Raw genomic sequence first — 60,948 nt, forward strand, 5'->3', positions numbered from 1 at the left:
ATTTAGTACTTAATTTTTTTAATTCTTTAAAATTATAATTAAATTATTGTAAACATTGTATTGTGCTGCATAAATTCAAGTATATGTTAATCAAATAAATAACAAAATTTTTATCACCTTTATCAATATTTTTTATTTATTTATAATATTTAAAATTAATGCATATTTCAATAATAATATATAGTATGTAGCTAAATGTATTTCTGAAGTGACTTTATTATTTATATTTAATATTATACTACATGTAAATGTGTCCAGTCAGAATTTTATATTGACACTCAATCATCTTAGCATATCAGATTCATTTATACTAATAATTTCATAAATGACTAATTTACTTATAATTTTATAAAATTATATGCATTGTATGTACAACGTATACGTATATTTACATTAATTTCTATAGTTACTGAAGATTTGAATCATACACATTCTAATTTTCTTTGTTTCCTAAAAATTTTTCGAATTAATTTTCGAGTAAAATTAACCATTTAAATTTCATTCAACTTAATCCACACATGGTAGTAAAAATTTTATTCAATTTTTTTTTTGTGAGTCACTTAAATTAAAAACGCTATTGTTTCTTAACATGTGCAAACAAAAAAAATTATAAGTAATTTATTAAAAAACCGCATTAAAATACATTTACAAATTTTGCAACATTATTTTGCATTCATGTAAAATTTGTATTGCAAACACCTATGTACATATATACTTGCAAAAAAAAAACCCAATTAAATTAAGAAAATGTTTTTGTTCTTAATTATTGGGCAATATTTACATATCAAAGTTAATAAAGAAAATAAAAACAAACATTTAAAAAATACTGTACAAATACAACAGTACACATAAACAATAAAACCACTCTTTGTTAAAAAAGAAAATTAAATTTTGCGCTCTATACTCTCCAATATTGCATTCGCTATAAAGTATCGTTTTGATATCGATTGCAAGTAAATAATTTTTTGATATAAAATTAAAGAATTAATAACAGTACCATTACGAGTACCATACAAAAAATATAAAAGTAAATTGAGCATATTCAGCAACATTTCAGCAATATACGTAAACTATTGGAGTATTGTAATGGGTTAGTGTATGTAATTTATAACTTCTCATTAGTAACGTAACAGTTTATTTAATTCTCTCTTTTTATTAAAATAAAAAACATATATTAGCAGAAAAAAGAGCATAAAAGTAGGAAAACAAAACAAGCACAATATAAAAATAATAAAACAAATAAAAATCGTTGATCTACCTCATTAACAGGTTTATGGTGATTTATAGTAGCTTTTTAAGGTTTTAATTATAACACTATTTAGAGTACAAAATGCTGAAATTTGTCTTAAAATTATTTAATTCTTAAATTTTTGTTTACTTTCAAATTAAATTACCTATTAATAATAATTATTAATGATACATGATTGTAGATGAGGTAGTAGCTGTTAATAAGTTCGTTTGTTGAAAAAATAATTTACTATGAGGTACTCGTACAGTGCAACAAAACTACAACTGCTATAATGTTAGAAACAATTCAATTTCGGTATTTCATAAAAGATTTAATCTGTTTTTAATAAATATTTTTTTCATCATTCATCTGCAATTATATGCATCTTTTTTTTACATATATTTATACTTTTCCAGCAAATCTAAAAGCAATAAACTTACTAATACTACAATTGAAATTAAAATAAAATTAAATAAAAATTTCAATAATATATCAATTATAAAACTGAACAAAGAATACAATGAATATCCTATAGTACTTTAAAAATATTTTTTGTTAATAACTTTCAGAGAAATTAAACATCTCTCAAATAAGTTTTCATTAATACACTGATATTAAAACTGTAAAAACTAATGCATGCATTTGAATTGTGTGTGTGTATATTAATTTATATATAAATCGTACTGAAATAATAAATTATAATCATGAGGCATGAATGAATACAAAAATAATGTGTTAGTGAAAAGAGGAATGTGTTAGTTGAGAAGGACAATGTGTTAGTGAGAAAATCTTTAGAAAATAATTAAATTAGTGGAGTATCTTCGCTCACTATTCCGTTCCACATACATTATTATTATTATTATTATTCTGTAGATTATTAACTAATACTATTAATTTAAAATAAAGTAGTACAATTAAGATACTATATATAAACTATATATTTTTTTTTTCAAACTTGGAGAAATTTTAATCCAATAAAAGAAAACTTATGCTCAATACTTAATTTATTTTCTATAAATTAAAGAAAAACAAATACAAAGATATTAAAGGAGAAATGAATGAATGAATAAGAAAACGGAATATTGTATAAGAGTTTTTTAAATAATATTCAAACGATATTTTTTACTCTTATACACAATATTGCTTCTCATTTTTAATTTTTCTCTTGTATTGTATATTATTCATTACCATAAAATTGAGTTGTATTGTAAAACATAAATATTGTTGTTACCTAGACCTAATATACTTTTATACAACAATAAAAATAATATACAGTTTTTTTTTTATTATAAATGAATAATAAAAAATTTTATTGTTCAACTGCTGACTGCTTCTGTTCCCCATATTTTAATATTGTTTATAAGTATGTATTTTAAAATGTGTTATATTCTATTATTCTATTATATATTTTATGCTCCCACTGTAAATGTTATACAATTTTTATATTTATTTCAATTCTATATTACTGTATAATTTTTTTTTTCTTATTTTTAAAATTTAATGCAAAAATATTTTCAGTCGCACAGTTTGTGTCAATAGAATCAGCTGGTCTTCTTCGGAGATCTAGTTGTTAAAGAAAAAAAATTTTTTCTTGTTTTCTTGTCGTTTTTGTTTTTAGAAAAAAAAAATTATAATATACATAGGTATAATATATCTGCTTAGATAAATAATATATATATAATAATTCTTTATTTAGGTGTATATATATATACATATATTAATATAGAAAATGAATAAAAAAAAATCTATAAATAATTGAGAAAAAATTTAAAAGAAAAGTAAAATAGAGTAACTGACCCTAGAAAACTCTGTGTGTAATAAAACCAATATTTTTGTGTTGATTTTTTAATTTTCTATTTTGTTTATTTTGTTTTTTTTTTTTTATAGATTTTTCACCAAAAAATTAAAGAATATAGCAAATATTAGAAAAGAAAAAAGTAAAATCAAATATAAAATATGAAAAATAGTTAATATTAATGGAAAATGTTTAATTTAATAAAAAAATATATGAAAGAAAATTTTATTGAATAAAATAATTTAATCGGAAAATGTGAAATTCTTTATATCGTTTTTTGTTTTTGTCTTATTTTTATTTTTCTTCTACATATTTTATTCGAAACGGAACAACTATTTCAAAAATTATATTGTGCAGACAATATAAAATCTAAAAATAACGGTATTATGTGTAAAATTTTTTAATTTTTGAATAAAATGAATTTTTACGTGATTGTCATTTAAAAGAAAGAAAAATACTATAAGAAAAGAATTTGAGTTTTTTATTATCACAAATTAAAATTTAATTTAAAAATTTTTAATTAAAAACAAAAAGTAATGTTTATAGAACTTTAATAAATTAAATATTTAAAAAATAAAAATTTATTTTAAAAAAAAAATTTACAAGACATGTTAATATTAATATTTTGTGAACAATCCTAATTGGATAAAGAAGAATAAAACAACCAAAAAAAAAAATAATATTATTTAATTTAATTTAAAATAATTTAAAATTTATTCTTTATAATAGAATAAATAATATACATCTATGTATGTATGAATATATGAAATTTATATGTACGTATATAAATGCATAATATTCAAAAATATTAAAACCAATTTATTAAAGTCTTTAAACAAAAGGCGCATATTCCATCCAAAAAAAAAAATAAAATACAATTTATAATATGATATTTATGTATCTGTATAAATACATAAGTATATATGTTTGTAAAAATATTTATATGCAAAAATTATACAAAATAATAAAACAAAAGAAACAATAATAAACATAATAACGTAATAATATTTAATATTAAAAATTATTATATAAAATAAAAAACAATAAAATAACAACAATAATATATAATATATTGTATAATATATAAAATTATAACAAGAGTATAACAAAAACAACAGCAACACTAACAACATCAACATCAAATATGATGAACTTCAAACGCTATAGGTATGCTGTATATTATTATAACATTATTCACTATAATGTTATGAAAAAATATTAAATAAATATTTTTGAGCGTAAGCATAAAATATATTCTTACATATTATATACATACATACATGTCATATATATTTACTTCTACTATATATAATATTTTATAGTGTTATTAATTTTTTTAGAAAATTTATCTTAAAAAAACAAAATACTATTGAAAAAAAAAGTTCATACATAAAATTTTTCATTATTAAGATAAATTTTTGAGATATACTGTTATATATACAATATGCCTACTAATATAATATATAATATATTGTTATAGAACTATGTCAGAATATTTTATGATAATATTGATAACACTAAAAATTATTTGAATATTATGTTTAGAAAAAAAAAAAGAAACAGCTGAAACATTATTATATATGGTTATTAAAGTATGTACCAGACTAATATATTAGTCTGGTTATTTTTAGTCTATTAATTTAAATTAGGAATAATGAAAATGAGCAACTATAATAATATAATATAGAATGTAATATAAATTAAAGTAGACGCACATGAAGCACATTTTATATAAATTAATTCTCTATATGATACATTCACACATACACGTATACCTGCATAAGTAGAAATGGCGAAATAAAATATAAAATAGTAGTGAAATTCATGTGAAAAAGTAAAACGCATTTTAAACGCATTTGAAATAAAAAAATAATTAAGTATATAACATTGATAATAATGAAATATATGTAAAAATAATTTTAATTATATAGTTACATATTATATAAAATTTTTCAATCCAATTTCGAACATCAAACTATATTGAACGTAAATAAAACAAAGTCTTTCTTTCTTCTCTAATATTTATCTTTATTTGAAACCTCTACAGATTTACTAAATCTGAATATCGATAAATATTCGAATTTCAATTAACTACAGTATAACAACAAAATTTTTAGCAAATAGTAATGAAAAATTGTAATGAAATTTTTGAAAAACAATTGTACAGAAAATGTCAATAATAATGTATATATATATATATGTAAATATATGCATATACTTTTATTGAATTTATTAATTTATTAATCAAATTATTAAAATAATAGCTATTTTGTAACAGATTAATAATAATTATGATTATTATATCCTTAATATTATTATACATTTAAAAAATAATAATATATCCTTTATATTGTTATATTCGATTTTTTTTTTTTTTTGCAAATAATTAATTTTTTTTTTGTTCGTGTATATGTGAGTTTTTCATTTGACATAAATATTATTACGAAAAATATAACAGAAATGAAATGTACATATGTGTATGTAAATACATTCTGAAAATATGTGTAGAATCACAGACATCTTTATATTACATGATAGGAGTTTATCGTATAATGCATAATTCACAAATACAATATATGTGCTTAAAAACACACATGCAAGTTCACATTCAAATTTTGTTTTTGTACACATACACATTCATAATTATTTATTTGAGTATATTATATTTTAACCCGGCTATTGTATTTTTTTCCACCTGTCAAAATTCAAAAAAAAAATAAAAACAAAAATAAAAACAATATTTTATATGTCATCTTCATTTTCATATACATACATACATACATACAATGTAATTGTACATGCATTATGTATAAATAATACTTAACATGCAGTACTGTCAGAACATTCATTGGAAAAGTACCAAGGATAAGTAAAAATCTTGTGTCCAATTTTTCTCATTTTCTAAAGTAGTGGAAAAAAAAAATAGAACGGGAAAAATTTTAAAAATGATAAAAAAAATTATTTAAAATTTTTTTTTGTTTCATGTTTTTTTTTTCGATAATTTTAACATGATAACATAAAAGTAATAAAAAAAATTCCGAATTGAAAATTTTGTGCAATCGTTCTAACCTCAAATTTAAAAGAAAAGGACAAAATATACAAGTAATGAAATTTTTTCATTGAAAATTTTTTAATTAAATATTTTTTTTTTTTTTTAAATTATTTTTCTATATTTGTGTTCTCATTTTATTTACTTTTAATTAAATATCTAGATTTTCTATATTTTTTTTTTTAATGAATTACAACAAAAATCTCTATATACATTAATGTAGATATATAATTTTTATATATATATATATGTATATAATATACTTGAAATAAGAACATGTCCTAGTTTTAATATGAAATGAAAAAAAAAAATAAAGTGAATATAAAATTATTTTCTTGCATTAAAACTAATGTATGCGTATATATACGAATATATGTATGTACATGTGCAGTGTTTAATAAAATAATAATAATAATTACTAGTGTTACAGATAGAATATAATATTATAAAATATTTTAATAATTAAAATGTTATACAAGCAAAAAAAAAAAAATGTAGGTACCTACATTTAAGTGTTATACACGAAAAAAATACCAAGTGAAAATTGAAAAAAAAAATTTTACTTTTTAAGCATATTTTTTTTTTGTTTGTTTGTTTGCTTTTTCTCTTACCCAATTTAATAGTTAAAATCTTCTTGAATAATTAATTAAGATAATAATATTCAAGGATAAATAGACTAATAGATTATAAAATTTATGTTATACCATAAAAAAGTGATAAAATCCATTTTTTCTCTCTGAATTCGTATAAGCACTAGATATATTTAAATTATGTGCATACAATATAGAAATCAAAACAAAGATATAAGACTTGGAATAGAGCTTATAATTCTTAAATTTTAGAATTTATAATGAAAATAATTGAAAAACCAAAAAAAAAATTTAATTAGGTACTATGAATTTTTAACTTAAAATTTAATTTTAAATTTTGACAAGATATTTTTGAACATCCTTTAATTAATTTTTCTCGTCATTGTGTGTATATATATACATTTTATGTGTATATTTTATATGCAAGTAGAATTCTTATACTGAATATGCTATATGCACATACGGATATATAACAATATAAATTAACCTTAATATTTTATAATTACATTTGATATTTAAAATCATATTTTTTTTTTTCATTAATAATTTGATTTCTACACAAATTTTAAGTACTTGAATACTAATATATGCTCTTTTCTCTATATAAAATTTCAAATTAAATTTATTATTTAAAATTTTGAAAAATTTTAGGAATCTTACACGAAAATCGGATATAATTATTAAAATTATATTTTCGTAATCCGACCAATTAATATTAAATAATGGATTTAAAATAAAACAAAAAAAAAACAAGAAAAATAATGTCTATAAGTATGTATTTTTTCTGATTTTGTATACCTATTTCACATTTATTTTTACATTAAAAAATATTATGGTATAAATAATAATACAAAATAACTATGAAAATGTCTTAGCCTTTATAATGAATTTTAAAAAATCTATTTAAATTAAAAAAAAAAAAAACGCCGGGAAGTATGCAATTTTTCAAAATTATAATTTACTCTTGACGATCTTAAAACAAAAAGGAAGTTATTTTTTTTGTTTTAATTTTCGAAATTACATACAATTATTCTTATTTTTTTAAATTAAATAAATTATAATTAAAATAATTTTTAAATAAACTTGATGTCCTTTATGAAAATTTAAAGCCATTATTTGTACGCATAGATTATAAATATAAATAAACAAAAACGTAATCAAATTTAAAGATTTTTTTTTTAAAAAATATACTTAATATTTTGTATTCTTATTTTAATTTTTAAATATTAAAAAACAACTATTTTATATATAAATACGAAATTAAAAATTGCATCGTACATTTTTTAACCCCTACAGCTATATTAGTCTGCTTGCTCTTTTTTGTTTTATTTGTTCTAAATAATCAACTTTTTTTTGTTATATATATATATATATATATACACGGAACATAAATTACATAACTATTCGTATATATATATGAATGAATATTTCATATTTTTCATAGAATAATTCCAATTAAATTGAAAAAAAAAAAATATTCACCGTTGAACGGGCTAATATAAAGATTATCTTAGATAATAATATGAAAAATTTCAATATTCTAAATTAATGTATGGTATAAGTAGTATACAATTTATGGATAACATATAGTTCTTCAATTAAAATCTTCAGGTGTGAGAACTATTGCAGTAACATGCAATAATAAAGTTACCTCATATATCCTAGATATAGATGGTCCTTAATAAAATAGAAGCAAATTCTTTTAAAATGTTTCCTAAAAATAAAATTGATTTTTATTTAATATTTCACATTTATGTTAAAATAAAACAGAAAGTTCAAAAATAAATATGTATGCAACATATATACTATTTCTCTTCTGCATACAAATTTTCCAATCTCTCTTTATGAATGAAAACAAATGAACTATCGGACACAGATTCAATTGTGAATTTGCCAAATTCCAAAGAAAACTTTAGTTATTTGTACGTTAAAGACAATGTTAACCATTTGTACCAAGTTTTTACTCATGTCCTTTCCTAAATTATTCTCTACTTGTTCCAAATCAAAAATCCAAATCCTTGATGTCACGAATTTATTGTCCTTAAAAGACAACATATAAATTAATAAATAAGGTGTTTGAATATTAAACGGAAAATCACAATTTTTTTCAATCAAAAATCATAAAATTACGATATATGACTAACTAATAATGTTCCATAAAATTTTCGATTTTAACCTATAAACTTATTTTTCAATTTATAAACAAGTTTATTTTGAATATTATAATTATATAAATAATTATATAATGTAGCATTTATTAGTCTACAATAAAAAAATAGTTATGGTAAATTTAGATTGTGAATATTATAAAAATATTATAACTAAGTATTTATATTGAAGGACTCGACTCATTCAAGATCATTTCATTTAAAAATAATAAATATCATGTATAGTCGAACAACACATCGGAATCTTTATAATGTTAAGGCTTTATAATTTTAAATAAATTGTTAATCTTAACTCAAAATATTTTCTTATTCTTCTCAATTTGATTTTGTATTTCGAATTTTCTCTATTTTAAATATTTTTCCTAGCATTTAGAATAATTTCAACTAGCAGAGCAGAATTGCTTATCACCAATTTCTCTGATAATAGTTACTTACGTAAAAATAAATTTATAACACCTTTACATTGAAATAATATGGAATTTTTTTTTGAATGCGGGTACAAAAATAATATTTTTCTTTGTTCTGCACAATATTTAAAAAAAAAAAACAAGAAAAAAGGAAAAAATAACGAGGAAAAATCATTATCCTGATTTATAACATCTAAACAATTTTTGCTATTTTAATTTTTTAACTTTTTATGGAAAAAAATATTTTTTCTTTTTCTGTTCCATGATTTTTTTTTTTTTTCATATTTACACTGAGAAAAAAAAAGAGTGTACTTACCATTTTACTTGTTTTTTTTCTGTTTTTGTTTTTTAAATTTTGTTTTGTGTTATCGTTTGCGAAAAATCGCATGGAAAATATTATAAAATCGATTTCTCATTTCATGAAATAAAATATAGAGCGTATGTATGTGTGTATGTGAATATCTATAGATATCATACTTATGTATTACGTTTATATAAATATAATATGTACTATTTATTTGTTTTTTCTTTAATATATAATAATATGAAGTAAATAGGTTCCGTTATATTTACTAATGTACATAAAATATACATTCATATACACAAACATACAAAATATATTTATTAAAAAACAAAAACAACAAAAGCAAAAAGAAAATTATTAACTACTTTGTGCAAAAATTCCGTTAAATACACCGAACGTGAAAAAATAATAATATAAAGGAAGGACAATATCATAAAACAAACAACCAAGAGATAAAAAATAAGCAACAAAGTAACAAGATAAAAAAAAATAATAAAGAAAATTAGAAATATTTCGAAAAATTCTAAAAGTGACACTTAAATTAAACACCGTTTTTTAAAAAACCTATCTATATATACACGCACATATACATATAAATATATTCCAGTATATATATATATATATGTATATATATATAAGATATTTGTACATATACGTAAATGATACACTAAATTCTTCTTTATATTTTTAATATAAGCACAAGGATATTTCGTTCTTTTTAAATGAAATATGAAGAAAAAAAAATATTCTGAGTCGTAGTAAAAAAAAAATTCATGTTTCATCCTTAAAGAGCTTTAATTTGTTTTTAGCCTTCATTTTATGTTGTTCTTTTTCCTCTTTTTTTTTTTTTTGTTTTTCTTTTTACTATATATTTTATCTTTTAATTGGACGCTCTCTTTTTTTTTTCTTTTCTGTATAGAATACAAAAATTATTCCAATAGATTTTAAATCAAAAACAAAATAATGCATGTGTGCGTATTTACGTCTGAATTAAAAATTATTCATTAATTATCCGGAAATATCATCGTATATATTCTTTAAGCTTAAGAAAGAAAACAAAAAATATTCTTAAAAATAATAAATAATTTTTGATGCGAATAAATTCTATACTATTTGATTACCATATTATGTATGAAAATGTATTCTAAAAAAGTATATTATGTAGACCTATGTAATTTAAAAATATTATTTTAATGAAATTGACTTTTAGGCTTTAAGTAAGAATTTGACATGAATAGTGCCGTGAAACATATCCGTCTGAGAAATTCGAGTATCTTGAGGGGTCACCACACTCACAGAGAAGGTACATCGAAGAAGACTCCTCCAGTTCTCCACATGGCTTGTAAATATTCACGCACAACATCTTCACACAACGTTCAATCGGCAACGTTTCGTGGATACCTATGAAAATTTACCCATAAGTTTCCGACCCATTTTTGTAATTTTGTTATACCATTTCTGGCCATAATAATTTAAAAGCCCCTTAATCTGCCATAACCATAGCTTTGATTTTGTCATTTCTACAAAAATTTCCTGGATCGTTTGCAGCCGTAAGAATCCGGTCTCAGAAAGGATATGTGGCGTCAACATGCTCATTACCTTCTTATGCCAAATTACTTCAGCGTCTTATTAAGAAATGCACATCTTACCCGATAATATTAGTTTTGAAAAATCAAGTATTTATTTGTCATTAAGACAGTATTTCTGGAAAAACTATTAAGTTTTGGAAACAAAAATTACGCAAAAATCTTTTCGCATATACATACATACATACCTCGTATATACACATAATCCCCACTTCAATGCATTTTTCATAATATTTTTTAATAAATTTATCAATATCAAGTTCTGAAATTTATCAACATCCTGTTCTTACAATTAAAAACAATTTTCGTTAACTCATTTTATCTCAACTATTTTACATTTCCTATACGAGTAGTAACTTTTGTATTTAAGTTTTATAATATTAAAAAGCGTCATTACATATTAAAATTATATTTGCTTTCAATTTAATTTTTTATATAGATTCAAACGTATAATTAATGAATGAATCAAATTGTTTATGGTTGACGACATTTTTATTTTTCTAGTAATTTTAAATTGACTTTATTTGTAACATTTTTCTATATAATAAAATGACCTACTCATTTTAAAATTTTAGTAAATTTTAAAAATAGTTTTTTATATATACAAGATTTTCTTAAACTGAATGGGTACGAATTGCATATTTATATTGTACATAAAACAAAGCAACTTCCAATTAGGTAAAACAAATCTCAATATGAGCTCAACTAAACAAAAAAATCATTAAACGCAACATCCTTTTTCAAAATGCAGTCATGTAAATGAGAATGAAAGTGTGTGGTAAATCAAAAACACATTCAAGGAAAAAAAAAATTAAGTAAATAAAATAATTTTTCTTTTTTTTGTATAAATGTTGTTACACACACGTTTTTCATATATAAGTGCCAAACACATTTACATAATGTTAAAAAATTGCAAATTTTTCGACTGCATGGTAGTTGTTACCACTACTTTAATCTTCTCACGTATTTTTTGTAGTACTGTATGCGTATGTAGTACAATTTTAATAAATTTAAAAAAAAATTATCGATTTTCTTTAATAATTTTTTGTTTACTTAGCTCTTCAATACAAAATCATCATACTCAAAATTTCTGAAATTAATTGCTCTGCGAATTTTTCATACACATTCTATTTTATGGGCTAAATATTAAGATGTTTATAATATATTATGTTTATGTCCTTGATAAGTACTTAAATTCAAAAAGCTCTAAAAAATTTGGAGTTATTATTTTTTTATGAAAATTTTTTTAAAAATAATTTTTTTGATAATGACATTTTCAGTGCATCTTACTGAAACTGAATTAAATGAGTGCGAGTATATTAAATGAATCAAAAATAAATTATAAGTACTTGTAGTACAAAAAACTAAAATTAATTTACACATATAAATATTTTCCTTTAATTCCTATAAAACCAATAATTTATTTTATTTTTCTAGAGAATTCTAAAACTATATATTTCTTGGTACATAATGTACATACATTTTCAGAGTCTCGAAAATTTCAAACTTTTTAGAAATAAAACAAAAAAAATAACAATTAAAAAATTCTCTACTGTAGGGTGACTTTCTTATTTTTTTTTTTTTTTAATGTTTGTAATACTTAGGTGTCTTGTTGATATATGTGACGTGACTCCCACACACAATGCATTTATGCTAAGGAAAATTTATTATAAATTATATAGAAATTTAGTAACAAAAAAAAAGAAAAAAAAAAAACACAAAAAGAAACAAAGCACGACCCCCGCATTGTCTTTAAGAGTACAAGAGGATTATAAGGTACTTTAAATTCAATATACAAAAATTTATTATTTATATACTGAATACAATCAAATATCTGGTAACTATGTATGAGAATAAAGTCTCCTTCAAAATATAATTTAAAATTTATATATTTAACTTTGGTATTCACTACATTTTCTTACATAATTTGGAGATTAAAATCAAGACACCCTATATATACATACTCGTAATACATGCATAGATATAAATATACTAAATTGTATATAAGTGCATTTATTGATTGCTTTTTCAATTATACTAAAAAATCCTCTTTCTACGCTTGAACTAAGTGACTTTATATAAGTATTTAGCCAAAAAAATTATCTCTATATGAACTCAATAATTATTGTTTACAAAAATTGTTGATCAAAAAGGATTTGATTATGAAATGAAGATAAAGAAAACTTACTGACACCATTAAAAGGAGACAAAAAAAACCACAAAATTTTAATAAATTATTATTTAATCAAAAAAAAATTTCTGTATTTCTTGATTTTAATTTTTGATGTTTTCATTTAATATAAATAATATATTTGACCTTAATTTATATATGGTTGATTAATTGAAGATTTATAAAGGAACGACCACAATAATCGATAAAGAAATAAGCCCAGAGAGTAATAAGACAAAGGTCCGATTGCAGTTTAAGCAGAAAGGTGGAATTATTTTGTTCGAACTTAACCAACTTAACCAACAGTCTGAAAGTGAGGGTTTATACTAAAGCACCTCCTGCATCACTGACCGAGACTTAAGAGAAGATTTTCACTTTTCTTAAGAATATTCGAGTATTTCACTGTGGCAAACTTTGTCCTACATTTATGGCAATGTGTTATATCAAATCTTTTCATTTAATCCCAAATTTTCGAAAATTAGCCTTTCATAGGTCTTAAATAATTAAAGACATGCAAGTATATTATTTGAACTTTTAGCAAACTGAACCGAATGTTTCTCAACTTATTAGTAAATATTTACTTTGACGTATGAGAAAGCTTATGGATCCCTTCTCAACACTATGTTTTTTATTTAAAACTTAAAATCTAAATTAGAATATAGAATTTGATTTCAAATGCAATTACTAAAATATTTAAGATCTCCTCAATAATACTAGCTTATATAGTAATTAATAAGAAGCATTGTTATCATTCATTTTTAGCAATATTATTTACAAAATTAGCCACTTAAGCAGAGTGTCAATGACCATATCATAAACACTAAAGTAAATTTTTTAAATTTTTTTATAAATAAAAATACATAGATATACTTGAATACATACATATAGAATGAATGGAAAACACTTGTTATTCACAAATAATTTTGTTTGCTATCATATGACAGTTATAAAAAATTTTTTTGTTTTTTTTTTTTTTTTCTATTAATAAATATTATCAAAACATTATCTTTCTAAGCTGCCATGCTTTTGTTATCAAAATTTAATCTTTTAAAAGATTAAATTTTGATAACAAAAGCATGGCAAAAAAACTAAAAACAGCTGTTTCCAAAAAATGTTATAAAATTATTAGATATTTTATTAATCTGTATGTGCCAAACAATAAATTAATAATTGAGGTATTTATGGTATAGGGCAGGGATGGCGAACCTAAGGCACGCGTTCCCAAGGTCTCTACTTTCCCTGGCATGCGCTAATAAATACTTTAGTGCAAAAATTTTTTATATTTCCGATATTTTATTTGCTTAAAACATAAAAATTATATTTGCTAAAAATTGGTTCTAAAAATTTTTTAAGTGAAGCCTGTGAAGCCTGTATTTCTTTAAAAACAACTAATTATCATCCTGATATTGATGACTTAGCGGCAGCAATTCAACGACAAAAATCTCATTAATTCTATATTTATAATGTATGTATAAATAAGATTATGTCAGTTATAAATAAATCGACATATTTGTGTAAATGACAAACATATTTTGTTTATTTTAAGGCACGCGAGTATTTTGATTTTTCTAAAATAATTATTTTTGGCACGTAGTCCGATAAAGGTTTGCCATCGCTGGTATAGGGTAATTGTAGCATGAAATCGAATAAATAAATTAATTAGATTAAAATTTTTTGATAACTTCTATGTAAAAAACTTAGTAAATTCACTGTCAATATGTTGCCAACAAGCAATTTCACCTCAATACGCATTTGGTTTGATTATTTCACTTTTTCATAGATCAGCATCTATCGTTCGATTTTCATAACACAATATGTCAGAAAGCAATTTGCTTCAAATGGCATTATTATGAATTATTTTTATGTTAAACACTTAAATTTAATTTTCAAACGAAGATTTGACAAAAAAAAACAACTGACTGTCAAAAAAATTGTATATGAAATTTTGTAATTGTATATAAAATGTCAAAAATAAAAGAAAAAATTTGCTACTGTCAGTGAACAGATTGTATTACTTTAGTGACAAATAATTCAACATTACCGGATGCATGATTATTTTAAAAGAAAATAACTCAGCACAATTTTGAATTTTAGGGATATAATTGAATTTTTATTAGCAAACCTTGCTTCTTTCACAATCTATACATATATTATGAGTTGATTAACATCTCAGGTCCTAGGAACTGTACATTTTTAACAAGTCTTCAGAAAAGTCTTATCGACTTTAATTCAATTAAGTCTGCATTAAATAAACAACATATAAACAAACAATATTTAACATATTAAATTACATAAGAAATTCAATTCGTATAATTTATCCATTATTAATCGAATAGAAAATTGTTCGACGACTAATTAAATAAAATATTGATTTCAATTTAATTATTAAATTACAATATTAATATTTATGAATATTAAATGTGATTGCATCTACTGGATAATATTGATTACTAAGATTAAAACTGATTTAGAAATAATGAAACAAATTGTAAGAAATTTGATGATTCACAATTAAATTCAAAGTAAAATACAACAGAACGCTTTGAATTTTATTTTCGAATACTTATAATAAATGTTCATAATACAAAGAGTTAAGCGTTAGCAGATTTTATCTTTGTAACTAAGTAAAAATTTTGTTAAACATTTCATGAGTGTATTTTGAACTCAGCTTACGCTGAAATAAACAAAGTGTGATGCTTAAAATACAAAACTTGATTACGCAAATCCATATAGAAAGCTAAACTTGAAAAGCTTTAACAGACTTATTTAAAATTTTTATTCACAAAGCAAATATTTTTGTTTTTATTTTAATATCTTCAGAATTAAAAATCTTGTTTTATAATCAACTTAATTACCTTTCTAACAAAATTGACATAACTGAAAATGATTAATACTTATGTATATAACTTACCTGAATATTTTTTAAGTTGAAATTTTAATAGAGGCTGACGAGAATTTTTTTATAACGATAACATGTTTTAATTACACCTTTTTATTTTGATTTTTTTTTTTTTTAAATTCATAGTATAATTACAATATGTACGCACATTGCTAATAATTAACGATTAATAATAAAAATAACTTAATCTTTCTCTTATTTAGAATTCAAAATAATTAACTTTATTTTATGGATAATTAAATTTTGTAGATATCTGGATCGTTATTACGACGGCAAATTTATTATTGTCTTTTAAATTTTTGTACTTTATTCTATATGTACTTAAAGTACAGGAAAACTGCAATTATACCCTCTAAGTGAGTGTAACAAAATAATGCTTACTATTATTTTGAACAAATCTAGATATTGTATAAGAAATGAAACTATTTAAATATACAAAATACATTTGATATATCAAAACTTCAGAATTCAGCATTCTGAAATTTCTCTTCAAATATATACGTATATCTCTTGCATTATTAACTTACAAGTACCTGTAGAGTACTCGTGTAAGCTATCAAAAATAACTATCTTCTTCCTCAAAGTAAATTAAATAATCAATTTATTTTGTCAATATATATATAGATACACTTCAATTTTAATTCTAAATTGTTCTTGAGAGGCTAATTAACTCTAGTGCTCACTTACAAACAAGTATTTTGAAAGTTTAAGAGAAGTGGGAATACTTAAAAGATTTTCTAATACTATATGTTTATCTAAAAATATTGAAATTTAATAGTGATAATTATCATGAATGAATCCACAACAAATCAGAGATATTAAATTATTTATTGTAATAGAATTGCCGCTGATCAAGCAACATTTTGATATTAATAAATCGGCAAATTATCGATATCAATAAGTTCACAATCTTAAAATCTTATGAATGTAAATCATTAAACTCTTCTTTTGAGGTTAAAATTTTAAATAATATACGATTAAGTTATAAATTTTGGCTGGGACCTATATGTAATAAATTAAACAGATTATTATAGGTGGAGGTTTGTTCAAATGTTTTTTAAATGTTTTCGAAGTATTTTGGAATTATAACTCAAATTATTAGTAATATCCATATAAAGTATATTGTTAGATTGTTATATGGACTTACCATTCTGTTAGTAAATCAGAACATAAAATTAATGTCAACTTCTGATTCCTGAGTCGATTTAAGTATGTTTGTTTATCTATCTACTTCTATGTCAGATAATTGGTTAATATTTAAATAACAGATACTACACGCCATCATAAATTATTTTATTAAATCTTGAAAAACTATTCAAGCTTCAGTTCCAAAGTTATGAACTATTTGAAATATTAATAAAGCAGAAATTTTCCAAATCATTGCCTTACGCTTAAATTTAAACTAACTGCCATTGTTCAAATAATATTTTTATTATAAATACTAATATGAGTTCATGTGTACTTAGAATTTTTTTTTTCGATTCAATCGATTACTATACTAAAAATAGAAGTTAAAAATCAATATAATATAGTAAGAAAAAATAATATGTGTATGACTTATGATGGTAAGCTCATTTCTTAGCATAATATCTTAAGTATATATATGTGATGTGTGTATGTATATTAAAAATAATTACAAATATGTATGTACAAGATTTTAATATATAAACACATTATTACATTACTTATACATGGCTCTCAGAGTATGTAATTATAAAATAATGTAAAAAGAATTATGACATAAGAAGCTTTTCACATTTTACATGAAACGAACGAACACACACTTAACAAATACATTTTGTCTATATAATTACACTTCGTTATTTTGTGTAATGTAATTTAATAAAACTTTTAAAATAAAAATTAAATTTTTAAAAAAATTTTTTTTTTCAAATTTCTTTTAACAATGAAACGATATTTTTTTTTTTACACATTTTTCAATTAAAATTTTTGATTATTTTATATTGAAATTATTTCAATTTATTTTTTAATGTATGTAATTAAATAAAAATTCATTACATATTATATAAATATGTAGCAAATCGAGTTTAATTAAATTACAATCGCACCTTATTAACAATATATAATTTATATATATAACAAATTAAAAGCATACATCGAACGTAATAAGATAACCTTCCTTATAAAAAGGCAAAGTTCATTGAAAAAAAAAAAAAATAACTCCTTTATATATGGGTTAGTATTATAATTGACAAAAGGGTGTGCATATGATAATTAAACAATATATTGGCGAGATATTATAACTATATACATCTACCTACAATCTGTAAATAATTATACATGTGTAACTATTTAATATTAAAGAAGAATTCAATTTGAACATCATACGATTATAAAAATTTTGTTGGAAAAATTTTATTGAAATTCTTATACAAAAATTATTTTGATTGTAAAAAATTATTAAAAAATTTAATTTATTCATTTCATTTTGAAAATAAGCCGCTGTAAGATCTAGTTGTGATTAAATGGACTTCCTTATACAAATACTGGTACTGAGAATATAAGGAATATGAGTTGCTTTATTTTAAGAGCATTCAGGATGATTTTATAACAAAATTTCTGAATATTAATAAAAAAAAAAAGAAAACTAAGTTTCATATCGGCTATCCTTAAAAAATATCCTTAATTTTACTTTACATTGTACCTTTAAAATATTTTTTGCACTTTTATATTTAAGTTTTGTGAATTTTGGAAATTTTTGTTGATTTTCCTTTAAATTAAACTTTTTCTACGCTTTTTGCATTTGGAAATTCGCGAAGTATTTTTCATGTTACAGTAACAGTACACACCCCGCAAATAAGCGAAACCTAAAATTTTTTACAAGAACAGTGTTGAATTATTTATATTATCGCAGTGTTCGTGTAACACTTTAGAGAATTCCCAATAATAACTTATTTTAATAAAGAATAACCTCAGCTCAAAATATCGAAATTTTATCAGTTAATGTAAAAATGATGAAAATTAAAATATAAACTCAGCAAATAGGTACTTATTTTTCGAAACTGAAATGACAAAATTAAAAGAAACCCCTTTTAAGAGAAGTTTATTGTGAAATTTTACCAGAACAATTGATCACTTGCAATTCTAGGCCCCTAACAAATTGCACTATAGAAGCCTCCTTAAGTCGTGAGACCTCCATCGGGATCACAAAGCCCCTTCCAAAACATCTCAGTCATAGGCGAGTCACTGCCTCACATTCACATAATAAGTCCTCCATCGTTTCATCCGCTTCCAGGCAGAGACGCCAGATTCTCCGTCTTTCACATCATTTTTAGATGCATTATTGAGAACCTGTGTCTATTGAGTACACCCACCATAATAACCTTAAATCTAGACGACCGAGTTTCTGTAGCTTGTTTCCGAATGAGATATAAATTTTTATACATTTAAGTAAAGCTTTATTATAGTTCAATGAAAATTAATATATAATCTAAAAAGTTTCATTTCAAATTTCAATTTTTGTTTTAATTTGTACTACTCATTTTTCATTCAAATTACTCATCCTGCTGTACTTTAGCATATGCATTTTAAAATGTTTTTTCAAATGCAATATACAAAAATATAAAAGTTTAAAAGTTGTCATTTAATTAATTATTCAATTAAAAGAAAAAAAAATTTTAATTAAATCAAAATGAAAAAATTTATTATGTGATTCTAAAAAGTTATAATAATTAAAAAAAAAATATTTTTATACCAAAAATCGACACCATAGCAACAATAGATTTTTTTTATTCTTTCAATTTAAGAAAATTACCTTATATCATAAAATTTAAGTCGACCAAAAAATAAATTTAGAAAAAATTTTAACCACACATAATTTTCTTCTTCAAATTTATTTTAAGAACTGTAAGTAAAAATAGAGACAAAATTAAAATGCATATAATTGTGTTATAATTTTTAAAAATATTTTTAATTTCGTCATTGCAATTTACAACAAAAATAAAACCTTTTGTTATACAACTTTTACATTAATTTATAATTTTAATGCTGCAATTAAAACAGAAAAATTTTCCGTCATTGGCAATTTCTCAAAGATTTCAAAATTTCTTTGTATATAATAATTATACGAATACCTATTTAATTTACATAAAATTATGAATATTTGTAAAACTGTTCGAAAATTCAATAATTAGTTTATGAAATTTGGAAAACTTTAAAAAACTTTTAAAATACTTTGGATCGAAGTAATAAATCTTTCGAAAGTTCATATAATGAAATATGTGCTATAACGTAAGAATGTACTTTTCAAAACATTAGGGGCCATCTTGACAAGAGGTATACATAGATGAAATTTTTTTACACTCATATTTGCAAAAAAAAATTGAATGAGCTGAAAGAACAGAGGGCAGAAGTGGAATTAAAAACAACATCGAGAAAACAAGGTTATTCTACCCTCCAGAATCGGAAAGAGAACAAAATGTTGCATGCTCTAAAAATACATGAAATAAATGACAATAGATAATAAAGAGAAAATAACATGGCAGCAGTCAAAAAAAATAGTCGAGTACCTACGATTTGCCTTGTTAAAAAGAAGAATGTCGATTTTTGAACCACTACACATTTAGAAATATAATCACCAAAGTGCCACAATCCTATCACATTAAATATGCCATAATCATACCACCTACACACATACACATATAAAAAAACTTTTGTACAACTGAAAATTTTAGAAAACTAAATGTCTATACGAAATTTATTATTGATTCAATTAAACAATGCTTTTTGCATACTTCATCCAATCATTTGACTTTTTTCTTTTAAAATGTTTAACCATCAATCAATTTAATTCAATTTTATATTCAAAATCAATATTAATAATTTTCATGAATATTTAAATAACTCTTTTTTTTCTGCCTCTGCGTTTTGCTTCTTCCTCTTCTTCTTCTGCTATCGTTCTTGTGTTTTTTCTTCCAAAACAAACACGAAGAAGGAAAACATGACCTTTAATCTTAGATTTTTTAATATATTGTGACAAACACAGCCATATACACACACACATAATATACAAAAATATGAAAGTAGAAGCACGTACGCACAAACAATTAATAATATTGAAAAAGCTTTTTACATTTTTAAGAGAATTTTGTGTTTTTTTTTTTTTGGTTTTTGGTAAAATTTTTTTTAACAAATTAAATGTCATAAATTATTTTTTATGTAAAATTTTATTTATGTATAGCTACTAACTTAATTTTTCCGCAATTATGACGTATTTAAATTGAATTATAAATAAAAGAAATCCACATACATACATACGTATACATGTAAATGTTATGTAAGTGTTAACATTTTGAATAAGTAAGTGTCTTTGAACTTATTCTTAACAATAAATTTAATAATCTCCATTATATTATTACAATTACAAGAAGAAAACAATTCCATAATGTGTAGTTGGAAAATTAAATTAAAGCACCTACAAATAAAATTTATAAATAAATAAAAAATTTCTAAATGCATAACATACATATTTACATTATATGTATATGTATGTAACTCCCTCAGTTCGCTTTATTATATTTTAACCATAAGCATATTGTAATTAATTTTATTGTTACAGTTATATTCACCTATTTATTTCTTTTAAAATATAACCTATAAATTATACTAACACATTACCTTATATTTTCTATACATACCTACATAGTTAATATCAACTTGTTAAATTAAGAAAAAACCAAAAAAGAAAATATACATACATATGAATATTATGTACATATATTTTTGGTGGTCTAATAATCTAAATTTATCCAAAAGCTAACAAGAACTTCAAGAATATTTTTTTTTTTAGTAAAGCGAATACATTAGTAAAGCGTAAAACTTAAAAGGAAAAAATAAAATAAATTTCTATTTTCCACCAACACACCAATAAATTTTTTGCCAATAGAATGTATAGAAAGCAAAATTAAAAAAAAAAAAAATATTCTAAGACGTCACCATGTCTCTTGTTTTATAGTCAACTATTTTGGGTATAAAACATGTACTCACTATATATGTATGTAAACACAAATATACAAATTTGGACATTGATTTAAAAATACTCATTCATTCAACAAAATTTTTATTTCCATTTTACATTTAAAAATTTAAAATAAAATTTCTAATTTGTTCCTGTGTACAAATTATATGAGAGAGAAAACTGTTTCGGAAATTTTTTTTTGAAAAATTTTCCTCCCCCCCACCCATATGAGAAAACATGATCAGAATTTTAACATTTTTTCGAAAATTAATTTTTTAGAAAATTTAATATTTTCCAATTAATTACAATTTCCAGTTAATTATAAGACATTGGTCTACTATTTTCTCACACTAACAGGAGGCTGAATTCTCTACTACTTATTTTAATGTCCCAATGTTCATATTTATAAAAGTTAAGCTAAGTAGATATTTTGATATAAAATTTTCTTTAAATATACATAATGTACTTATATACAGATATATGACACATACAAACCCAATATATATATATATATATATATGATAGTTAAATTTTAAGTATGATATTCACTCATTTAGCATATAACAGCAACTTGTATAACACCGCGTTTGCCAATAAAAATCATTCACGTGAAGTTATCTGCATAACTTTTTTCTGTTTTGCGTTTTTGCGAAGCTTTTAACATTATTGCACATATGCAAACAAATGGCAAACATATAGATATGTATATATATTTTTACATATACATACATACATACATACATGTGATTATAAAAGATATTTTTGGCTCTTTTAGTTCGTGTATAAGTACAAATGTACTCGGTTAAATTGAAAACAACAAAAAAAAATACATAATACGAGTTCGAATACATATAAATATTATATAAAAAGAAAAATATATACATAAGTATATGTAGTAAAAAAAAAGAATTAAAAAAAAATGGAAAATTCTTGGAAAATCGCCAGCAATAATGAAAAAAAGAAAAATTTTTTTTTTGTTTTTGTTTTTTAATATTCTTTTATTTTTAATTTTTAAAGCAAAATAAAGAATATTTTTTGTTATATACATATATTTAATTTACAAGAAAAAAAATAATAACCTTTTTACATATTTACACATTATGGTTTTTCATACACATTATCTACATATGTATGTATTCATGTACAAATGTATGTAAAAATAATGTGAAAAACAAAATTATATTTTTATTTTTCTTTTCTGGTTTTGTTTTTTCATGTAATTATGAACCTAATAATAATAAGTTCTTAAAGGTCTATATTAAATTTAAATAGGGTAATCGGAAATTCAAAAGAAAATTATGAAATACTAAACTAAATATTCGCGAATCACAATGACGATAGAACGACAGACCTGCAATAAAATTTCCATAATTTGCTTTCGTTTATATTTTATAACCTTGAAAACAAGAAACTGCTTGCTAAATATTTTCTTTTAAATTGAATTTTTTAATCTGTTTAAATTTGGAATTCTAAAAAATTGAAAATTTTTTTAAAAAATTTAAAATTTAGACCAAAATTAGACGAATATTGAAAGTTTTAAATTATATGTTGGAGAAATGAGTTTCAAACACACACTAAATAAATATGGTATAGCTTTTTTTTTAAATTATCCTTACTTTTATATACATATATTATTAAATTTCCCAAATTTTAAATAGTATTACTAAAATTAATTCCATAGCGTATTTTTATTAAAATATTTATAACTAATACTGAGTCGAAATTAAATTTTTTTCATAGAATTGAATTTTTAACCCTATTGTATGTGCATTGAAAGTTCGATGTTAATAGTGTCCGCAAATTGATGGCTAGACTGTTTGTACAAATTTATTTTGTGCCTTAAATATTAAAAGCAGTTTCACATGTTATATGAAACGATAAATTGGCTTAGATAAATACCGCTCCATAAAGGGCACATCTTCAGTGAAGCAAACCTGTTCAGTACCGAGGTTCAATCAAATCAAGCCGATTATTTTAACTTTTAATTAACAATTACATTTGTTAAGATCATTACCCGTAAAATTAGGCGAGATGCAATAAAAATATGAGTTTTTCGCTCGCAAGAGTATGAGAGATTGGCAACTATCATCACTAAATTCCCTAAATCATATTTCCCTAAAAAAATTGGTAATCAATATACGAGTACGATTACTAAAAAACTTTAAATTATCGTGTTAGAGTATTTCAACCAAATGTTTAAATTCCTTGCTCATCCAAACTCAACAAATACTATAAATTATAAACTTAGAGCTGACTATAATTACAATTTATTTTAACAAGTTATAGTCTGGCTATAATGTACAATCCTTCAAAGTAATTCGGATGTACAAGCTCATCTAAAAGTAGATTTTTAGTGTATACAATTTTATTGTTAAGTATAGTCTTTTAGTATATATATATACATATAGATACAATAACAGTAATTATATTGAAGTTAATATTTACTTACCGATGGTAAATAGCTGGTACTTTAATATTTTGGTATTACACATGAATCATAATAAACACAAATATAAAACTGCTCACTTTCTCGTTATATCCAATTGTCTTATAGAACCATACTATGTCAAAAAAAAAAATTTCTTTTTTGGCACAAAAATTATACACACTATATTTCAAATGTGATAATTACATATGATCTAAAATATTCAATATAACTTATAGGTACTAGAATAATTGAATTATATATATTTAGTCTATGTATAGTTAGTAACTAAAATATTTTTATAAATTTTTGAATTTCCATAAAAATACCATTAAAACGTCATAAAAAAATAAAAACAGAATTTTTCTATTCTTTATCGGTATACATGCTTAAGTTATTTATAAATTAAAATTTTGTACGAATTGCTTACGAACTAAAGGCACCGAAGTACTTAAAATTTGCTTCATAAAATTAATAATAATTTGTATAATTAAATGAAAATTTTTTAGATTTTTTGTAATTTTGATATTTTTAGAAAAAAATTCAAGCAATTTTAATTTTCATTTTACTTATATGAAATTATTGAGGTGAATTCAAAGGTAGACACATAGATAATAGATGTTATAAAATTCTGTTAAATTGTTTCTATAAAAAAAAATTCAACAATACTAAACTAAATTTAATTGGCGATAACAAAGTCCTTAATTAAATTATTATTTATCGTGTTTACAACAACCTATAATAATCAGAAATATTATTTCATTATATGGTATACTACATACACATACATACATATATATTATGTCTATAGTTTTAATAGAAAAAAAATTATTGCTCTAATTCTGTTATACACGGTTGATTGTTCCCATTTCACTTTTATATTAGTTTGTATAATATTTAACATGAATCCTTTTTTCAACTCTTGGCGTTTAATAAACTATTACCGATATAATATAAATAATGATGGTCTTGCAATTACATAACCTTATATTTATATTATTGTATACGTATGTATGATGAATAGAAGTAGAGAAAATTATGTATACATGTTTCATTATTAAAAAAAAGAAATCGTGTACATTAATCCCAATTAAATAATCACTTATTTTTATTGGTTAGACACTGTTAAATGGTGTTAAATAAGATTTAATAATTTTTTTATTAGTGTTCACTTCCCATGAATTTAATATTATTAATATTTCGTTTTTTTTTTTAAATAATTAAGTCGCAAAAGCCTAATAATTGAAATGTAATTTGATGGTTCTATGAAAATCTGGGTAAAAATCGTATTTCCAGTAAATTAAAATTTAATAATTGTATTTTTATCCATAATTTCGAAACTATATACTTTAAAATGTGACCATTTGCAAGTCTCCCGAAAAAGTAGCTCAAATTTAAAGGCAGCCGACTTGTATTTATCTGAATAATTATTTTAATCTGTGATTTTTGGGAAATTGTAATAGAATGCCTTACAGTATTTTCTAAAAATTTATGATTGTTTATTAATTTACTTATAATCACAATTATTTACCTATAATTACTTTAATTATAATTACAAAAGAAATTTAGATCTTTAATTACGTTTAACTTTATTTACAAGCATTTTAAATTCTGGTCAGAGTGCAAAAAAAAATATTAATTTTTGGAAAATATTTACAAACGTATATTTTATCTTTGAACGTGAGATCATTTCTTATTTCAACCTCACTCTTTTGTTTATATTATAATTGTATTACTGACAAGTAATTTTTTTGCAAAAAAATTTAGGTAAAGCTATTAAAATTACACCCAAATTATTTAATATTCAAAATTTGCACTAAAAAAAATTTCACATTTATGGACGCAAAATATATGTTAAATAACTTTAATTATTATTTTTTGCAAATTTAAAGTAAATTGAAAACTAGCTAATATGCAAAATTGTTATATTTTTTTTTAATTTAAAAATAAATAAAATTTCGAAATAAATTATGAACCACAAAATTTCCAGTTAAATCTGGGGTAACTGTGTGTCCAACCGCAGCATTTATTATTCCATAACAATGTGATAATAAATGGTGGTCTGTTATACTGCTGATGGTACTTCAAACCGGACTGACGGAGTATTTTCTTTGAAGTACCATCAGCAGTATAACAGATTAAATGATTCCTTTGAACAGATTGAATTGATTCCTTTAAAATATCTTTCTCCTGAAAGGTATAAAGACAAAGAGTTGCTGCTCCTTCTAAACATTTGCGTTCTTTTTTTTCTATGTTAAACTTGAAAACCTTAAGGAAAAAGAGGTTCTCTTCTTCGGAGTAACTCAGACATAAGTTATGTGATATATTGCCAGACACCTTATCATGTTTACACTTGATAAACATATCGATTTCACCGACATTTTGCCTTTGAGACAATGTTAAATTATTAAAAACCTTATGCAAGTAATAATATATTAGAAACTGAATCTCTAGTAGAGTTCCGCATTGCATACAATAACAGAGGTTATATGATGGCACCAAAATTTGTGAGTCGAGTTTTTGGTGAGCACGCACTTCTCCATAGTGAGGAAGAGTAAGTAAATTATTTTTAGAGAGATATCGGTCCTTCTGTATGTAATATGTGATTTTATTCCGACTATGTCACGGATTGATCAATGTCAGGGATATGTCACGCCTCGGGAACTAAACTTTTTGCTGGCCGATTTTACGTTTTTGCGCATATAAGAAAAAGTAGTTAATTAATTTCTTTTAAATTTAATATTTAAAGTATGGGTGTTAAAGTAATAATTCGAATTTTTTTTTAGAAAGATCGTGGGTCGGATACCGAACAAAGGGGTGATTTTAGATTTTTTACCATATCTCTTGGTTTTGGTTGTTACTGAAACTAACTGATGAACTTTTGAGGGGAATTCGGATATTATATACAGCGAGATTGTACCAAGAGCCAACTACACATCATTTGGTTATTTACTGACCACATCAAATTTTTTTTTTTAAATCTATATCATTTTAAAATTATTTTGTCTGGAATATCCAATTATTTTTATTGACAATATAAAATAAACTTGGAAAAATCATTTTCTTTTACAATTTTTTAGTATATTTTTAGTAAAACTTTGTAATTTATTATTACTCACATATAGTTGGTATTTTTCCGACCACATCAGATTCCTTTTTTATTATATTAAAAAAGATTAATTACCCTCAGAAAAAAAACAAAAACGAAAAAAAAATTTAATATTTTCCAAGGACAAATATAAAAATTGTAACATTAATTTAATGGAAAATTTTTTAAAATACTTTATGATATTTTGTAATTTAAAAACATAATACCCGCATTTAAATACCCTAATACCGGGCTATAAAAAGTTGACTTTTTTTGTGTATCTATATGTGAGTGTGGCTAAAAATCTTAATAAATATCGCATCACTTTAAAATTTTTTTCGTTATTTAATATTAAAAATGTCAAAATTTAACTCTATAATATTTTATCATCATGTCGTTTTTTTTTATCAAAAAAAAAAAAAACTCTAAATTTAGACCTCACGTACATTTCTCGTGGATTATTATAAGTTCTATTCTTTTATATAATATTCTTGAATGCACATACATATATACGACTACATATACAATTTTTGTATACACATAACTTTAATGCGATTAATAATTTGAAATGCTTTTATAGGTCAAAAGTTTATCGTTTCAGTTATTAGAGTACTTTTTCTTTTGTAAGGAATTGTAAAAAAGAAAAAATTGCAGATATGGCAAAATAGACAAATGGAATTTTTTTTTTCTCAATTTAAATACAACACAAATTTCTTCTTTTATTTTTATGTTTTTTTGTTTTTTAATTTAATACAATATCCTTCTTCATTTCTTTGATATTTAAAAGAAAAGTTATTGTAATTTTCACAATCTAGTGTTATAATGAAATTATTCTATTCAATAGTGAATGGGAAAGTTTCTTACACTGATCCTGAACGTATTGTACAATTAAAACAATGTCGTTTGTATAATATTTAAGATATTGATAAAGATTATGTCTTATATATAGAATTGTAGCTATAGTCACGTATTTAATTGAAACTATTATATGAAAGGAAGCAACTCTTCATTGAAATTCTATTAAACACTCATGGTAATAATTGAGTGTTCAATAAATAATGAATTTTCGTATCGATAATATCCGAGCAATAAAAATTACGTACTAACAATATATTTTTATTATTTTTTTATACAAGCTTTGCTTCATTCAATTAAAACGAAGCGAATTTCACACACGCGGCTGGAATACCAATTTTTGTTTCTAGCATGAAACTCTTCACTTGAAAAAAACCTATATAATTTATCGGGCCAGAACCCTTCTTCTCTTGAGTCGAACCACACACGGTATAAGGTTAAGTTAAGGAATAAGATGGAGGTGGCGTGGTCGAAGCAACTGACCTCTTTTACGGTACTTTGAAATTGGAATGAAAAAACATATAATTGAAATGGGCAAGAACCAAACGAGAATATTCATGGATTTCTTATCTAGCCACTGCGAATGATGGTCAATTGCCACGGCAGATTTTGTAGAGAAGTTAAGGAGAATTCTATACATCTTTTGGGAGAGAGCAGGGTTGTGGCCCGCGAGAAAAAAGAAATTTTTAGTCCGGTCTATCGATCCTTACAAAGTGCTAAAATTCATCAGAATCGTTCGTCTCAAGGAATTGTTGTACATCATGTGAAAAATGTATAGTCACGTCATATAGATTTTAGCAACTTTCTTGAATTCGAATTTTCTTTTGTTAAATTTGTACAACTCATACAAAAGGACGTTTGTTTCGTATATGAGAATTATTCAAATATTTTGCATTTTTCAAATATTTTACTTGATTTTTAATTTTTTATAAGAATGTAATTAGACTAGAAATACACACGCCCAATTGTATTTACAAAATAACTATGACTGGCGACGATATTTTTAAGAATAATATAACAAACTTTACAAATCTGCAATGTCACATTAAGTTAACCAATAACTTTAAATATTCGGTTTAAAATCGAAACACACTATATCCTCCCTGCTTGCATGTATAGTTTTATTTTAATAATTTTTTAAATTTTCCATTCCAATGAATGGAAAACATAAAATTGTCTATGAATTTTTATAAACAATTTAAATTATACTCGTATAACTAAAAACGTACTCATCGATTAGAAGAAAACACAATAATTGACAAACATATTATTAATTATCGAACTTGAATAATTTATAATTTAATTCCATTATAATATTACTAAAATTTGTACAAATAAAAAATTTAATTATCCTTTAATTTTTTTTTTGTATATTTTTTATGACATATTGGTATGCACGCATATGTATTCCCACTTGATTGTGGTTATAATAATTGTCCTTTTATAAAACTAAAAATTTTATTCCGCAGTAAAAGAATTTTTGAGTGGGTACTAACATTTTATAATAAAGTAATAGTTTTCAATTTAATTTGATTTTTAATTATATGGTTGGGAAAGAAAATATAAAATGAATATTTAATTGAAAAAATATAATTTAAAAACTGAAAAAAATAATATATTGACTCATCAAACACGACATTTAATAAATAAGTTCGATGATTTATTAATCCCTCTGTACATAACATATAATTTAATTTTCCCATGTTAAATGTAGTAAAATTAAACGAAAAAACATTTTGTAGCGACTTAAAAATTTTATAGTTAAACGAGAAAAAAAATAGAGTTGACCTTGTCAACTCTGTGATACCCGTACGAATTTGTTATCCTATGTGCGAATAGCTAATGTGCCATAACTAACTATGGGGCAGACTATGACTTTAAGTTGCCGTATTACCATATTAATTTATGCAAAATTTCAGTACTATGTGTTATTCAAAATACTGGTTGTGCCAAACTACTATTGATGTTGTATGGCACCTACCAGAAAGAGCCAAGCAATTTTAGCGAATTTTATCAAGCACATCAGCTCTACTAATATATTCACTTGTGTGAAATCTCAATATCACAACTTTTATAGTTTCTGAGATATAGCCAAATAAATTTTGAAGTTGTATGGCAGCTACCCGAACCGGTACCCCGATCATGTCCAATTTAAATAGGGTTCTGGCACTTACTACAATAAATCATTTGTGAAAATTTGGCGAACTTAGCTCAATTAGTTTTTGAGTTATCGTTCGGACGGACGGACAGACGGACAGACAAAGCTAAATCAACTCAGAATTTGACGCTGATCAAAAACATACACTTGAGTCTATATCTAACACCGTTATTTCTTAGCGTTCCAAACGGTAAGGCAAATTTAGTATACCCTTCGAACATACGTTCGTACGGGTATAAAAATTCTTAAATTTCATTAAATTTTTAAATAGTTTTTTTTTTTTAATTTAATTTGAAAGATTTTTGTTTTTTGAGATTAAAATTCATATTTGAGATTCTTGGCATTGGACTCTCATAATGAATCCTTCTTGGCATACTCATAATATTAAAATTTTTATCCAATTAAATCTTTTGTGCATTAAATTCTTTTTGTTAAAAGTTTTTTCATGCTCGAATAATTTCATTTGATATTTTATTTTAAGGAAAACTTCCTCATGTATGGCAATATGTTGGCTCAAATTAATTTGCATTAAAATGGCTTAAAAACTCTTTAAATCAAACTTGATGATATGAATTTCGACATGGTTGTCTTTTTCTCATATACATACATACATACATTTAATATTACTCATAAATAATAATTGATTCCCAGACAGATAACAAAAATTTTTTTTGGTGAGTAATATATTTAGGAAATGATAATTGAAGCAATTTTTTTAAACGGAATTTAAAAAAATTATTGTGATTTTGATGCAAGAAATTATCGACTATGCTACATGGCAAAAGTCATATATATAAAAGAATATTTTCAATATTTTATGTCCTCAATTTTGTGTTTGATAGTTTTAAAGCAGTTTAAAGTAAAGACTTTTTTATAATAAAAATTTACAATTGTGACTACTATAAACTGTGAAATAATCCTTGGAATTAACGGAACACTTAAAATTAAAATATGTTTTTTTTAGTTAATACAAGCTAAATTCATTATTACATTGTTACATAATTCTGTTATTCAAAACTTAATTATATTTGTACTACTTTATATTTTTTATAATTAAATTACAAAAAAAAAAATATAATTTGTATTTAAATATGTGTATGTACATGTACAATACAAAATAAACACTAATGTTATATAAATTGCACCCCCTAGAAACCCACAAACAAATCATATAGGGTTTCTTCGGAATTGTCAAATAAAAATTAAACGATTTTGTCAAAATTGTAAAAAATGAAATTTCTTATTGTATAATTAATTACACCATATGCATCGAAAAAATTTTGAACACAAGATTTGGCAGATATTTCAATATTAACAATATTGCAGACAAGACATCAAATAAATTGTGAACATAATGCTTCGTCGATTTTGTTAATATTTCAGAAGATGATATTATGTGTCTGATACATTGTAAATGCAATTTCGAAGAAATCAATATTTAAGTTACTGGGTTTTAAAATTTAATATATTGATAATGTTTGGTTATTTAGATAGAATTATTATAAAATATATTGTAAAAAATGAAACAGGAAATTTATTAAAATTTCAAACCAAAACATAAGTAATTTAAAATGTAGTTATTCTTCAATTATTGTTATAATTTTTCCGATATGCTATATAATAGATAATAGTTCATCAAAGACTTGTTCATAGAAGAAATCTAAATTCAAATTAAGAACTAAAATTTATTTTGGAAACCTCATTACTTTGATAAGGTGACGTTACATTATCAGAACTTTAAAAGATTTATTTATAAAATACGAATCATTTGTACCAAGTAGGATTTGCTTCTAATAATAATTTATGATAGGGTTTTAAGAGTCTAAAGTTAAGAAAATTTTTATATAAAAGCTATTTTTCACCTTTGTCTTTGTGACAATTTTACTCTAGGGGTGTGAAATATAGCATGTGCAATATTAAAATTGTTTATTATTTATACAATTATAAAATTTTTATATATTTATGTAATTAAATTTTCTTTCTTCTCTTTTTTATTACAGATCAAAACTACACAGAACTTTTTAATTTCGAAAGGGATATTTTCAAAAAAAAAGAAAAATAAAAACAAAAAATATGTAAAACTTTCATTTTTTTATATATATACATATATATATACAGCTTATATAATTCCGCAAATACTCTTTACTATTCTCAACTAAACACACACAAACACACATATACGAATAATTGCAATAATCTAACATATTAATTATTAATTTAAAATTTTATACACCTGACGTAAATTTTTTTTTTTTTTTATTGAATGAAAAAAATCAATTTTAAAAATTAAAAAAGTAAAACAAAAAAAATACAAATTCTAATCCTAATGTAAAAATTAAAGTATTAAAAACTAACATGTAAGCGATAAAAAAGCTAAAAACGAAACAAAAAAAAAAAATAGCAATGAAAAAAAATGAAAAATTAAGTGAAAATAAGGTCAAATCATTAAAAAAAGCAAAACTACAAACGAGAAATATAAAAGAGAAGAGAGCGAATAAGAAAAACAAAAAAATGAATTAAAAAAGAAAAGCAAATAAAATAATCGGAAACTTAGTATTCCAAATGGCTTGTACATGTGATAATAAATTGTGAAATAATATTCATAAATCGATATTTAATAAGGCAACAAAAAAAAAAAATAAAATAATATTAAATAAAATAAAATTTAATAAAAAAAAAAATAATTGATAATAAGTAAAACAAGAAAAAAGATTGAAAATATTAAAAATTTTAGTTATTATATACCTACTCGTAATTTGTATACAACATTATTATTAAATATATACATACACATACATACATATATTATTATATTATATACTAGTTATTACTTATATACATACAAAAATTTATATATAAATAATATAAAATTTCATTAAACAAAAAAAAAAGAATTTCATTAAAAATTTAAAATTAACCAATTTATATAATTAATTAAAATAATTAATTTAAATTTTTAATATAATCGTAAAATATACATAAACACATACAGACACACACACATAAAAAACAAATATAACATAATAATTTAATATTATAAAATTATAATTAAAAGTATACTACTGCAATAAGATTATAGTGTATAATAGAATTAAAAATAAAACAAAAAAAATAAAAAGAAAGTATGGGTGACGGTAAAGCAAATATTCCACTAGTACATAAGGATGATTCTAATGGAGCTGTTATTATTCCAATGGGCCTAACAGTCGGTTATCAACCAAATCAACAACAAATATCCATGATGGGTACTAGAATTAATGGTGATTTTCTAGAAAATAATTTTAAAACTTCTGCATCAAATTTTGGGTAAGCATTATTATTATTATAATTATATATATATGTACGCATATTATTAAGAGTAAATATTAATTATTTAGGCTAATAAATGATTACAAATTTATATTAGCAGGCAATTATAATACTATGTTGAAAACATGGAAAGCTTTTATTAATAGTATAGTGTTTTTGAGATTCGATAATATTAATGAGACATCGATACCCAGTGGAGTAAAAACAAGAAGCTGCCTTTTCAGTCTTCCTTCTTAATTTCTCAATTTGCTGTTTAAATGGGTTTAGAAATCATGATCCTTAAAAAATTATCCACTTACCTAAAAAAAATTTCATTTAACATTTTGCATTATACATAAGAAAGATATGGAATTAATACATGTATACCTGTATACAAATTTCTACTATCAGAAACTTAAATCAAAAACTAAATTTCGAATTATACATTTAAATTATTAAAGTACATTCTACATAATATTCTATGTGGAATTCTACCCCCATATTCTTATTTAATTCCATACTTTTTCAAAGTTATATTTTATACATGCAATCATTTACGTCAGCAAAATATTCGGATGTTTTTTTTTGTTTTACCAGTGATTCAATAAAATAAAAATTAATCTATGTTTGCCAAAAAACTGAAGTTCCTTTCGTGTAAAATTCTAAACAAAAAAAATATAATATTATTTGTACACAATCATTGAATTTTTATTCAAAAAAAAAAAAAAAAAAGAATTACAAAAATTTCTTTTTAATCCTGCATGATGTCATCCTTATTGTGCTAGAAAACAAAAAATTACGGCAACTACAATTTTTTTAACGAAATACTACAATTTCACAAGCAAAGGAATTAATTTTTTTTTAATTCGGTCGGGTTCCTCTTTCTTAGCGAATATCAAAAAATTATCAATAAAATTTGCATTGTATTCAATTTTTTGTTTTTTGATTTTTTTTAACATATAGTGTTTTAAGAATATTTTATAAGCCCACATTATTTGATATTAAAAGAAAAGACTCATATATTATTCCAATGAGTCAATTGCATAATGAACTTCATATTATGAGTAATAAATTGTAAAATTATTGAAACATAATTTGTATTTTGTAAACTAAATAGTTTACTAAGTATAATTTAATAATATTCTATAGAATTTCCAAAAATTTAAACATAAAGCTTATTCACAATTTTGTATAAAACTAATGAGTAATGATTTATAAGAGACACTTCAGACGGTTTTCTGTGTTTTTTATAGTTATAAATGGTTAGAAAACAATTTTAAGGAATAAGAGACAGGGAGTAATTGGCCTTCAGTGAGAAAATCAACAAGCCGATTAAAAAAGCAGAAGTTGGGTTTAGATTCGGATTCGGAATCTTAACCGGCGTTGTAATCAGAGTCGGACTGAAATTCAAAGGCAGTAAGTCGGATTCGGAATCGGAAACGAAGTCGAACTCCGAGTTAAAATCGGACTCCGAGTCAGAGTCGGAATTAGAGTCATGATTAGAGTGAGAGTCAAAACCTTACGCCTACTCTACCTTCTTTTATTTTTTTCCTTTATTGTACATTGGAGCATTAGGAGCTTCTACTTGACTTTGTCAAGCTCCAGTTTAAGAAACAATATTTTGGATGCATGGGCAATTAGTGTTATATTAAAATTTTATTTTTATAATATTATACATCAAGCTATATAATATTAAATATAGTTTTTTATAGTGGCCCAACGAGGGTTCGAACCCGAGAAACATCGATTAAAAAAACCAATACCATAACCCCTGCACTACTGATCAGATTTTCTTATATAACGCAGACTAAAATCTTTATTAACATCTTTTAAACACTATTTAGATGATTTTTTCGTATAGTTTTTCGTAGTATAATACCGCATTAATAAATATTTGGTTGTAATTTTTGCTATACATAAAAGACTCAATTTAAATATCATTTAGCTTTTCAATTATGCTATAGTTATCAATTATTTATATGTTCATTTATATATTTACGAAACTAAACAGGCAACCTCAACTCAAAAATATATTTTACTCAAAGAATTTTTCAAATCTCACCGATAACTTTACCCTATACAGATATTTTCTTAACTGTTATAATTTTAATATTTAAGAATTTGATATAAAAAATGTAAAACCCCAAAATTTATTTTATACTATAAAACAATGAAATTAAAAATTTTACAAAATCATTAACCTTTTCCAAGAATGCTACTAAATAGCTTTAATACAAAACACAAATATTTTATAAAATTAAATTAATTCTTAATAAAGTTGGGTCAAACCAATGGTTTGTATTATAGCACTTTTCCCTTCAACAAGGGAAAATTCTGCTTTTGAATACAGTCTATGTATACCTATCATACTATTAAAATTATTTTCATTCATATACAAAACTATTGCTAGGATTGCATATACTTAGGATGACGCATATATGCAGTCTTTGAAATAAAGCAAAAATTAATATAAAAAGGGGTTAACATAATGCTCGATTTTAAAGGTTAATTGTGTGAGATAAGAAAAATAATTATATTTTTTAATTTCATGGAATTTACCGTTAGCTTTTTGTGTTTATAGAAATTTGAAAAAGCTTGCGGTTTCGGAAATATAAGGTGTCAAAAATTCAAATTTTACAAATTTCAAGAGGCGATAACTTGTGAGGGGGTGGAGATGGAAAAAAATTTTCTTCTAATGAAATGAACTATTTATTAATGTCTAAAAGCCCCTAAAATTTCAAGCTTCTACAAGCTGGGGTCTAGAAGAAAAACGACATCAAAAATTTGGAAAAAAAAGACTTTAGATAACGGTAAATTTGAACGGCCATTTTGTTTTTCTAAAGTTTAACCATAGTATACCGCGCTAGAGGAAGCAAGCCGCTGCTTTTATGCGTTTGCAAAATTTAAAAAATGCTTATGGTTTCATTGCAACAAATAGTTAAAAAAGGCCATTTTTAGTGTTTTGGGGGGGTATAACTTCTAGAGGGGGGGAGATAGGTGAAAATTTTGTTCTACGGAAATAAGTTTCTAGTAAAGATCTATGTACGTACAAAATTTCAGCTTTCTATCTTCAAGGGTGTAAAAGTTTTGTAAACAGACACACGGACAGACGGACGGACGGACGGACGGACGGACGGACGGACGGTCGGACGGACGGACGGACGGACGGACGGACGGACAGAGTGAAACTAATAAGCACTTTTTTTCAAAAAATTTTTGGAAAAGTGCTAAAAAGAACAATTTTTTATCTTATAAATTAAAACTTATTGCATTTTCTTAGAATAACAAAAAAAGAAAAACTAGCAGAGCAAAACAAAAGTACAAAATAAAATAAATTTGCCAAATAATTTTAAATCTTTTATACTCGTATATGCAATACAATGTTCAATAATCTCATAAATTTTAAAATTGCATTAAAATTTTTTAACAACAAAATTTTTTTTGGAAAAACTTTTTCAACTTAAAAACTTATTCCAAAACTTCATGAATATCTTATATCTACATTTTATCGATCTACATCTACATTAGTATACGGGAAATATTTAAGTGAATATATAGCATTCAAATTCGTGTAATAAAAAAATATATGTACTCGTATGTGTGAATGTAAATGGAGGTATAAAAAATTTTATTCAAAATATAAAAACAAGAGTGTTTTTAGCACTTTTCCAAAAAATTTTTTGAAAAAAGTGCTTATTAGTTTCACTCTGTCCGTCCGTCCGTCCGTCCGTCCGTCCGTCCGTCCGTCCGTCTGTCCGTGTGTCTGTTTACAAAACTTCTACACCTTTGAAGATAGAAAGCTGAAATTTAATACGTACATAGATCTTTACTAGAAACTTACTTCCGTAGAACAAAATTTTTACCTATCTCCCCCCCTCTAGAAGTTATACCCCCCCAAAACCCTAAAAATGGCCTTTTTTAACTATTTGTTGCAATGAAACCATAAGCATTTTTGAAATTTTGCAAACGCAGAAAGGCAGTGGCTTGCTTCCCCTTGCGCGGTATATTATAGTTCAACTTAAGAAAAACAAAATGGCCGTTCAAATTTACCGTTATTTAAAGTCCTTTTTTTCCAAATTTTTGATGTCGTTTTTTTTCTAGACCCCAGACTGTAAAAGCTTGAAATTTTAGGAGCTTTTAGATATTAATAAATAGTTCATTTTGTTAGAAGAAAATTTTTTTCCATCTCCACCCCCTCTCAAGTTATCACCTCTTGAAATTCGTAAAATTTGAATTTTTGACACCTTATATTTCCGAAACCGCAAGCTTTTCCAAATTTCTGTAAACGCAAAAAGCTAACGGTAAATTCAGTGAAATTAAAAAATATAATTATTTTTCTTAACTCACACAATTAACCCTTAAAATCAAGCATTATGTTAACTCCTTTTTATATTAATTTTTGCTTTATTTCAAAGACTGCATATATGCGTCATCCTAAATATATGCAATCCTAGAAATAGTTTTGTATATGAATGAAAATATTTTTAATAGTGTGATAGCTATACATAGACTGTATTTAAAAGCAGAATTTTCACTTGTTGAAGGGAAAAGTGCTACAATACAAACCATTGGTTTGACCCAACTTTATTTTCACTTGTTTTCGGTTTAAAAAACAAAAAATATAAAAAATAATAAAAAATGCATTTTTAAAGTGGTTCATTTTTTTGTATAAATTTTATTTTTGGACTCCTTCTGTCATTTAAATTTCCTGAAAATAATATTATTTTACATACAAAAACATAAAATACATTTAAGTATTTTTTATATTCGTATATATTTTTGAATTTTTAAAAAAAAAGAAAGAGATGGGTAAAACAAGGATAATAAAAATATTTTCTTTTTTTGTTTTTTAAATAAAAATTACTTAAAAATATTTTGATATTAACCCAGTTCCTGGATATTAAATTCATTTTTTTTTACCACATATGTGTTCATATCTAAGTGAACAGTGTGTTTCATTAATAGACCACGGGAAATTTTATTAAGCAAGGTTATCGGTACATATAAGGTAATATTTTAAATTTTCCATGGAAGTGTTATGTATGCGAAAAACCAGAAGTAATATTGTAGTACATTAATACTTCTTGTCGTAAATCTCTATAGCTCGTCATTAAATTTAGTAGTCTAGTAATTATTCTTGCTCTAGTAATTTCGGTAACGCATTTTAAGAGAAAAAAAAGCGTATTTTTGAATTTAAATTATGAAAGTCCAAAATATGTGAAAATTATTTTTCAATTCCCTCTCAAAAACTAACCGCATTGTCGTAATTCATAAGATTTAATTCATTTAATTAATATTAATAAGACAAACATGTGTTGAATTCTTCAACCGATTACAAAGAATTTCTTCCTTTTCTTCTCAATTTACAACAACTTCTGTAAGATCATCCCTCAGAGAAATTTTCCACATCATTATCATGTTGTGGTGTTTCATCTTGTTGAAAAAAAATTACCATAAAACCCAAAGGAATCATTCTTTCAAGATGAGTATCCTTGCTACAGGAAAAAAAAAGCCCAAGGATATAAAATAAAATTCTAAATATAATTTAAATAAATTATTCACAATGTTTGGTTTAAAAAGAAAAAAAAAACATTTCAATATTATAATTACTTTAATTGCATATTCCCACAATTTATATAAAATGGGAAAAATTGCATAAAATGCGGGGTTCTTGATTTTTTTTTTCGTATTTTAATTACATAATTTCTAACATTTGCAATTCAATTCTATTTCCGAATATTATATAAGATGATATCTCTTCTTCTTTATAATGAAGCAGCTTGTAATTTTCTTCAGTAAATTTATTATCTTGTACACATACATACACACATAAGTAATTTCACGTATTTAAAAAAACTGTTACAAACATGCACATTTCCACATGCTTTTGATGTATTTTACTCTTTTTTTTAAACCATTATTACAACACTGAGCTATTTATAGCGTGACTTACACAATATTAAAAGTAAAATGAATTTCAAAACAAAAGTTGTATATAACAATATTATTATTGTACACATAAATTACAAATAAATTAAATAGAATATTAACAACAGGAATACAAATAATTAAGCGAGCCCTCATTTTTAAAAAAAAAAAACGAAACTAAAAATTCAACATGAATTCAAAATCTATTATATTTGAAAAAAAAAAAAGAGTCCAAAACAGAAATTTTTTAATTAGAACAAATGTTAAAATATTAATAATAGAATTTTACATGCAGCTTGACTATAAAATATTTAAAAACAAAAACCTTATTAAGCAAAAATTCTGACAGAAATTTAAATGAAGTAAAACTAAAGTCATAAATAGTTGTATGTGCCGAAATAAAGCTTGCAGTAATAAAAGTAAAATAGTTGAAACCGTGAGTTAAACTGCAAAAATTTTTTCTATAATAACCAATAATAATCGTTTAAAATGCGGACATTAATAGTATAATTATATTCGAAAAACAAATTGGACCGAAATTGTATCGAATCCTGAACTGATAGCTTTGTTTGTTTGTTTTATATGCATTTAATTTGATAGCGATTCAAAAACCGATTCAGTAGCATGCTGCTTTTATTTTTAAATGAGCTTTATCTTTAACTTCTTGTTCCTCTTTTTCTGTGTCTATCACAAAGTTGATGGTATGAACTCTGCATCTTTCCTTTTTTGTTTTCTTACATATATAAATAGAATGAAATTTATTCTACTTAAACGTAGTTTTTTAATAATTTTTCCTTTTTAACTATTTCATTCATTCCGGATTGGTATGAACCCCTTGAACAATTCTTGAATTAAAATTTGCTTAAATTCTGACTACCTTTCAGTTTCGGTAGGTAATAAACTCCACCTAAAACTAAGTTGCAATCACCGTTTCAAAACAAATATAGTTTTTTAGCAACTCTAAGTTGAAACTTACAAACTTTCTATATGCAATTTTTAAGATATCGCCTTAAGTCAATAGTTTTATGTAAGAGAGTCCTAAAGCTTATAAAATTTAAAACTTTCGAACAACACAACACCAATTGTTATAGATAATCTTTATTCTACTAAATTTCATCTAAAATATAAAATATTTCAATATTTAATTTTAAAATTCCCTAGTTGATTCAATTCAATTTTTCTTCTCTCCTGGATTTTATTTCTATAAGATTTTGCAAAACTATTAATAAAATTTTCATTTTAGAAAAGTTCAGTTTGGTTTTTAATAAAAAATAATTATAGTTAGATAGCTATAGCCAGGTATTGAAATTTCTTGAAAATAGTTTTTCTCTTTTCCTTTCTTGATTGCATGGCTTTAGGAGGCCAACTTTAATAATTAAATGTAATTAGAGAAAAATTTTTCCTTTTTAAGCAAAAACTTTTATATATACATACTTTGTTCCATTTAAAAGCTTTGAAAATGCCAAAGAAAAAAGAAATTATTTAAAAAAAAAAAACAAATTGAATTTAAGGCTAATTAGATTTAATTATAAGCAGAAAATAATTTCAAATATTAAATTTTCCCAATAAAGGATTAAATATTAGTTTACAAGGAAGAAAAATTGTAGAATAAATTTTCAGTTAAAATTTTTTAAATAGCTTTGTAGATAAGATTTGATTAATTTTGTTTTATTTTGTTTTTATAAGATGAAAACCTTTAGAAAACACTTTGTTTTTCAATGAATTTGTAACGAAAAATTAAAGAGTTGTACAACGTAAAACATTCATTAATATATTTCTTTCAATTTCCTCTTGAATTAAGACTAATAAGTTAGCAGCCTATCAACTTAAGCTACCATAACAAAAATAATATGAACTGGCCGTCTACACAGTCATTTTTTACAAATACTTCCACAGTAAACATAAAACGGCTCATCTTATTCTCTGTTATTTTTTCGTATTTGACCGATAGTATTACTTCACTTACAGGAACACTAATGTTTCGTGGGATGTTACAAAAAAGTTTTAAACTGAAGCCGGTACAACTCCAAATTATAGAGTCCATTTATCTATTTGTCTATAGAGAATCGAACCCCGGAATTAATAAGTAATTACTATCAGGAGCCCCACATCATCTGCCATATTAATTATATTTTGGTTTCAAAGTAGATTCAAAAAGCACAGTTGTAATTAAAATTAAATAATTTCCAAGATTTATCCAATAATAGCCAAGGCATTAATCCAAATTTAAATTTTTAAATTCACAAAATATTAAAAAAATTCAATTTTCTTTGCAGCACTACATACCCGGTAGCAAAAAATACCCGGTTCCGGAAAATTTAAAAATATAAAATGCATAAAATCTTTAAATTCTTTTAATACAATTGAACAAAATTTTTTCTGCGAATGAAAGCAGGCGTTACAAGTCTTAAAAAGTCCCCTAATTTTTATTATAAAAAATAACAACAACAACAAAAAAAACTAGCAACAAATAACTTTTTTTTTTACCTTTTGAATAAAAATTTTCACAAAAAAAAAAGAACAACAAGAAATTTTATTTTATTCATGACATTATGATTTTTTTTTAGCTTTATCTTCTGTTTTCAACAGGACTAACTATAAAGCTTCTTAAAATTTTTGCAAGGACATTTTTGCATACATGTATATACTCAAAACGGTATATATAGAAAAATAGCAAATTTTTTTTCTCCATTTTCAATTTTTTAAACAAATTTTATTTTTTAAGGAAATAAGAAAAAAAAAAAATGTACGATCATCTACAAATGTAGATAAAATGTACGATCAGTGTGCAGAACACACGCTATTAGAACACGTACATTATTTTACATGACCTCATGCAATGAAATCTCTTTCAAAATCTGCTTATAACGACATCTAAATTATTCAAAAACAAAAAAAAAATAAATTAAATTGATATTTTAATAATAAAGTTTAAATTTTTAAATTGATTTTTAAGATTAGAAATTTTAGGCTAATTTTAAGCATTATGATTTTTTTGTTTAAATCTGAATTGTGGTTACTTTGATTTGGTTCGAATGAATTTTAGGCAAAATTAAATAATAATACACGATTGGACCCTACTTGACCTCTAGATTTTTATCTTACAAATTCATTTTGCCCAAAATAATAGAGTTACAGTACAATCGTTTCTATAATTAATACATACATCATATTTTTCGTTCTAAATCCTCAAATTTTAAACTTTTCTTTAAAAGAGAATATGTGAGTCATGCACAAATTTCTGAAAGGTCGCTGTATAAATGATTTTTTTTTAAACACAATCATAATTATTTTGGTCCCGGACTTATCTGCCTAGAGCCACGTATATTTCTTTTGTCAAACTGAACGTATTCGAGTGTATTCCAGACTAGTATGAAGCTATTTTACAGAGACTTTACATAGACTTTATGATTATATATTCAAATAAAACTGGATTACACTGCACTAGGTGCTAAAAGAAATTAAAACAGAGCTTAACAACTTTGGACAGGTCATTGGAGTATGTTAAAATACTGCTATTACACGATAAGCATAATAAAAGACCAAATAAAACCACAGTTCTTGGGTTACGGTGCATGGGAACCTCATACATATAACAATCTAAATTTTTAAATAATTTAAAATTTGAATTTGTTTCTGTATATACGTATTTAATAATTTTGTTATATTTTCCACTTTTGCTTTAACATATGAAACTAGTACTATACTTCAATTGCAATAACAACCACAAACGTTATATAACTTGGACTGCACATTATATATTTATGTACAATACCTATGCATTGCATTATTAAATGCAAATCCGTTTAGTAAAAATCATTGCACCCTAGTTTTTCTACTTCGTATAGCACATATGTCTGTACACATGATATATCAATAAATCTATATAATGCAAACGCATCTTATATAAACAAACATATGAAATAATGCGATTAAATTAATGGGGCATTATTTATATTCAAACTAGACTATATTGTATATAAACATTTTATATAGCTATTGTATTTAATTATGCTCTTTAATAAATATTAGATGCATACAAAAGTTTTAAATATTGATTTAATTTATAAAAGCACACCGTATGGCTCTCATATATGACCTATAAACTAAAAACAAATAAGGACTTCGTATAATATTAAAATACACAACTTCCATTCTATTATATAAGATAAATTTTTTTTTGTTTTTCAAAGCTCGATTAGAACTCGCCCCCACACGAATTGAATTATTTTAAAGAATCCCAAAAGATTTTTTTAACTTTAAGAAGAAATAAATTATTTTTTAAATATTTTATGAATTTGTCCTACTTATATATTTCATAATATTTTATAAAATTCTAAAATGTCTATACATTCAGTATACAACTTTAATTATAATTTAACAAATACAAAAATCTCAGATAAAATTTTGCAATTTTCTTGATTTGCTCGACCAATAATAATAGCAGAATCAATGAGTCTATGGTTATACAATACCACAATGCAATTTAAATTTTTTTATCAATGTGGAAAATTTTCTTTTTCTTGGTATTTTAAACCAAAATGCAAAAATTTATAATGGAAAAATAAAAAAAAAATAAGAAAAGTTCAAATTTTTTAACATTTCTTTTTTTAATTTTCTTTGTTGGTTTTTTAAACCATAGGATAACAACTAAGTATATTGCAACACAACAGTACGATTTTTGGTATTAATTGTGATAATTTTTTTACGAATCCAATAAAGTCCTTATTTTATGTATATGTAAACGATATAATATTGTAAACTGTAGTCTGTTAGGTAGGGGTTAGGTTTAAGATATCGAAAACTTAATAAATCACTCTGGAAAGAAACTGATAAATCTTTACGAAGAAAATAAATCCCAACCAGCATTATTATTAGACCTGAGTTCAAATAAAGGTTGCTGACAACATAAATCCTCCGCATCCTTAACAACTAGGAGAAATATACCAAGCTCTTATCTTCCGCTCAAAATAGTTCAGCGGAAATCGAGTGAGCAGCCATAAAGTGATTGTTAATTGATCAATTCATTGTAAATTTTTTCTCGATGCTACATTTGTAAGAATGGCTAAAACACCTGTAACTTTTTCGAGCCATCAGTGCAGTATTTATATATATAAATCGAGATGAAAATCACAACATATGCTATGAATCAAATTAAGAAGCTTCCTTCCAGAATGAGTAAAAATTTTATGTAAATTACATAGTTACATAATATCTTATTTTCGGTTCCAGATATATAGTCCGAAAGTATTTTTCTATCGCCTGTCATGTACAAAAGGAAATCTGCCTATGAAATTTTAATTACAAACATAATCAAATTGGGGAATAATATTAATTTATATTAATATCAAGAATGGCTTACTTAATTTAAAGTTTCTCGAATTTCTAGTTTGATATTTCAATCATACACCCTTGTTTCAATTAAAAAACAATTTATTTTCAAGCAATTCCCTCGTCAATTGAGGTGTGCAAAAATTAATTAACCTGGCACAAGAGACAAGCCCAAAATTTTTAATTTCCTATTAAATTTAAATTATTTTGTACTCAGCTTCTTTAAAATTAATGTTGTTGTTACTACAAATGAATATTTCCAAAATTTTATAAATCAAAAACGAAATCTAAATTTCTTTTTAAAATTTTATTTTCAAAACTTAAGCAAATATCAAAAAGATCGATATAATAATAATGCAACTATTTAATAAAACAGCATTATTATTTAAGTATTTACAAAATGCATTATCCTTGCGGCACAAAACTTATACTAACTATATAATTATACAATTGTGCTACATTTTCAATGTTATAATAATAAAATCCTTAATATCTTAGCTTATTTGCTTTGTGTACCCAAACATATTTGTGTACAGTATTTAAAATTGCAAAATAACGAAGAATAAAAAAAAAGTAGGAAAAAAAAACTTATTTGAAAAACTATTGTGAAATTTTCCTAGCTTACCTGATTTTTTACCTGTCTACCTACCTATTTTTTTTTTCCTTATACCCAAATGAAATTCTTTTTCTTACATTTTCTTCAATACAAAATATTACAAACATATATATAAAATTTTTATCTTTATATAAATGCCAGTGGCACCTACTTCTCAATACAAGTTCCATACAAATGGAAAATGAACTGCATTTTCTCTCTATTAATAATTTAGAGGAAAACTATTATCCTGGGTAATTTATTTGTATTTTCTTTTTCAATTTTTTTATGTCAGAAATAAATACTTCGCTATTGTAACTATGGATGTAAGTAGGTATGTTATACAAAATATTTTATATATATTATGGCAATAAATGTTAATATTTAAATTTATTCATTGTTGAACAATAGTATAATAAGGACACGAATTAATTTTAATTAATCAAATTCAATTCTATAAAATTTCATTTACCTGCAACAAATATAGTTCAGAAGCGTTAGATGACATAATTTCGCAAACCAATTGACAAGTCAAAAACGTTTAACAGATATATTCGGCAAAAATGTTTTATTTTAGAATGCTGTTCTGACGCCACTCTCCCTATTATGAAAAGCAAAGCCAAATTGAATCAATTTTAGGTTGTTAATCGTAATAGCCAAAAGAGCTACCCTTATAAGCAATTTTAATAAGTGAATTTTGAAAAGTTTTGTGATGTTCGTATAAGCGCGTGCTTACTGTATTAATAATTTACTTCCTTTTATTTTTATCAAATATACACTCACAAATGCTTATGCATAACGTATACACAATATATATTATGTACATCGCACTACGAAATGATAATTAAACTTGACCTTATTTTTTCTTAGATATATTACTTATTATTTTTGTTAATTTTTTTTTTGTATCTGTAAACAACGTCTTTGTTTTATTATTTTTGTGTTAAGAAAATGTACGCTATTTAATTAAATTATATTGAGTTCTCAAGAAACTTAGACAATAAAAATATAAACTTAATCAGCAGGCCTCACATCCCTATTTAAGTTAAGTAAAACTTATATTTCTTTAAAAATATTGAGAATTAATGAGAACCTATGCTCCAGTTAATACGAGTCCGCCGCATTAATTAATTAAAAAATCTAAGAATCTTATTTTCAAACTCTCGTACCTTTTTATTTTAACAGCTTCAATGGAAGAATTTTAGTAACAAAATTATTATTCGCAAATAAAATTATCAAGTTCTTGAAATCGCATGACCAAGTTCAGTAGTAATAGCATCATTTTAGAAGTCATTCGATTATTGTTCTCATCTTCTATAAATCAGCTTCGTAGTTGAAAAGGTTAGGTACAAAATTTGTGCGAACTTATTGCTTTTACATGTCGGTTAAATTTCCTTCCTTTCAAATAATTTTTAAATCAGATAATTTAAGTAAGCGAATAAATCAAAATTATGGTAATAGAATCTTTCGAATATCACTATTATCTTCCTACATAGTTATAAAAATGATATAAAATTTAAACCGAAAATATTCGGTTCTAATATATTTAATAATATTAATTTATAACAAAAAAAAAATTATTTTGAAACAAAAAATTTCCCTAAAGCTTTCTGTTGAATTAAAAACAAAAAGAACAATCAACAATATTTCTTCCATTTAATCCTATTATTATTTTAGATTTCCCTTTAATTAAATAAAATTATAGGTTTCCTATAATATTATAATAAAAAAGAAATTCTAATTTATAAACCAAATATTGATTTCAATGAAATATACGAGTATAGAGTAAATGTGTTCTACAAACTTAAACACAAGTATTAAACACACAAGTATGAACGCATACATATATAACAATAAATGCGTATTGTATCTGTCAAAGTATTTATGTGTAATTGTTCGAATGACAAAAAGTAAAATATTTATATTTGTAACTTATACCGCTCACGCAATAATAATTTTTTTATATTCTTATATCGTTTACGAGGCTAGCATAGTACAATTTTCTCTTTTGTTTTTTTTTTATATTTTTCTTATTGATTTCCTGATATTGCGCCTTTTAATATGCAATTCTGGGATAATTTCGCAGAAAATTTTATATTAAATTTTAGTTTTCTTTTATCTTCGCCCTAGAAACTCATTGCTTTTCTTGACCAATACCTTTCGTAGGAAATAGGCTTCTTTTGCTTTACTATACGTAGATACTACGCTTAGATAATGTGGATTAGATGTTGATTGAAAATATAAGGGTTAGCCCGATGATAGAATCAGTGGAACAATTAAGATTAATTGTGACGTTCCATCAAACTGTAGTGCCTCCATCTGATAAATGGTTCGCACAAAGCCAATAGCCCGTCGGAATCATATACCTCATAAGCTCGAAAAACGCAATGGATCTGCTCATTCATCTCCTCCTCTATGAGACAAAAAACAAACCCAAACGGTCCGCTGCTAGTCCAATGTGTGTTGCGCTAATTAAATCTGCAATGGCTCGTAAAAAAGGCACCTTGCTTAAAGAGCTAGGAGAGATAAGTTCGCCTAAATCGAAATCGGTTTAGGCGAAGTCAATCGGTACCTATAATTATACAGGAGTATGGCGATGGTTTATGCACAAATATAAGTAATGCACAAACCTCCATCTGAAAAAAAGTTGAGAAGTTACCCAAACTTCTAAATAGCTTAGATACGGTTCAGATAACTGTTTAGTAGAAGAAGATTAACAGACAACATCAAAGAATAAACAAAAATGATATCATAAAATACAATGAAAATAAATTGTGTACGGAAATGCTATTTAAATACTACTAACAAAATTATTAATAACAACTATTAATAGAAATTAACCTTGAAATTCTGGAAAACAAAATAATAACGTAAATAATAAGAGTAAACGAAAAAGCAACAATTAAAAGATCAAAAGAAAAAAATAAACAATAAAAAAAATTTCAAAATAAGTACAAAGTTGAATAAAGAGAAATTGTCGAAAAATTTCAAAATTACAATCATTAGAAAAAAACGTGTGAGAAACCTTTGAAAGAGAAAAACATATTGAAATCGTGAATTTTATGAGAGTGAGAAAAACGTTTTCAACTTACAAGAAATTTTACTAGTACGTAGACGAGAAGCAACATAAAACGAATTTGAGAAATTAAAATTTAACAAAAATAAACGTGAGCTTTACATCATACGCCTTATTATGTAAATTTTTCCTTTCTTGTTAAGTAATTGCTTAAGTAAAAATTGGAATCTAGTTTACACTTTTACAAAACTTTTATCCATTATGTGTTAGGGTAACTGCTTCGGTTGTAAAAAACGACTTCAGTTGTTAAATCACTCCCCGTCTTGAACTGTTAACATTTTACTTATATTTATAAATTCAAGCAGCATTGAATTTTACATCCTTTTATCAAATTAATCAAATACTTTTTTAATCAATCGAAAACAAGGTACTAAGAATATAAATATTTTAATATAATACCATTAAATATGTATTAACATTGTTATTGTTAAAAATAAGGAAATACATAAAATGAAATTCACCTGAAAAGGATTAACGATTCCTTTGGTCAGTAAAAATAGAATTCTTATGTTACCTTTTTTCCTTTCTTTGTTGTTTTTTGGTGGAAATTTACGATTATTATTGTATTCAAAACAGGTACCTAGAATTTTTTTTTATATTAAATTTATATCTTATTATTAATCTTAAACACGATAATCTAATTTTCCTTTCAATTAATAAGTAATTTCAAATAAACATGAATGCCTTTTCCAGTAAAATATCAAATAACTATGATAAATATTACACGTTTATTGTGGATTTCAATTAAAAGGAAAAGGAAGAAAAAATAGCAATATCTGTATATATACATTTACATATATATTTATAATTACCATCAAGAGAACATTAAATTAAGTGAAATAGCATTTATATGCCTCTGATGAAATTTTTATATCAAGATATAAGTTTTATTAAATTAAGAAGCATCTATATTAAAGAGAAAAATTAAATATTTTTAATAAATAATGAAAATTTTTATTAGTGTTACCAGCTAGTTATCAACTGAGTTAACATTCTATGCATTATATTATAATAAATGCTAGGCCGTAAAAAATAAACGTAGGCCGAACTTTATCTTTTTAAACAAAAAATAATTCTAATTATGACATTTTAAATAATATATGTACATGTATTTATGACCGTAATATTAATTATAAATGTCTAAATATAGTTAAAGAATTTGACATTACCCACTACAAGTTTATGAATGAAAACTATATCGGTCTAACTACGACTGCGATGCAACCATAAGTCTAAAAGCCGAAATATACTTTTAAAGAGTCCAACCTAAACGGATGCCCACTTATAAAAGCTGGTATGAATTGATCGAACCACGAAAATTAAAATGAATAAAACGCCTCTGCACAGCCTTAATATGATCTATATCAACATTATGAAGAGTAGACCAGAATAGACATGCGTACTTTAAAGCGAGCCTCACAAAAGCAACATAAAGATGTTTTGTCACAAAAGGATTATTTTCCGTAGCCCACCTCATGACAAAACCCAGAGTATAATTTGCCCTATTAATCAGCAAATTAAGGTGGGCCTTAAAATCGAGCCTACAATCCAACATAAGATCTGGATCACAAATTTGATCAACCATTTCCAGAATCTGCCCATTAGGCCTGTATTAAAACTTTGCCTCCGCAAAATGACGTCTCCAAAATAAATACAATACCTGACACTTGCTTAGATTAAGATCTCCTAGCAAACTCGATTAAGTTTTGTATATTAAATATAAAACTCAATCGAATTATAATTTTTTTTTTATAATCCTCAAACACTTGTATTTGTACTAGTGCAAGCCAATTCTAACTTTATGAAAATATATTCTGGATTATACAGTCCGGTAAATATTACTAAAAACTATTGGAAAGTAATTCCAAAAGAAAAAGTCAAAATGCCTACATTATAGTGTTGTAAATCACTTAGTTTAATTTTCGCATAATCCTAGACTCAAACCCATTTCAATACAAATTACATAATACGGCCAAGATTTAATTGATCTTCAAAGTTGCCAACTAAAAACTAAATTTTTTGTTAGTTGGCAACTTTAAAAACTAACAATTTTTTTTGGTTCTTACGTTATAACTCTTTATTCTCTTATTTAAATTTGAACTTTTCACCTACTTATATGATAACCATATAATGAAATTCGCATTTTTCTCATAAACCTTTAATATATTTCAATTAAATTAAATATTAAAATAAAAAGTAATTTTTCTATACTGATCAATCAATTAAAAATTGAGAACATAATCAAAGAACATGATTCGAATGCATATTTCTATTAAATAAAATATTGGCCGAACTTTGAATTAAAATATTCATTTGAGACAAATTTAAGCAATCAATAAAATCATTTATTATGTAAATTTCATTACAAAATTGACCCGAACTCAATTACAAAATTCACCTTTTCAAATAAGCTATATGCGAATGCATAATACTTATATAATTTAATTGACACGACAATTATGTATAATATATAAAAAAAAACTAAAACCGAAAATAATAATGGAAAAGAAAAATCTTTTTAAATTAATAAACTTGAAATAAAAAGCAAAAACAAAAGCAAAGACAAAATGATTGCGAATCGTATGAAAATTGGAGGCTTCCACCAATTGATGTAATTGCTTTAATTGTTTCTAAAATATCATCTTTTTTTCTCATAGTTTTATAAATGACACTTAGCCAATTTATGCTATTGTTTCATTCTGTAGATTCAATTTAAAAAAAAAAAAAATTCTATCGTGAAATTTTCTCACTTATCACGATTATATGTTGTGTTATCTATTTTGTCTCTTCTATTTTTTCTCTTTCTTCTTCTTTTTTTTGTTATTTGATCCTACACTATAATACAAAAATTTTAAGTGAAAGTGAAACAAAAAAAAACATTTAAGCTCATAAATTTTGTACATTATCAGCCATAGTAAAATTAAAAGCAACCGAGTGCGAAAAAAACGAAGAACAAATGGGAAAAAAAGCTTGTAAATTTATAGCTAGTTAGAGTAATTGCCGATAATGGTTGAATAATGAGATAGTATGTATTCAACAAATAGTATGTGGGATGCTTATTATAACACCTTTACACTTTGAACATTAGAATCGTTAGCAAAATATTAAAAATTATTGCATTTTTGACCGAAAGTTTCATTCATCCAACTCGTGATAGATGATTCGTCCACTTAGAAATATAATATTTCATATATTTAATCATTTATGATTTCAAATATCTGTTTTCATTGATTTTAAAAATTGAGATTAATAAATTAAAGAAGTTGACTTCTGAATTGATTTCTAATTTACACATTAATTTGCATAAAATTTTAAAAAACAGTTTCTATAATACGTGTGAAGTGAAATTAGAAACCTTTGAAAAACTTGCTGGAAAGGAAAATAAAATTGAAAGTAAATAATAAAAGGCAGTCCTTACCATAAATTGTTGAAACCGATCAATCTGTTAATTTTGATCAAACTTGTTGCAAAAGAAGTTTGAAGCTTGTCTTCTACAATAACGTATTAAATATTAAATTTTGATTTGAATTAGGTTATACAAAAATGCAATATATGCCGATATGTACTTGAATTTTTTATTTATTTTCAAATTAATTTGGTCAAACTTTGCTTAAATAGTTTTTTTGTTTCCTGTAAGTACAAAAAAAAAAACGCAATTCAAATTGTTTTGTAATTCCCATAACATGAATTATTATTTTTTAATTGCTCATTTAAAAAATTGGAAATCAAATTTAATTTAATTAAATTAAATTGTGTTTTAATTAAATAAAATATATTACCTTCTATTACCTTCTATTAATTAAATTCAATTAAGATTTGTTAAAGCAATAAACTTTGAAAAGACTTTTTCTTTTGTTGCATCTTGTTTAAATTGCAAATCTTTACTATTATTCTTTGAACTCTCCCTATGTAACTCTTTTTATTTAACTGAAAAAGAATCACGTCAAAAAAAAACACTGCTACTTTCTTATATTGAAAATTTTCCCTAAATTATTTGCAATTTTTTGTACACGACAGTAATTAATTAACACTCGTCACGTCCCACTGAGATCTATACATACATTGAAGGTATAATGTCAATATAACATTTTAATTTAACGTATGTCACATATCTATTAGAAATTTTTGAGATTATATAGTATCGGGAAAATTGTGAGCACCATCGCATACAGCGCTAAGCCTAAATGATAGTCGTAAAATCCCTAAAAACTTACAACTCAGCATGATTTTCTTTCAACTAACTATTAACATTACATTCACCAAAAAAAAAAAAATTTAACAAAATTAAGTCAGCTTAGCTTACTGAAAAACTTCAAAAATCAAATGTAAAAATATTTACATATTTAGGCAAAGAAATTAGCTTGAAATTTAAATTAAGGATTTGATTTTAAATTTAATTAAAAAAATTTATTAATATTTAATTAACTTACATTTATTTTAATTATACTTTTTATTGCAGCTCACAAAGCAATTTAGTAAACGGTTCAATTCCTGGTAATCATATTTTAGCCCCAAAAATACATAATCATAGTCCTAATGGATATCAAAAGAAAAATACCATTTCACTTACACATCTTCCAAAACGTCCACCAGTCGATATTGAATTTTCTGAAATATCATATTCGATATCAGAGGGTAGAAAGCGTGGTTTTAAAACCATCCTGAAAGGTGTTAGTGGAAAATTTCGTAATGGTGAACTGACTGCTATTATGGGACCATCTGGAGCCGGAAAAAGTACACTAATGAATATTTTAGCTGGTTATAAGTAAGAAACAATTATATATTAAATTTATTTAACATAAAATACTAACCAAATTTTATATTGGTATAATTTTATATTTGTAGAACATCACAATTAAGTGGTTCAGTATTAATTAATGGTAAAGAAAGAAATTTAAGACGATTTAGAAAATTATCATGTTATATTATGCAAGATGATAAATTAATACCAAATTTAACTGTAAGTGAAGCAATGATGGTATCAGCAAATTTAAAATTAGGTAAAGATATGACAAAACAAGCGAAACATGTTGTCGTAGATGAAATAATCGAAATGATTGGCCTAAGTGAAGCTCGTAATACAAGAACATTAAATTTATCTGGTGGACAACGGAAACGTTTATCTGTTGCACTTGAATTAGTTAATAATCCACCTGTAATGTTCTTTGATGAACCAACATCTGGTTTAGACAGTTCAACATGTTTTCAATTAATTTCTTTGCTCAAATCATTAGCACGTGGAGGCCGAACTATCGTTTGCACAATACATCAACCATCAGCACGACTTTTTGAAAAATTTGATCATTTATATATGTTAGCCGAAGGACAATGTATATATCAAGGTCGGGTACGTGGATTGGTGCCATTTTTATCATTATTAGGTTTTGAATGTCCAAGTTATCATAATCCAGCTGATTATGTTATGGAAGTTGCATGCGGAGAATATGGAGAATGCGTTCACAAATTAGTGATGGCTGTTAAATCTGGTAAATGTAAACAATATAGTCAAAAAGAATATGGTATGTCGTCATCAGTAACAGGTGCAACATCAAATGCAATTGATATAATGGCACATCAGGTTGTTGCCGGAACAAAAACAATATCAAATGATATTTTAAAAGGTGATATAAATGATAAGCAACAAAATTTAACGGCAACAGTTACAGCAACAGTTGCTGTAACTGGTGATGGTATAACATCAACAAAAACAACTACATCACCTAATATAGCATCCCCAGCACAATATATACAACAACAGCAACAACAGCAACAACATACAGCAATAACACTGTCACCATCATTATCATCAAATAAACTGCAATTAAAACCACCGAAACTACAACAACAAGAATCTACACAATCACAGCAATCTGACTGCACTATTATTAATATGCCAATGACAAATGGTAGTAGTGAAGATGGTAGCGCTTGTATAACAACAGCAACATTAAATAAAAATCAATCAACAACAATAATACCAAGTGGTGCAACATGTACAACATCATTATTAGATTCAAGTGAAAGTGTTGTGACAATACCAAAGAATGCAACATTCCCAACAAGTGGTTGGGTACAATTTTGGATATTATTAAAACGTACATTCCTGACAATATGGCGTGATCGTATGTTAACACAAATGCGTTTAGCATCACATGTTATTGTTGGAGCTATTATTGGTATGATCTATTATGATATCGGTAATGAAGCATCTAAGGTTACAAGTAATGCTGGATGTATATTCTTTACAACTTTATTTACAATGTTTACAGCGATGATGCCGACAATACTGACATGTAATTGAATTTTTATAACAATTTTTTATATACATAATATATATATATATATATATATATATATATATTTTTATATATATAATTTTCACTCAAAGTGCGTTCTATAATTAAATTTTTATTTTATTGTTTTCCTTTTTAGTTCCTACTGAGATGGCAGTGTTTGTAAGAGAACATTTAAATTATTGGTATTCGTTAAAAGCTTTTTATTTTGCAAAAACCTTAGCCGATTTGCCATTTCAAGTAAGTGTAAATGTGTATGCTTTCTAATTAAATATTAGCATGCATAATATATGTAATAAATATAAAAATATATGTAGGTTATTAAGTAATTTAAACAGTGGCACTTAAAGATTAAAGATTTCGTCTTTTAACATCATTTCTATATAAGAAATTAAAAGTTTATAACACGCTTGGCTTATAATTTATACAGCTACTTGTCATAACAAAAAACCTAGGCAAAATTTAAAGTGAACATAGTTTTTTGTATCAGACGGAGCTCTTCTTCTTGCGTTAAAGTTTTATTTTTTTCTTAAAACACAATTTACTTTAAACAAAATTTTAACTGAAATATGAACTCTTTCTCAATTTCATTATAATTTATCTCACGTCTGGCTTTAATACACAACTTTAACCGGATTTAAATGAATCACTTACATTTCCGTTCTTCATAATGCCTATACATGAATTCAATTCGTTTTCAAATACCCTATGAATGTTGTACATTTACAATTAACAAAATAATATCAAATACAGAGCATATATATTCACTGTCGGAATTTATGACCTTCAATTAGAAAATACTAAAAAAAAAAAAACAATTTTTACTTAGAAAAAGTTGTAAACGATAACAACAAAGTTTTCTATATGATACGACCTTTGAAAAGAAATCTGACCTTTGTACACACAATATATTGTAGTGCTTTAATAATTACAATCATTTGTGCACATATGAATATTTTAATTTATATTATCTAACATGTCTCTAAAAAATTAAGTACTATACTTAAATAATTAACTAGAGACAATATTTTATTACAATTAACTTGGAAAGTTTAAAAACTTACATTTCATTATTATAGTTTCATTGTTGTTACACCAATTATTATGGGACAAATAATCTTAAAAGACTGGTAATGACATCATAATTTTTGAAAATATTTTGTAAAATTAATATTTTATTAAAAAATTAATTTAATTTTAAGAAATCTTGTTCCGATATTTATTTAATTAAAATTCTTATTTTAAATCAATTAGTTTTTAGTATTAAAATTGCAAAATATTAAAACAAAAGCAAATCCCTAAAAGTATGCTAAACACAATTGTAGCATTATTGCATGCTAATTTCTTTTACAGGGAATTCCCAAACAAATTAAACAATAGTAAAACTTAAAAGCATACCCGATATCTTACAGACAGAGTGTGTAAACTTTTTCATATTGAGTGTTATGACATTATAAATACCAAACATATCCACTTTCTTTTATACACATAATCATTCTCAATATATAGTAATTTCGATGACAATTAAACGAAACTCCCGAAATTGACTTAGCACTAAATCCAATAATTACAAAATTTAAAATCGTTTCCTCCACATTCGTAATCCAGGAAAGTATGATTTAATTTAAATAATTCTAAAATTATCGACTACGATGATTTTAGAATTATTAAATAACAGACTACGATTTCCAAAATCTCGTCACGTTTAAGTAAAACTTCAATAAAACTTCAGAAAAAACTTTTTAAATTTAATAAAAATCGAAATTGTTTAATAAATTACATTTTTTTTTCTTTTAGATTGTATTCTCAAGCGTTTACGTTATTGTTGTTTATTATTTAACATCACAACCAATGGATCCACAACGTGCAGCAATGTTTGTGTTCATATGCGTACTAACCTCATTAGTAGCACAAAGTTTAGGTTTATTAATTGGTGCCGGTCTTAATGTTGAGGCTGGAGTATTTTTAGGACCAGTATCAACAATTCCAACGATATTATTTTCTGGTTTTTTTGTCAATTTTGATACAATACCAGGTTATTTACAATGGGTAACATATGTTAGTTATGTTCGTTATGGTTTTGAAGGTATTTAATAATTGTTATTATCATCATCATATTATAATTATTGTTTTATTAAAAATAAAAAAAATATTAATATTAATTTTTTTGTATATTTTAGGTGCTATGATATCAATATATGGTATGGATCGTGAAAAATTACAATGTTCTGAAATATATTGTCACTATCGTAGTCCAAAGAAATTTTTAGAGCAAATGTCTATGGATAAAGCGGAATATTGGATTGATGCTGTTGCATTAATTGGAATATTTTTTGCTTTAAGAATAATTGCATATTTTGTATTACGATGGAAATTACATTCCATTCGATAAAAATTATTATTTTTATTATTATCATTATTATTTTCATTATTATTATTATTGCTATTATTATTATCATTATTATTAATATTAAATAAGGAAAAGAAAAAATTTAAAAAAAAAGCAAGAAAAAAAAATTAAATATACTCATATTATTATAATAGAATAATAATTATTAAAATTGAAATTATATTATTATTTACGATAATTAAGGATAAACAACAAGAAAAAAAAAATAAATATTAGAAAATTTTCTTATTAATTTAGTAAGCAAGTAAAATCGTTTTAGAATTTAATTATATATTTATATGTATAAACTTATATGTATATATACATATACATATATTATATATATTCATTCAAACAAAAGGATTACTATATAGTATTGTCATATATATTCACATATATATATATATATATATATATATATATATGTACGTACATTTATATATACATATATAGAATATTGAATTAAATAAAAAAAAATAAGTAAATTTAGTTAAAAGGAAATTTTTAATAAATTAATATTCAAGTATATATATATATATGTAATAATAATAATAGTATAATTACTACATTTAATTAATATTTATATGATGTCATAAAAAATATATTAAAATTAAATATCAATGCAAATTAAAACAAAATTTTTTTAAAAATATTAATTCAGTTCATTTTTAAACCATTAAACCGGTTACAATATTAAAATTATGCCCTTCGGGCATTCTGCTCTATTGTTGAGTACAGAAACGATAAAAGCGTAGATAAAATTAATTTAACAAATTAAATCAATTTACAAATAATTTATGTATTATAAAATTTATAAGACAACTGATAAAATTAATTTAATTATTAGAATCTTGGGAAATTTATTCTAAAAACGAATTATTCAATAACTTCCCAATAATGAAATTTTGTGAAATATAGTTTTTAAAAATTTTATTATTTTATGTTAAGGAATGATTATAAAACATCACAATATCATTAACTAAATTTAATCATTTTAAAATGATATGCACATATTATTCAAATACTTGGAATCTTTTATATTGCGACAAATTACTTCTCTAATATTTGAGTTCTTAAACTTAAAACTCGAAATCCTTGAAAGCCATTTAAATTTAAATTTGTTTTCAATTTATTTTCTGCTATATAACTTTCCTTTGCAAATAATGATATCTAATTTTAATTATATGTTAAATATTACAATATAACAAATAATTAATAAACATATATTAAATAATGACAAGATAAATATATACATAATATATATATATAATATATATATATATATATGGAATCTCTTCATAGAGTATAGAAGCATTAAAAAAAAAAAGATAAATAAATAAATAATTGTAATCATAGTATCACTTTTCTGATATAGTAAAATTAAATTTATTTAAGAAAGTATATAATTATTAATAAATATATATATAATAATAATCCTAATGATTTTTTTCTTTTTTTTGAAAAATACATGTTATATATATATAATAGAATATAATATAATATATAAATATATTTTATATTTTTTGATAATACGAAAATTTTTAATTGATTGGTGCATTATTTAAAACTATTATTGTATTATATTTTAATTATTACAGTATAATTACTATTATTATTATTATTATAAAAACAATTGAGAAAAGAAAAACATCAATAAAATTATGTAATATAATGTATTTGTTTATATATATATGTATATATACGTATATAATATATGTATATATACACAAATATAAACTTATTAGGAATATTTTTATTTATATTAAAAAAAAAATTAAGGGAAAAATTTATTAAAAAAAATAAGAAAAAATTAAAATTTAAAACATGTAAATGGTTCAATTATAGATTTAAATTCAAAAAAAAAAAAAAAAAACAAAATATTAAAATTAAAAAATAATTTTATTTGATTTTCATTTTTAATTTAAATTTAACTAAATATTTATATATTAAAAAGAAAGAATAACAACAAAAACAAAAAATTATGAATAAAAAGGAATCCTTTTTCAAAAAAAAAAAAAAAGGATGTTGTAATCAAAATTTAAGCTACCCTTTTCCTAAAGCATATCTATGTATTTAGTCAATATTATATTGTAATTATATTATTATATACATATATAATGCATAAATAATATAAATGAATAATTGTATACTAAGAAAATGTTCTTTAGATTTTAGATTGTCTTTCTAAAATGTGTAAAAAACAAAAAAAAAAAATATTTTTTTTTTTTTGAAAAACTGGCAACAAACACAAACTATTGAACACATTTTAAAAGAATACACTCAAAAAAAAAAACAAAAATTTATTTTAAATTTTAATTTTTTTTTGTTTTTTGTATAAATTGATATTACTTTTGAAAGAAGCAATTATGATATTATTTTAAAATCTTTGCTTTTCAAATTATTCTAAACCAGTAAATGGAAAAATTTCAGTTTAAGGAATTTATTGCAAAAATTTCTAATGAAAGACTATAAAAATGATGTAATTGATTATATAAAATATTTTAAAGAATTTTTACCAGTTCCTTTTAATATATTTTTTTTTTTTTTTAATTTAAATAATGATGGTCACAAAATTAATTAATTACTCATATTATGTTAAATAAATCGTTTTGAAGAGCTTTCAATTTGTTGATAATATTTTATTTTCATGAACATATCTAGTAGTATGTCATTATAGATTATATTCATTCCATATAATATAATTATTTGGATGGTGTACAGTATACATTTGTTACATTTCAAAATTTGTTATTTGTATGTAAAATTAAAATATAAAAAAAAAATATTGAATAAATAAAACTGCCATTAAAAGTTATTTATATAATGATCCAATTCTATTATAATATTATATACATTTATAGTAAAATAATATAAATAACTAATATAATCAATTAATAATAAATAATTAATTATTTGAGCATATTTTTTCCATATTCCATTTTTAAAATTTATTAACAATTTTAATATATGTATTCATACATATTACATAATTTGATTATACAAATTCTGCATTTCCCCCTTAAATTATTCTATATTATTATATATTTTTTTTTCTTCTGAAATATTCTATTTAATATTATTATTTTAATATCAAAAATGTATAATTATTGACTTAGTAGAAAGTAATTAATTAATTCATCAAATTAAAGTGAATAAATTCAAAAATAATATAAACTATTGCTATAAAATTATAAATGCTATAAAATAGTTTCGTTTTAAGTCATTTACGAAACTGCTTACAAAATATAAAGATTTTTTAAGAATAAAGCATAAACATTTAAAATACTTTATATTGAAAAATAATTGTTATATATAAAGTAATTTATCTAGATCTTAAAATACTGTACTA

General features: G+C 23.6%; 1 protein-coding gene across 3 annotated transcripts; it reads left to right on the forward strand.

Moving 5' to 3' along the window:
- The first annotated feature begins 2,766 nt into the window (after positions 1-2,766).
- On the forward strand, positions 2,767-57,816 carry LOC129608781 (ATP-binding cassette sub-family G member 4). 3 transcript variants are annotated; one of them, XM_055520494.1, is made up of 7 exons: positions 2,767-2,871; positions 32,700-34,005; positions 53,377-53,682; positions 53,763-55,210; positions 55,350-55,450; positions 57,008-57,296; positions 57,391-57,816. In XM_055520494.1, exons 2-7 carry the CDS (start codon positions 33,824-33,826, stop codon positions 57,600-57,602), a joined length of 2,538 nt encoding a protein of 845 aa, XP_055376469.1. In that variant the 5' UTR covers positions 2,767-2,871; positions 32,700-33,823; the 3' UTR covers positions 57,603-57,816. The 3 variants fall into 3 exon arrangements, with proteins under 3 accessions (XP_055376469.1, XP_055376467.1, XP_055376468.1); XM_055520492.1 differs by lacking the exon at positions 2,767-2,871 and adding an exon at positions 4,090-4,190; XM_055520493.1 differs by lacking the exon at positions 2,767-2,871 and adding an exon at positions 4,124-4,261.
- The last annotated feature ends 3,132 nt before the right edge of the window (positions 57,817-60,948 follow it).

This window comes from Condylostylus longicornis, unplaced genomic scaffold (assembly GCF_029603195.1).
Source record: "Condylostylus longicornis isolate FDR11 unplaced genomic scaffold, ASM2960319v2 ptg000034l, whole genome shotgun sequence".
NCBI lineage: Eukaryota > Metazoa > Arthropoda > Insecta > Diptera > Dolichopodidae > Condylostylus > Condylostylus longicornis.

Coding starts and splice junctions, on each gene's coding strand:
- LOC129608781 (XM_055520494.1), top strand. CDS start 33,824: ATGGGTGACGGTAAAGCAAATATTCCACTAGTACATAAGGATGATTCT. Junction 34,006..53,376: donor ACTTCTGCATCAAATTTTGG/GTAAGCATTATT, acceptor TTTTTATTGCAG/CTCACAAAGCAATTTAGTAA. Junction 55,451..57,007: donor TAGCCGATTTGCCATTTCAA/GTAAGTGTAAAT, acceptor TTTTTCTTTTAG/ATTGTATTCTCAAGCGTTTA.